The sequence below is a fragment of the Alligator mississippiensis genome, chromosome 1, assembly GCF_030867095.1.
Source record: "Alligator mississippiensis isolate rAllMis1 chromosome 1, rAllMis1, whole genome shotgun sequence".
NCBI classification, from domain to species: Eukaryota; Metazoa; Chordata; order Crocodylia; family Alligatoridae; genus Alligator; species Alligator mississippiensis.
In genome coordinates this window covers 10,331,429-10,403,517 of record NC_081824.1, presented here as the reverse complement: position 1 = coordinate 10,403,517, position 72,089 = coordinate 10,331,429, and positions in this window count along the sequence as shown.

The following is a 72,089-nucleotide window of genomic DNA, read 5'->3' as shown; positions in this document are numbered from 1 at the left end:
AAGCCTGAGAGAGTCCCAAGAAGAGCCACCTATATGATAGAGTCTTACATGGGAAGCCATACGAAGAAAGGATGAGGGATCTGGGACTCTTCAGCCTGAAAAAAAGAAGCTTACCACTACACTAGAGGGGCACACCAAGGACTCAGTGAACAACTTCTTCACCAGAACATCCTAGGGAAAAACCAGGAGTTATGGCCATGAACTCTTGGAAAACCAATTCAGGATCAACATTAGAAAAAACTTTTTTCACAGTCAGGGTGTCCAAACTGGAATAAATTCCCTCCAGAGGTGGTGAAATCACCTACCCTGGAAATCTTCAAGAGAAGACTAGACAGTCACCATACTGGAGTCACCTGGTCCCCAGTTATCTTTCCTGCTTGGTGCAGGGGGCTGGACCCAATGATCTTCAAGGTCCCTTCCAGCCTTACAATCTATGAATCTATGAAGTGGGACCAGCAGAAACAGTGTGTTGTGGACCAAATAAAAAATCCAGAGCCACCCACCATGCACAAAAACACCTGCCCAAGTTACAACAGAATCCGTCGATCCCAAATCAGCCTCATCAGCCATCATTGGACCCTCATATAAGAGTATCATGGAAGACAATCATCCTTAATGGAGAGATTGCCAAAAGAGATAAGTTGTCTGGGTATTGTCAGCTACTATGGGGCTATATTGTATTCCACCTATTAGGCACCTAAGTGGGCTTAGGCACATCAGTGTGACTCTAATGTGATTCTATTCCACCCTGTTCAAGCCCTGAAAACAATCCCTAATGCATCTGCTTTTGTAACACACAGCCATCCTACTCTTGAGTCACAAAGCAGTAGCACGGAAAATGAAGACACACTCACCTTTTGCACGGTCTGCTTTTCTGTGACTTAAACAGGGTGGAAATGGAATCACACAGAGACCTTATCCTTATCCTAGACCCACAGTGGCCAAACCATAGCTCACAAGCCTCATGCGGTTCTCCGGCACGGTACTTGCGGCTCTCCAGAAATTGGCCAAAGCCCTCCCTGCTTCTCCCAAAGGCAGCCGAGGGGGACAACACAGCCCAGCACTTCCCACTTCTCCAGCTTTCTCCACAGGGAATGCACCCTGATCTTGCCCTCCTCCGTCCTTCTCCTCCTCCACATCTGCCAGCTCAGGTGCTGGGCTGTCAGGGCAGGGGCTATAGCCATGCTGCTTACCCCAGGGCGTGCTCCCTATAGGGAAAGCCAGCGCAACTCAGCGGTGCAGGGGATGAGGTGTGGTCACCTCCACTCTGGGTCACTCAGCACCCCCTACCCTCTGGATCTTGAATCATCTCTTGAACTTTGTGGCAGGATCAGATGTGACTCCCAGAGTGAATATCTCTGGCCATCCCTGTCCTAGGTCTATGTCCCTATCTGCCAACCCTGTATAGGTAATAATGTCCAATTTTAAACTGTATTTTTCCATGACATTCACCTATTTGGTCCCAAATGTATTCTGAATACTATGTCCTGTGTTATCCTCTGCCAAATGTGAGGTATTATGACCTCATGCTCTGACACAAGAGAAAAATGTGTGTATTTTCCTGCTCGAGCTACGGTTTCCATCTCTTTATTCCCTTAGGTTGAGCATTATAGAAAGGTCTTGTAAGGTGCAAATGTATGAAAGGTCTTTAAAAGCCTCTGTGTTTTATAAAGGCTAAACCTTGCACCTGATGCACTGAAAACCAGGGACATTATCCCAAATCCTGAGAGTTCTGAAACGAGCTGAGATAGGACTGTCCTGGAAATCTGTATTGGCCCCTGGTTCAGAAAAGCATCAGGGCAGACATTATTCTAGAGTAGGGTATGGAAAACCAGCCCAGGTTAGTTTACCAGGAGCCTTAATGGATACTTCCTTGACCAGCCGGTCCTCATTTCTCATCTGAGCTTACAACGGCTTTACTGACATATAGCTCGAATCTCCTGCACAGTCATTCCTTGTGGTTCTACATATGTCAAGAGGGACCCTTCCCAATTAACTTCAATAGTCATTGAAAATATTTTTTTTTGGAGTGTGAAATGGGTTTGCAACTTAAAAAAAAAAAAAAGAATAAAAAAGAAAAGGGGAAAAAATATATACCCTGCTGCCAAATTGTGATTTAAACTGAGATTGGCATCAGCAGACATTTCCACATCAGCCTGTAGCGCATCTGGTCCAGACCAAACAAATAGAAGATTTATTCTGTCAGTGAGATCATTTAGCATTCCTTTTTATGCTTCAGAAAGAGCCTGTACCTGTCACTCACCAAAGCACTAGGCTTTTGGTGGCTGGGCTCTGTTGCTCTTTCTGACTAGCCTTGATCTGAGACTTCTAAGAAGGCTTGTGTTCACCCGCTCCACCTGGGAGACCGGTACCCATGCCAAGTTCATTTCCATAGTCTTATAAAAATCTCCTGGAGGATTTCAAACATCTGCTCATAAGTAAAGAAACATTGTCTTGAGATATAACAATAATTTAAAGGGCAACTGAACCTTCCTTGCAAGTAAAACTGAGCTAATAAATTATTTTGTTTCAACAGTTTTCTACAATTCAAACAGAAAATGAATAGAGCTAAACAGTCTTATGAAAAATCTCAGGTATGAAGGATTTTCTTCTAACACCCTCAGAGTTCTTTTTAGTTATTATTTTTGTCAAGAGTATAATTTTTTTCCCCCCCTTGAATGCTAATTACTGAATGGGAATGTTTGTTGAAATAGGTTAATGACACTACGGTGCTCATAACACCGAATGCTTTACACTTCCCTAGCACCTTTCAACTAAAGATTGAAAATATTAGCTAATGAAGTCTCACAGCTCCCCCCTCCCCCCTTGTGAGGTACGTCAAGGATAAGGACTATGAATTTGCACTGCCTAGAATAGAAAATGGGGCCCATTGCGACGTGGAACGTGGCAGATGTTAAACAGTACTTGACAATACAACACAGCAGTTTGGACAGGAAGTGAAGGCAGTTGAAAGTGCAGGGGGGATTAAGCAATGCAGAATGTAATTACCTGCAGTAGAATTTGAGCTGGATACCAAGGTTAACTCTTCTATTCATATTAATGGTGCTGGGCAATTTTTTACAGGCAGAATTCTATACCTTGAAGGAATGATAGAAGGCTTAAAACAATTTTAAAAATGTGCATCCAGTACAAAAAAATAGAAGAGTTTCTCTATTATTTATTTTCCCATACTTTTAATTAAATTAATTAATAACCTGCCTTGGTGCAAAGAGTGATTTGAAAGCTAAACTGATCTGGGAGTCCGAATATTTGGGTTCTGTCATCTCTCGGATACAGATTGGCTGTGTAACCTTGAGCACTTTGGCTTATCTTGGCTAATCAGTTCATTTTGGTTTTCCATGGTTCCTAGCTGTAATATGGGTAGTAATGACAATATACCTCTGGTGGATGGATATATTTTAAAGTTCAACCATTGGGCCTAATTCTCTGCTACCCTAAGGCTTTTTACCATTATATAAAGGGGCTTTTGTGAGACAACAACCTATTCACATATAGGAAGTTCTCAGATATTACACTGAAACCCCCGTAGAAAAGCCTTGATGTAAATTCAGTACATAGGCTGGACTTTTTTTTAACCTTATTCATCTTAAAGGTTGCTGATTTTTTTCAGGTTCCTTTTGTATTTGCTTTCCAAACTATTTACCTGATTGGATATGACTGGTCTATATCAAACCAGGTTTTGAATTCACACATACCAGAAGTACTTATATGTTCACATAAAACAGAAACAATATAAATTACAGATGAATCAGTTTTACAGAATGAAGGATGTATTAAGATTTGTCTAGCAGTGCATTCAAATACATATGGGCAAGATGACTAGGTCCTAAAACAGGCACTGGTTAAATATAAATATATCAAACTATAATGAGAAACAAGTGATTATTCACAGTTAAGTGACACGCTCACATTGCATATACTAGCGATTGGTTCAGAGACTTACATAGTTGGTAAAGATAGTAAAATATATTCAAAGCGATCGTGATCTGCTTGTGGGCATTCTGTGAATAGCGAAGAAAAGTAAGGCTTTGAATCTTCAAAGACTTATGCACATGCTTAACTATAAGCATTTGAATAGCCTCCTTGACTTTGCTTTATTGACTTCAGATTCATTACATTAATTATTCATTAGGAATTCTTTTTAAAAGCATTAGAGCACCCTATAATGGTAGAATTATTCACTGGGCTCTATTAAAAAGCAAGTGTGTTTACTTTTGGATGTGTGTCTGAGTTTTGTGAACATGAAAGGGAAGTAAAGTACCCCGGGCTTGAATGAGATGTCACACAAGCCATGGAAGGGTCATACTGCTGGCTTCTTTCCACAGGTGTTATTTATTTCATTACAACATACCAAGAAGAGGGAAGGCAGGGTCTTTTTAGCTAAGGTAATATGATTTGCATTTTCTATTACCCTGCACTAGATTTGGGGGGATTTACATTTGTGGTGAAGTTTTAAATTTGAGGGGAAAATACAATTTTGATTGTTCTCACGTTTTTTGCAGATTTAAAATAAATTCATTGATTAATTCCAGCCAGAAGAAAAGTGGGTAGGGATTTAGGTTAATGAAACAGTTGGGTTGGGGCAGTGTTTTTTACCCAATGGGTCCATTTTTGGAACCTTCACCCAGGATGTGGAAGACAGATTCAACACCTTCCTCCATGACCTGAGAAAATGTATATCTCTGGTAGGGCTGTGAGAGACGGCTCTGTTCCAATTCAGATTCAAATATGGCCATTTTGGAGGGACAGTGATTCGATTTGGTGTTTCGGATGACTGCCCCTATTCGATTCGCCAAAACTGTTTCGGAACTTTGACACTGTTTCAGAGATTTAGCCATAGCCTATAATGGGGAATCACTAAAATACCTATAACTTTATCATTGTTTGAATGATTTGAATGTTAATTGCAGGGATAGTAGCCCCTTCTGAAGGCATGAAGCCTGCCAAGTTTCAAGGAGATACGTGCAGAGTTTTTTGTGAAACTGTGCCTCAACCTTTTCAAAACAAAACTCTCATCATTTGCCGGCATTGACAGCATGGTGTCATCCCACACGCAGATCCAGGGGCCCATGCCCCCCCAGGAGGGCTGTGGGGCTGTGCCAGACTCCTCCCAGGGGGCACAGGCCCCTGGATCTGAGTACGGGATGACAACAGGCTGCTGCAGCTGGCTGGGAAGGGCCCGTGCCAAAATAGGCTGAAACACCTCTGAAGTGAAACAGCTGCCTAAGTTTTGCAGAGCCCTAATCTCTGGTACCCATGTTGTAATCTCAGGTAAACAGATCATAACCACCACCTATGAGTATTATGGGGCAGGATGTTGCCTGCTTCTCATGCTAGAGCTGTTCCATTTGGTTTAAAACACTCATATCCATTGAGATAAGAAGCAAAGAAAAGAGAGTGATTCTCTAATCCAGTGGTTAATATGTGTAGAAGGAGAGGTATCTGGTTTCCAGTCCCTCTCCAGTTAATCTTTGATTATTTATACAATGTGAAATGGTGAGTGTATCTACACATTAAATTAATGCAACACAATAAACTTGGGTGCATGTCGTGCTACAGTTTATTGCTCCTGGACACCATGTTTACCCATGTGTCCAGGACCACAGCATATTGAGTGAGGGCAGAGCAGCCCCAGCTGGCAGGGAGTCTCAGGAGGTCAGCCTGCCAGCCCGGGGCTGCTCTGACCCAGCAAAACGTACTGCAGTGGTGCACCAGTGCAGTGGTGCACCAAAAATGGTGCACCAGTGCATAACTAACCATCAGGCAGCTCCCAGGCTAAAGCACCTAAATCCCCCAGCCAGCCCCATCAGCATCTTCACATGCATTGCTGTGCACTATAAAACGCTGCCATAGGATAGTACTTTTATTTACAAGTACTATCCTATGGTGGAGTGAATTAGTTTACAGCAGCCTAATAGGGCTACACGTGTAGATGCTGAGACTTTACTGTGGAGCTAATTAGGGAGCTCCACAATAAGCATCTCATTGTACACACCCCCAGTGTCACCAAGAGAGACTGAGATCCCCCACCCCAAAATGCCTTCTTGCCTTGCCGTTAAGGTATGCTTTTTTAAAAAGTCAAATCCCCTGTGCTAGAGAAAGAATGTAACCAAGGTCTCCCACAACCTATGTGTGTGAACTAACCATTCTGAGATATTGGATAAAAGGGTGCCACACATTTCTGATTTGTTATTTCTACATATATCCTTCTCTTGGCAGCCCAAGAAGTCATCTTTAATGCCTATCCTATGGTCTGATGGTTAATATGTTCAGAATCTGGAGATACAGGTTCAGGTCCCTTTCTGAGTCAGGGGGACCCTAGAAACTGAATCAGCTGTGGGGATACAGGTTAAGGACCCTCTCTCTGACCCTAGATGCTGAGTCTTATGCTTGTTGGAAAGTACCCTAACCTGCAGGATATTGAGCTAACACTTGTGAAGTCTTCCATATTTGTGAATCATAATTTTTGCCCTGTTAAATTTTGAGACTTACGGGCTATTTTTACAGAAGAGTTTTCAATTTAAAAAGAGATGGCTATCAAAAATTAAGTATTTTATGGTAATGCAATAATTGTTATAACATTTTCAAAGGAGGAATGTTTGAATGACTTGTTTTGATTTTCTCATTTTGTTTCAGGAATGTGGATTAATTTTACTTCATTAATGCAGGGACATTTTATATTAATAAGGCAAAACATTTTGTTTTGACTTCCTCCCCAAGAATCACTCCCCGCCCTGCAAAATTGGGTTAATGTATTAAGCAAGGAAGCTGATTTTATGCCTAAGGTAGAAACATCCTGCTTTGCTTTCCACTCGACACCATAGCAGCATTATTATTCAGGTAGCTGTGAAGGAGTCAGTTGATTTAATGGCCCATTGTTCTTCACTCCACTGCTGTTAATATTCATTTCACCTTTTTAATGGTCTTAATGTTCCACTAATCAAGCTAATCTTAGGGCAATTTTGCTGCTCCTGCTATCCTAAAAAGAAAGAAGAGGGTGAATCAGTTGAAAATTAGGCTCTGTCATGCTTTATAAAGAGTTTCCATAACTGGGGGGGGGGGGGGGGGATCAACACTTCATTCTACCTTTTGACAAAAAGGTGTTTTTTATATTCCTGGGCTTGTTGCATGTGATAAAGTGATAACTTAAAAACAAGTATTTTTACCTTATCAGAATGAAATAGCTCTGTGTTATTGCAGCAAACTGATTCCACTTCCACATTATCAAAATGAAACATTGTTAGGTTCCTGCATCATTTTTTCTTGAAACATCCCGTTAAAAAAATCTTATTTTTTAGAAATATATATTTGGATTTCCTATTTCATGAAAATGATGGTTCTCAGCTAGTGTTGATATTGAGCTTTCTTGTGTGACTGAGACATTATTTATTGGAGTGCCAAGTCAGTAGATCCAAAAAATAAACTGCAGTCTCTTACCAGCATCTGGTGTTTTATGAGTGTTTGTGATATATCTTAATTAAATCCTTTTTTAGAAACTGTTTGGACCAAAAAATCCTTTCAACCTAAACAAATATTTGCTTCTAGTTCTAGTTTGATATTTAAATGCTACATTTAAAACTTTTACAGATTTCTGACTCCCCCACCAATTTTTCTCTGCCCTTCTCCCCCTTCTTCCCCCCACACCCATCCCACTATTGCTGGAAAACAGTTAAAACCAGATAAAATTTAAAAGAAACAATAATTTTAAAGGATCTGAAAAGCTGCTTCCATTTACTCAGCTTATCTGAAGGTGTGGTGTGTTTTCATCATTTGGAGACTGAGGGCCAGAGTCCAGCTATTAGGCACCTAGGTGGACTTAGGTGCCTACGTACAATCCCATTACACCTGAAAATCTATTGATACAACAACACGTATACCATCTGGCTCCATTGGCCAGGTATGTGGTTCAGCATCAGACCTCAGCCTTGATCTGGTATGTTTTTTTCATCTGAAGCTCTGAGCTGGTACATAATATTGGTTTACTGCCCCAATTTCATATGCAGGGTCACTTTTCAGGCCCAGTCCTATGAATTGAGCCACATCATCTGGGTTGGATGAGCAGCAACAGCTGTGGTAACTGCTGTAGCTCTGGGAACTATGGCAATTAACACTGCCAGTGGTTCCCTGCTGCCAAATTTCTAGACCTATGGCGAGCCGCATTGGCCAGATGACACATCTCCATGTGGGTTGTACTTGGTCTGTCCTGCACAGTAATGCAACGGAGGGGAGACAATGGGGCAGTCACCCCAGGCATCACCTTTTGGAGGAGGGGGCACAAAACCAGCCACTGACTGGCTGACTGCGCCACTGTAATTGGCAGAGCAGGGGCTGGCACTGCCCTATACATAGATAGCTGCTCTGAGTATTTACTTGTCCTTCCGTGCCTTTTCCACCACCTGCATCAATATGTCCACTTTTATAGCACACCATCACCTAACCCTAAAGGCTGAGTCACAATAAAGCAATGAAGAGGAGGACCCACCCACATTTTGCATTATCTTTTTTTCCCTGGGACTCAAGCAGGGTGGAATAGCATTATATTTAGGTGGGTAAGTCCACTTACATTTCTAATAGATGGACAAGGACCTGGCCCTGAATGTCTGCATAGAAAGATGTGTAGCAGTCCCTCCACAAGCTAAGAAGCCGATGTGCGATGGAACGTGCGGTGGAATTCTTTAGCCTGTCTTAAATAAGTAGTCGGACTTGATTATCTCAGTCACCCCTGTTGCCCTTAAAATCTATATGAGGATATCTCTTAAAAAAAAAAATACTGAAAAAAAGGCATTTTCCACCCCTAGTTATAGGACAAAATGCATTGGCTCTTTGTGTCTTCCATTCAGGGACAGGTCTGAGCGATGTGCAGTGTTGTGATCCTGAATGCAAGAACTACCCCTAGCTAGTGCATCTGGCAGTGCTTGTCTACGCAGAAAACCAATCTAATATAAAACATGTTCTTCTATTGCTCTGCACAGCGAGACACTGGATCTCCTAAAACAAAGCACCTACTGAGCTTGGCACTCAGGGTCACTGCCATGAGTGTGGACAGATGTTCCTCTAATTGCATGTCACCTGCTGTGGAGTACCACCAGGTACAGGGGAAGGAAAGGGAGGGATGCACATCACATGAATGAAAGAAAACAAAGGGATAAGCTAGAAGAAAGGGGGGAAAAGAACTAAAGGAAGGGAAATGGACCTTTAAAAATCATGAGATGGGTCCTTAGCTAGTGTAAACTGACGTAGCTCCATTGAAGGCCAATGGCACTGTGCAAAGCTCAGCAGAGAGGAAACAAAACCTTCTCTCACTTCCAATTCAGCCTCAAGAGGCAGCACTGTCACTAATGTAATTGCCCATCTGCAGTGGCAGGTGGAGACTCAGTGCACTCCTAAGACAAAATTTTGTCTGAAAAGGGTGTTTGGAGATTCTGAGTCAGATAGGTTAGGTAAGGGCGGGGTCTAGCACTTGTCACCATAGCATGTGGACTCCTTGCAATCAACGGGCATTATTCTCACAGCATGCAGTAAAACAAGGAAAGAATTGAAGACTCCTTGTCTGAAACATGACCCATCAGGAGATTAAAAGAGAAAGCTGTCTTGCCCTGCAAGCAGCTGGAAGAGGCAAAGAGAAAACCTTTGAGGACTGGAGCCATTTTCGGCCAGGTGACTGCTTTTGGCTTATCTTGTTGAGAGCATCCTCTTGAACCAGGAGGCAAAGGCCTGAAATAACTATGGGCACAGCATCTTATCTGGGTGAAGTAGCTTACTGGTTTGCAGAACAGTTGTCTCGACTTAAGGTTACACAGGGTAACACACTGATTGGGCCAGGATCATACAGGAAGTTATCCCTAAGTCATCTCTAGTGTGCCATGCAGGTGGCCTATCCAATAGCTCATCCTTCTTCATTGGCTCCTAAACAGGTCTGCCCTCAACTTCCCTTCTGTACATCTGTGGAGAAGGGCTCTATGAGGTAGATCTCTACAGGTTCTAGGAGATTCATTGTCCTTTGCATGCCCTCCTCATCTCTTGCCTTCTCTTGTCAAACAGATGAGCTACTCAACCAGAAGCTTTCAACTTTTTCTATACCAGGCTCCCTCTTCCATACAGGAATATCACAGAAGCCTCTTTTTTTGTTTTGCAATATTAGTGGACTTCAGGGTTGCAACGCTTTGTCATGACCCCTAGGTTCACAACCATATATTGAGGTGACCAGGTTTTCTATGGCTTCAAGGAAAGGTTCTCTAAAAAGCAATCCAGTTCTAATGAGATACCTAATTAAGGGTTAAGAGGTCCAAATTTTGTGCATCCATGTTAAAAGGTTAAAAAAAAACAATTAAGACAGTGATGCTCAAGCTACAGTCCAGAGATTAAATGTGGCCTACAAAGCCCATGTGAACAGCTTGTCACCAGCATGAGCTCACTGGGATATCGGCATGGCGCCTGTCACAGTTCTGCATGTACAATAAGCTGTCTGAGCTTGCTGGCATGTCAGCACAAACTCTGGCCAGAGCCAATGTACTTGCATGGCTCCGGAGCCTGGGGATGAGCATCACTGCTGCTCATCCTTTCTTTTCCCCTGCCCCTGAACCAGTGGGGGCAGGGGGAGGGGGCATGGGAGGGGGTATGAATGGTGTCACCCCTTCGGCTCTGGAGCTATGCAAAAGCAGTGCGGCTGAACCCCTGTTGCCCCTCTCCTGGCTGTCAGCCCATTTCTGATTTTAAGGTTTGTCCCACTCGTTAAAAAAAAAAAAAGTTGAACTCCACTGAATTAAGAGATTGAGATCAGAGATTAAGAGATATAACACCCCCATTATTTTTTCATGTTGTTTAATCATCTGAGTCCCATGTTTCATAATTGAGGCTTGCAGCTCATGATTTCTCTCATTTACTGGTAATTACTATGCTTTTCAGCTCTGTAAAGTAGTTTGGAATAGCTCCTGCATGAATGTTTCTGGATTCAAACACTTCCTTACAGTCACAGTTTATGCTGTGTGTTATTACTTACCTTAAATATTGTGTGTTATTACTAGAGATAGATGGTGACTATCTGCTACCTTTATTCATGTATATGCATTCATTTTGCTATTCATTGTGACAAAAGCAGCAGCGTATGGCTTTGTATTAACAATAGTTGTGGTCTATTGCCTTTGCCAGATAATCATTTCTTGTTCTTCTCCCCTGGTGTCATCAGCAATGTTCTTTTTTATTATTATTATTATTATTAGATAAAGATGCTAAAACCCATTTTTCAGACACTAGCTATTATTTGCCAAGGTTTAATACTGAAACTCAGTGGGCAGTCGGATATTCAAACATGCCCAAGCCCCATGTGAGTGGGAGAAGAGGACAAAGGCGTGAAGAGCTGTTGTAGGAAAGTCACTGCAGGTTAGCAAATAATTGACTTACCTAGGGATCTTTGCTTAAAGTGGTTTTGCTCTCCAGTTCTTGAATTGAATCATTAGCCTCTCATGTTTCACTTAATCGTGTATAGCAAATAATAGTTCCCCATGACATGACATGTTACAGGAAGCGCGTCCCACTGTTTGGGCACATAATAAACATGGCTATAACTAAGTTCTAATTTGGCTCCTGCTGACTCCTACAATACAAATCACTAACAGATTCCTGCAGTTCATTGTGTATGAATAAACCACTGCAACGCAGCACCAGCATAGTACTCTGTCCACATGAAAGAAATAGTGAGATCAAGTGTGGTCTCCATAGGGTGGGGAACAATTTTAGTATTTCTCCAAAAAAAGGATATTTTTCTATACAAGCAAGCTAATCAAATGATCAGCCTTCTCCCACATTTTTTTTTTTTTTATTTATTACTACAAACAGAATTGCTAGCTCGGAATAAAATTAAATAAATTAACCCCACCCCAAAAATCATAGAAACATAGGCCTGGAAGGTACGTGGGAAGTCATCGAGCCATTTCCCCTTCCATTGCAGGCTACAGTTACATCCTGCTAGTTCCCCACGGAGACTGATACTCTGATTTTTCAGTTTTCTTTGTGTTTTGTTTGTTAAATTGAAATGTTCAACCCCCCGCTGCATTCTTGTTTTAGTTTGGACAGTCCACTTAGCGCACACATAATGTACCCACTTAATTAACCAGGATAGCGAAGTCCTCACTATCTACAGAAAGCATTTCAGAAGTAGTATCTTCTCTGTTTTCTTATCCATTTGCTTCAGATCATGATTGTTTGAATAGCCATCATTTGGATCATTACATGGATTGACTCAGGGACCATTAGAGATGCAATCACGTTCTACAGCAGGACTTTGCCCATAGAGCTGTACCAGGATTACATAAGTGGCTCCTACATTTGTACCAACAAAATTCTTCCCATGTTAAATCCAAAACTGGCCCCATTCATATGACAGCCGCCTCTTTGGCTGATGCACTAGAATTGGGGATCTCTAGACCTCATTGTCCCTATAGATTGTCTCAGAGGGGTACCTATAAGATACATGCATTTCTGGTTATAATTGCTTCTACTTCTACTTCCTTTGAAACCCTTATTCCTAACCTCCAGGAGATCATTCTGGGCCTGGATAAAGTGGCTGAAGTGCCAGAATATGCATTTTTCCACTAGAAACTAATGGCTCCAAAAAATGTATAGACATACAACCAAAGCACAGTGAAATTGTAACAACCAAGGTGTCAACATACATATGTACAGGGATATCTTGATATAAGTTTAGACATAAAGTGATATTTTTTTTCCTAAGGTTGGAACCTGCCAGAGACTTCACTGTCTGTCATATGTAGCTGTGATGTTGAATACATTTACAAGAGCAAGAAAGCAATTCAGCAAAGATAGCAAGACAGACTAAGCCAACTGTCAGCCAGGAAAGATGCCATAGCCACAGGTCATAAAAGGACTTAGTGTAATGAGAATAATCATCAGAGAACAACAACATTAAATGTCAGATTAAAGAAGCTTCACATAAATGCACAGTGAGGAAACATTGGAAAACATATTTGCATGTACCAGAGAAATGTAGCATGTTTCCATAATGAGAGCGAAGGATGATCCTTATAATAAGGGGCAAATGGTGCAAGGAAACACAATCCAGGTAGAGGAAAACTTTGGAAAATCCAGAATGACCTCACTAGTACTGATATAGCCCTAGAGTGGAGGCAATGTGAACTTCTGCAAATACGTGGAGACTTAAAGCTCTTGCAATCTGTTCCTGCTTCTGTCAATCTCTGGAAAAGTACATTTGGAGAAGTCCTTTTTTCTGTGCCTCCATCATACCTCTTAAAAAGTAAGCAGAGAGATCGTTACATCCTTACCAAGTGAGGCAGCAATGCCTAATGTACCGGTCACTAAATTGTGTGCATTAATAGATGGTAATGCAGCTGGCAACCTTGGAGGAACGACTCTTCTTTTACCATTTGCTGTTCTTGCCTGTTCAAAGGAGTGGAGTGGGAACTAAACAGTTTACATACCAGGAAATGCTGTGATTTCTATCCCCTCCCCCCCCATTTGATTCCAGTTTAAAATATATATTTTAAATTTAATATTAGTTTACATAATAGGAAAAAAAAATCAACAAATGTAGAAGTCCACTTGAAACAGAAAATGGAAGTGTTTCATTTTGAAATGACTGACAAAAAGTTTTAACAGTCACCCACCCTGGCAATCTCCAAAAAGCATCTTGACGCCCATCTTGCTAGGGTCGTCTGGCCCCCTTGGTCTTTTCTGCCTGAGTGCTTGGGGGGGCTGGACGTAATGATCTGTAATGTCCCTTCCAGCCCCAAACATCTATAAAATTATGAAACCTTATTAGAGTGCTTCACTGAGGAAATGAAACATTTCCTTCTAGAGGTTTGCAAGTAAAAAAAATGCTCCATCAGAAAATATCTAACTCATTTTACACTGTAAATAGCCATCTCTTTGGGGCACAGACACAGTGGTTATACAATGTATTTGTAGAGTTGTGCACTCACAGTGTGTTTGTATCGTTCTTCATGCGGTAGGGGTCTAATCTTGTTCAGGAGCTCTGGGCACTAGTAATATTGCCTTTTAGTCAGGTTCTGTCTGTCATGGCATAAATGACTAGGTAGATTACAGATAGATACAACTTTGCTGGAAGCAAGCAGCATGACAAGTGTCAGACAGAATACTGGAAGGGTTTTGTTTCTGGGAATTCATCTAATAGTGCACAGCCACATTGCTCACAGGGTACATTTCTGCAATACCAACATCTTAAAAGGCTACTATAGTCAGTGCTGACTAGTACTATTTTTGCCATAGCATTAGTAGGTGAATTAAACGTCTCAAAAGTCTATCATATTATGTTTGCTTAGTTTCTGTAAATGATCTACTGCTGTTGTCATGAGCGATTTAATTACACATTTAAAAACCTTTCCAGGAATAATTTGCTATAAACCTGATTTAACTCTTTGGTTGCTAAATACTTTTAAAGAAAGGGCCTTATCCCTTTTTCTTGGAATAGGAAAATACTTTACAAGGCCTACATTTTAGGCAGATGTTTGCAGCGCCTACAGTTAAGGTGTCCAGTTCCTTTTCATAATTGGACCCTCATTTTAATTTTGTTTGATAATTTCACAAAATTTTAACCAGGTTAAATTCTTCCCAGCTGGGCATCTGACTGTGACTAATAAGTTTTGGAAATTTTCACACAAACATTTCCCTAGTCAGACAACACAACTAGAAGCAAATAGCAGTGTTTTGCCTATTTTTATGACTGTTTTATTGAGCCGTTTTAGTGCCTGCCTGCTCCGGAGCAAAGGACTGAAAATTTATCAGAGGGCCTGGCTTTTGCATTAGGACTGTACCAGTCAAATTTGGCCATCTTGTGAGATGACACATCTCACATTGCACCAGAAGTGGAACAGCCAGGGGCTGCATTTGGAGTGGCAGCGGTGGCAAGGGCCAGGCTGGCTGCCACAGCTGCAGCACCTGGGCTGTCAGTGGTGCTGGCTGGTGTCCTTGTGTCCCTCTGGGTAAACGGCAATAAAAGGGTATATGTCTACAAGAGCACACTCCCTTCCAGAACCTGGAATGGACCTCAACATCCCTGAATTTCAACTTTCCTTGCACTCAGAAAATACCTGTGAAACTCAACATGGGCATGGGCTGCAGAGATGTAACAGTGCAGCTGGGTGCCTGCAACAGCTGCAACACATGGAGGTGTTACAACCAAATTAAGTAGTGCCCATGTCACAAACAAGTAATAACCATTTAAAACAGTTTTTTCTGCACTAGGTTAACTAAGGGTTAACAATAATGATAGTAACCGCTTTTTTCTGCGCATGTCAAAAAGAAATTTATTGCTGCGCCACTAACAGAGATAAAAACTTTTGCCTTCTTTGCTTTATATAAATCATTATAATTGGTCAAAGAAAACAAGGAGTAACCCTGTGAAAATAACACCCTAGCGAAGACCGCTAGATAATTGGCGATTCTAATTAGATTTATGACATGGCGAAAAACAATTGGCTATCATACAAACAAAACCCGCTTACATTTTTCGCAAAGTCGAAGACAACTCTGCCCACACCTTGGAGTAAATCTGACAAATTGATCAGTTGTCAACGTCTTCCCGTCGCGACCTCCCTGGCGTACCCTTGCCCCGCTTGCCCAATAAGCCGACCGCCGGCCCGTATATATATATCTGCAGAATAACTGAACGACGATCTCTAAGCTGTAACTAACTATCTCTGACCTCCGTCTTACACCACCTTGACGTGAGTAAACAATCTTGCTTTGCAACTGATAAGCGTCTGCCTAATTAATTCCACTCCACGCGTCACAAGTACCCGCCTGACGGCCTTCTAAGGCCCCGGACCCTTATCTGCCCGGGTGGGAGTCAGGGAGAGCTGCTGGCCGGCTGCCCTGGGTCCCGACAGGAGGCACCAGTGACTGCTGGTTGCCAACGGCATAATTGCATGGTCTAGGCAGCAGTGTTTTTTTCCTGCCTGTTGCTCCACAAGTTGGCCCCTGGGAGCGGATCGCAGCTCTGCCCCAGGCCCTGGCCCCACACTGTCACGGCCTCATGATCCTGGCCCCAGCCACCTGTCCCTTCCCTGGGCTCTGCTCCCCATTCACCTAAGGCCCTATCCCATCCACCTGGCAGAGCGTGAACCTGCCCATGGGGTCCCGGACTGGTCTCCATGCAGACCCTGCTCCATCTGGCACCCCTAATGGTGTGTGTGGGTGGACGGGTCAAGGTTCCTGGGCAGCAGGACCAGGTCCGGTGGTGGCAGCGACTCTGGCAGTGGTAGCTAGAAGGAGCCACTGACAAGGCTGCTAGGAAATGGAGTCCAGCCACCACATTGCCCCAGCCCCGCTGTGCACCAGGGGATGGAGGCACCGGCTGCCTGGGCTGCCCCCTGTGCCTAAGCCAGGTGGGGATGAGAGACCTGCCATGGGCCAGATAAAATTCTTTGGCAGACAGGCCATACATTGCTCACCCTTGCTTTAGATGCTGACCTAATAGGCAGTCAGGACTGGAAGATATGTGAGGCTAGGAGGAGGGGTAAAATTTGAGGGAAGGTGGCTCAGTGAGATAGGTCATGTCCTAGCAGGGAGGCACCTGGGTTCTGAGCCCTGTTCCTAATGCTTCTTCTGCATGTTGTATTTAATATTCAAGGTATGAACTGGATAAGTAGGTCTGTGATAGTTTCTTCCCCACTGGAGATAAGGGCCAGAAGTTAGGGTCCCCCACCTCCAGGCAGCATGTCTCTCACAAACCCACACTTGCTATAGCTTGCTTACCTCTTGGATCCAGACATCTTTCTCTCCTAGCTTCTCAATGGGGCAGCCCCAGAGGAGGCCTGAGAAGTGCTCTGTGCAGTACCCAGCCCAGGGTCTGCAAACCAAGGCACTTTTTTGGCAAGTGGGAGATGCCCATTTAGTGCTTGGTGGTGCCTAGAAACAGGGTCGTCCACCCCTTAAGCAAGTGCCCTAACCACCAAGCTATTTAGCTAAAAGGAAGACCTCACCACTACTAGTTGCTAGCCATGGCTTCTTAGTGACTAAGTTTTTGGATTTATGTGTCTGCACGGACAATTCCTATTTTGCCTAGGAGCCTACATGGCCAGAGTGCAGTCTTTGGAGCACATTCAGAAGGGAAGCGTAGTGACACAGGTACAGGAGGACTCAAACTAAGCAAAAATGCTAAAACTGTAGCTACACATGTGCCTCTTAAAGGTAAAGGTCAAAGTAAAAAATAGGATTTAGCCCATGATGCGTATCACTTGTGGAGGGTTTTAACTGGATTCTTTCGGTCTCCGTAGTTTCAGTTATGACAGCGCAAGGGCAGGCAGCTAGTGCCTAGATGAATCAACTTCTTCTCTTTTTACAGGACATATATCAAATACTATAAATGAAGCCCAAAAAAACTCTCTCTAAGTACAGTTCAGCACATGACACGCACTCAGATACTGTGTTTATAGCTAAAAATTAGCTATATTATAGCTAAGATATATTAGCTAGATAATATAGCTATCTATTATCTAGCTAAAAAGCTTCATAGAGAGACTCAGGAAGTTGCTTTGCTCAAGACCTCTAAAGAAAAGTGTTTGATTTCCTCCCACCCCGTGTTTGAAGAACTCTTTGCTGAGCTGTGAAAATGTGAACATCTCCAGTTGGCAATAACTTACTTTGACTATCCATGCATGTCTTGTTGTACTCGTATGGCAGATAAACACCTGGAGGGGATTTCCAGGGCCTAATGGGGAGATACAGGTATTTTGTCTGTCCTATTATGTGTCAGCTGATGTAGGTCAATGATGCTGTGATAAGTGTTGACATCTGAGGGAGCTGTACCTGGAAGTAGTACTTCTGTTAAGAGAATTGGATAATGCTAATATTGCTAATCAATCTGTGCTGAAGGAGAGCTTGGTAGCAAGAGGGAGATCATCAAACTCATTCGAGCTGTGCTTGCGTCTGGTTTTCCTACTATACAATGCTGCAGCGTTGTGCAGGAGTTGACCCCAAGCAACTATAGGCTGTAAACAGCGGTGCTGCTTGGTCCCGAGGCCTTTGCCATAAAATGCTCTTGCAGTTTTAAAATGGTTCAGTTCTTCAGTAGGTAAAATAGAGTGAATACACTGTATCATGCAGTCTTGTGTGATTAATTTTAGTGCCCTGTTAAACCTTCCCAACCAGCTGGGAGAGATTTCTTTGTTTGGGGGTTAAGATCCCGTGTGGCCTAATCCTTAACAGAACCTTACTCCTTCAGTCCTGAATCTAATACAAGGGGATTTCTCATGAACACCAGTGTAAATCTGGAATAACTGCAGTACGGTCGAGATCCACACAAGAAAGGAAAGCCAAGGTAAGCACAATCAGAGATCAGCCTGCTGGCCTCCGCAAAGTCGCTCTGGATTCACACAAGTGCAATTCAAAGAAGAGGCTGCTGAAGTGCAGCTACTTTTTCTCCTCCCTTAGATCCAATTTCCGTCAAAGCTGGTGGCTTCCTACTCAACTGGTTCCCTGGAGCCATTCAATCTCTCCCGTTCTTCCCCCAACCGGTGTGAGATTACTCTCCCTTGTACACAGTCACCACATGTATAAGGCTGTTTCATCCATTTGGCTTTCAAAATGGAAATGCTAAATTTTCCACAGAGGAAGTGCCCTGGGGGGGAGTTTTGCTCACACCCACGAACGGATGTCAGTTAATATTTGGACATGATTAATTAACAGTAAACCCTAAGGCAAGCTTTGCTATTATGAAAATAAGACAATATTCCAGGTTACATGATAGGCTGCCTATACAACAAAATCACCCCAGATGCTCCATAGTCTGCAAATATTTGTCACAGATGTATACACAGTTATTATTTTATGAGTGCCATGTTCTGATAAATTACCTCCCTCTCTCTCAGACATCCTAATAAAGAGTCAGGGTGTTCCTCTTTTCAAATTAGCTTTAGGATATTTAAAATACCTCTCTGAGTATTCAGGAGGCTGCCCCAGTCCCTCTGACTTTCCTCATTCAAAGCAATGCTCCTTTGACTTTGCATTAAAATGCTGTGCTAGTTTTTATACCCGATATGGAAAGGTTGCTGCTCCAGGAATATGTAGCTACCATTGCAGTGGGAGACAATAGCTGTTTAATAACTAGGGCCACAATAAACAGTGATATAAAACTGGGAGCCCAGAACATTTTTTTACCAGTAGAAATCAGAGGAGTGAATTATACATATGCAGAAGAGACTTGGAAAACAATTCAGCAATGTCAATGAGATAACTAAATGAACTCTGAGACTACAACGATGAGAATGAGAGGCAGACAGATAACTTAGACCTTGACTTTCTAAAACCTTTATTATAAAAAGGTTAAAAATAAAGGAGTGAAAGTGCAAAAATGAATAGCCCACCGCTGGCTGGACATTAAAGCATGTGTCCGTAAAAAATTATGATTACCATCAAAGATTGAAACCCCCTTCCCTCTCCCCAAACACCCTTTGTATGGTCACACTTTTGAGACTAGGCAGCCATGTTCCACCATACACAGCGTGCCCTTAATGGCATAGCATAACACAAACTAGGCCACATTCTGGTGAAGTCTCCAAACTCAAAGGAGACGTGTGCCATGATCAGAGACCAAAAAGGTGGAGGGTGATATCAGAGTTGACCCCTACAAGCTGGTTCCTGCAGCTCTTCAAGGTCACTAACTTGGTGTGGCCCAGCAGAAAAGTGGCCAGGCAGACCCCTTGCCCTCTTCGTACAGGACAAATAAATTGTATGCAGTTTCAGAGCAAGTCCAGTGCATCAAAGAGGGCACTGAGAGAGGTAAAGAATGGCAATAACTGGGGATAGTCAAGGAATTCACAGAAGAGATCTCCTCTATCTCTCCCTTGAAGAAGGAGCATATTGATTAGATTTAAAAAAGTGCTACTGAATCTTTAATGGCCACCTGTGGCAGGACCCCACTTTTATGTCCGACCTGAAAGATGTGGGTGGAAAAAAGCTTAATAGCCATTCATTATCATACCAAATTGCAAATGCTTCACAAAATCACAACTACTGTATATTTTCTTCTGTGGACTGTCTCCTCTCTTCTCTTCTGGACTCTCTCTTCAGGCAGTCAATCAATATATGAATCTTGCCCCGATACTATTTTCCAAACAACCTCTTCCACCCAAGGTCTCCATGTAGTTTCAGCTAGACACAACATGTCTTCTGAATGAAGAGGAAGGACTTTGTTATTTGATGCTGTGTAAAGGACTTCCCAGCTGTGATCAACTAAAACTTTTATTTTCTTGGTTAGTTCTTTTTTTTTTTTTTTAAATAAAAAAAAAAAACAAAAGAATTTGAGAGAATAAGAAATGAACCCTCTATAGAACAAAGGAACAAGAAACTCAAGATAGATTTTAAGCCTTAGGAAAGTTAGAAGCTAGAAAACATAGTTAACTGGCAGAACACAAACTATAGACTTTTAAAATTTGATTTCTTTTCTAAGTTCTGCAAACACCCCTTGGCTTCCCCATTTTAAGTCCTGACTTACGCTGAGATATGAGCTTGAAACCAAACACTGTTCACTCCACATCTGTAGATCCCCTTGACCTTAGGAGAAGATAGGATTCAAAATCTAAACTCAAAATTGATGGAAATTCCAGATTAGATCCTCACCTACTCTGCTAAGTTCTTTTGAGCTAGGCCAGTTTATAGAAGTTGAGGACTGAGCCTTTTTATCTGCACTACAGCAGCAATGTGTCCTGGCGAGGATGTACCCAAACATGCCCTGGCCACCTGTTCTTGCTCACAAACTTCAAAACCAGAAACACACTGATGAAGATGTTTCAAGATATCCTTCTGCCAAGCCACTCTGGAGCATGTGAACAGGAGTAGGTGGGTATGGAATACTCAGGACTGCCTGGGTCATTGTAAAGCTACTGTTAATCCTCATGGTCCGAGGGCTGAGAAACTGGCTCCATGGTCAGACCCAGAGAGTGATAGGGGAATTAAGGGGGCAAGAGGGAGGCCAAGGTGGAGATGGAACTGGGACTAGCTAACCGGATCAAGGACAACAAGAAGTCCTTTTTTAAATACATAGTGGGTGAAAAGAAGGTACCTGGTAATGTGGGGCCTATGCAAGACACACGAGGAAATCTGGATGTTGCATTAGATGACAAAGCTAACCTATTCAACAGTTTCTTTGTCTCCATTTTCCTGAGCAGGGATCGGGTCACCCCTCCCCCCACCCCACTGGGACCACCATAAGCCCCAGGGGAGGCACACCCAGGCCTAGGGTCAGTGAGGATCTAGTTAGGGAACTTCTAAAGGGACTGGACATATTTAAATCAGCAGGTCCTGATGGCCTCCACCCCAGAGTGCTGAGGAAATTAGCAGAGGTCATTGCAGGACCCCTGGCACAGATTTGAGAGCACTTGTGGTGCTCTGGTGAGGTGCCACAGGACTGGAAAAAGGCCAATGTGGTTATTATTTTCAAAAAAGGGAAGAAGGAGGACCCAGGAAACTATAGACCAGTTAGTCTTACCTCGATCCTGGGTAAGCTTTTTGAGAGAATTATCCTGGTGCATGGCCACGAGGGGCCAGCAAAGGAGATTATGCTTAGGGGCAACAAGCACAGGTTCACTAGAAGCAGGTCCTGTCAGACCAACCTGGTGGCCTTCTATGACCAGGTTACAAAATCCTTGGACGCAGGGGTAGCAGTGGACGTAGTCTTTCTGTACTTTAGGAAGGCCTTCGACACTGTCTCTCACCGCATTCTCATTAAAAAACTAGGGGACTGTGGCATCAACACGTACACAGTCAAATGGGTCACTAACTGGCTGGAGGGCCACACCCAGAGAGTGGTGGTGGATGGGTCTTATTTGATCTAGAGGGAAGTGGGCAGTGCGGTCCCCCAGGGCTTGGTCCTTGGGCCTGCACTGTTCAACATCTTCATCAGTGACTTGGATGGGGCTGTAAAAAGCACCCTGCTCAAATTCACAGACAACACTAAGTTGTGGGGGGGAAGTGGCCACGCTAGAAGGGAGGAATAAGCTCCAATCAAACCTGGACAGGTTACAAGGGTAGGCAGATGAGAACAGGATGGGTTTCAACACTGACAAGTGCAAGGTGCTGCACCTGGGGAGGAAGAACCAGCAGCAGACCTACAGGCTGGGAAACTCCCTTCTCATCAGTGCAGAGGCAGAAAAGGATCTTGGTGTCATTATTGATGCCAAAATGAATATGGGCCGGCAGTGTGAGGACACAGTCAGGAAGGCCAACTGCACCTTGTCATGCATCCACAGATGCATCTTGAGCAGGTCCAAGAAGGTGATCCTCCCCCTCTATGCAACACTGGTCAGGCCGCAGTTGGAGTACTGCGTCCAGTTCTGGATGCTGAACTTCAGGAGGGATGTGGACAACATGGAGAGGGTTCAGAGGAGGGCCACTCACGTGATCAGGAGGCAGCAGGGCAGGCCCTACTAGGAGAGGCTAACTGACCTGAACCTGTTCAGCCTCCACAAGAGAAGGCTGAGGGGAGATCTAGTGGCCATTAACAAACTAGTGAGAGGGGACCAGGAGGCACTGGGGAAGTCCCTGTTCCCCCAAGCACTACCAGGAGTGACTAGAAATAATGGTCACAAGCTGGCAGAGGGTAGATTCAGACTTAACATCAGGAGGTGCTACTTCACAGTCAGGGTGGCCAGGATCTGGAACCAACTTCCAAGAGAAGTGGTGCTGGCTCCTACCCTGGGGGTCTTTAAGAGGAGACTAAATGAACACCTTGCTGGGGTCATTTGACCTCAGTACTCTTTCCTGCCATGGCAGAGGGTCAGACTTGATGATCTGCTCAGGTCCCTTCCGACACTACCAACTATGAAACTATAGTTGATGGAACCAAGTCAACATGGTGCATGGTGACCAGTGGCATCCCTTAGTGTTCAGTACTCAGACCAGCACTCTTTAATATATTTATTAACAATCTGGATTTGGGTGTCAGAAGCAGACTGGCTAAGTTTGCGGATGACACCAAACTGTGGGGAAGCAGGGTTACACTGAGGATTCAAGCTGACTTAGACAGGCTCAAAAAGTGGCCAGACAAAAACCTGATGACCTTCAATATAGAGAAATGCAAGATGCTCCACCTTGGGAGAAAGAACCCACATGCACTGCCTAAGTACTACCTATAGGTTCAGCAGTGCTTCACTCACTAGCCCTATGTCTGAAAACGACTTGGGGGCCCAGGAGAAATCGAATTTGCTAAATGGGTACTTTGCGTTAGTCGTTCATCAGCCCCATGGGATGTCCCTGCCCACTTTGGGACAGGGACGCTCAGGTAAGGGAGATTCCTTGCCCTCCATCAATACTGACTATGTGAAGGAATACCTTGAGAGGCTGGATACCTTCAAGTCAGCTGACCCTGACAGTTTACACCCCAGGGTACTCAAGGAGCTGGCAAGCATTATAGCCCAACCCCTGGCATGGATCTTCAAGAACTCCTGGTGCTCTGGTGAAGTGCCCAATGCTTGGAAGAAGGCCAATGTGGTGCCTTTCTTCAAAATACGGAGGAAAGTGGATCCAGCAAACTATCGGCCCATCAGCCTGATCTCTATCCTGGGGAAGGTCCTAGAAAAGATTATCAAAGAGGCCATTCTTAACAGACTGGCTGATGGCAACATCCTGAGGGATAGCCAGCATGGGTTTGTTGCAGGTAGGTCTTGCTTAACCAGTCTCATTTCCTTCTATAACCAGGTGACCTATCACCTGGACAAAGGAGAACAGATTGATGTAGTATATCTTGACTTTAAAAAAGCCTTCAATCTGGTATCCCATGATCACCTCTGAGCAAAACTGGCCAACTGCAGCCTCAGCCACTCCACGATCTGCTGGCTGAGGAATTGACTCTGTGGTAGGACCCAGAGGGTGGTGGTTGACGGAAGTCAATCATCATGGTGCCCTGTCACATTAATGATGTGGACATTGGTATCAGAAGTGGAGTGGCCAATTTTGTCGATAACACCAAACTCTGGGGTAAAGCATCCACACCTAAAGACAGGAGGGTGATCCAGGCTGACCTTGACAGGCTCAGGAAATGGGTGGATGAGAACCTGATGGTGTTTAACATTGAAAAATGCAAGGTTCTCCACCTTGGGAAGAAAACCCTGCAGCATCCTTATAGGCTCAGCAGTGTTATACTGGCTAGGACTATGAATGAAAGGGACTTGGGGGTCATAATTGACCACGAGATGACCATGAGCCTGAAATACAATACTGCTGCTAGTAAAGCAAGCAAAATTCTTGCTTGCATCCACAGATGCTTCTCAGGTAAAGTCCAAGACATCATCCTTCCTTTGTACTCAGCCTTGGTGAGACCACAGCTGGAGTACTGCATCCAGTTTTGGGCTTGGCAATTCAAAAAGGATGTGGAGAAGCTTGAGAGGGTGCAGAGCAGAGCCACATGCATGATCAGAGGTCAGGAAAGCAGACCTTATGAAGACAGGCTGAGAGCCATGGGACTCTTCAGTCTGGAAAAGCGAAGGCTCAGGGGTGATCTGGTGGATAAGTTCATTGGGGTGCTTACCAGGATCTGGGGGAACGTCTGTTCACCAGAGTGCCCCAAGGGATGACAAGGTCAAATGGTCACAAACTCCTCCATGACCGTTTCAGGCTGGACATAAGGAAGAACATTTTTACTGTCCGAGCCCCCAAGGTTTGGAATAGATTGCCGCTGGAGGTGGTTCAAGCACCTACTCTGAATGCCTTCAAAAAACATCTGGATGTTTATCTTGCTGGGATCCTGCCCCTGGGGCAGGGGGCTGAACTCAATTATCTTCTGAGGTCCCTTCCACCCCTAATGTCTATGAAATCTAAAATCTATGTCTATGAAATCTATGATTGACCACAAAATGAATATGAGCCACCGATGCGATGACATGTCCAGCAAAGCAAATAAAACCCTGGCTTTCATAATTTCATAGTTGGTAGAGTCAGAAGGGACCTGGTAGATCATCAAGTGTGACCCTCTGCCATGGGCAGAAAAGCATGTTGGGGTCAAATGACCCTGGCTAGGTGATTATCTAGCCTCCTTTTGAAGACCCCCAGGGTAGGAGCCAACACCACTTCCCTTGGAAGTTGGTTCCAGATCCTTGCCTCCCTGGCTGTGAAGTAGTGCTTCCTGATGTCTAGCCTGAACCTACTCTCAGTAAACTTGCAGCAATTATTTCTAGTTTCTCCTGGTAGTGGTCAGGGGAACAGGGACTCTCCCATTCCCTGTTGGTCTCCCCTGGTAAGTTTATAGATGGCCACCAGATCTCTCACACCCTCTCAGCCTTCTCTTGTGGAGGCTGAACAGGTTCAGGTCCCATAGCCTCTCCTCGTAGGGCCTGCCCTGCTGCCCCCAACCATGTGAGTGGCCCTCCTTTGGACCCTCTCAATGCTGTCCACATCCCTCCTCAAGTGCGGCGCCCAGAACTGGATGCAGTACTCCAACTGTGGCCTGACCAATGTAGCATAGAGGGGGAGGATCACCTCCTTGGACCTGCTCGTGATGCATCTATGGATGCATGACAAGGGGCGGTTAACCTTACTGACCGCATCCTCACATTGGCAGCCCATGTTCATTTTGGAATCAGTAATGACTCCAAGATCCTTTTCTGCCTCTGAGCTGATCAGAAGGGAGTTCCCTAGCCTTTAGGTATGCTGCTGGTTCTTCCTCCCTAGGTGAATTACCTTGCACTTGTCAGTATTGAAACGTATCCTGTTCTCATCCACCACCCCTGTAACCTTCCAGATCTAGTTATAGCCTGTCCCTCCCTTCTAGTGTGCCCACCACTTTGCACATGTTAGTGTCATCTGTGAATTTGAATAAGGTGTTTTTCACCCCCTCATCCAAGTCACTGATGAAGATGTTAAACAGTGCGGGCCTGAGGACCAAGCCCTGGGGGACACCACTGCCCACATTCCTTCAGGTCGAAAATGACCCATCCACTGCCACTATCTGGGTGCGGCCCTCCAGCCAATTTGTGACCCATCTGACTGTGTAGGCATTAATGCCACAGTTGCCTATTTTTTTAATGAGAATGGGTGAGAGATAGTGTTTAAGGCCTTCCTAAAGTCCAGAAAGACTATGGCCACTGCAACACCTGCATCTAAGGATTTTGTGACCTGGTCGAAGAAGGCCACCAGGTTGGTCTGACAGGACCTGCCCTTAATGAACCCATGTTGGTTGCCCCTAAGCATAATCTCCCCTGCTGGTTGCTGCTGGTGCTCCTGGATAATTTTCTCAAAGAGCTTCCCCAGGACCGAGGTAAGACTAATGGGCCTGTAGTTTCCCAGGTCCTCCTTCCTCCCCTTTTTGAAAATGGGGACCACAGTGGCCCCTTTCCAGTCCTCTGGCACCTGGCCAGAGCACCATGAGTGCTCGTAAAGCCATGCCAGGGGTCCCACAATGATCTCTGCCAGTTCCCCCAGCACCCTGGGGTGGAGATCATCTGGACCTGCTGATTTGAACACGCCCAGCCCCACCAGAAGTTCCCTAACTAGGTCCTCTCTTACCCTAGGCCTAGCTGTGCCTCTCCTGAGTTCATCCAGATTCCCAGTTCGGGGGATGTCCCAATCCCTGCTCAGCAAAATGGAGGCAAAGAATTTGTTAAAGAAGTCAGTTTTATCATCTGGTGCCAGATTGCCAAGCATGTCCTGCAGGGGCCCCACATTACCCGGTGCTTTCTGTTTACTCCCTATGTATTTAAAAAAGGACTTCTTGTTATCTTTGATCCTGGTCACTAGTCCTAGTTTTGTCTCCACCTTAGCCTTCCTAACAGCCCCCTACAGTCTTGAGCAATGGAGGTATAATCCTCTTTGGTGATAGCCCCTCCCTTCCCTCAAGTGTATGCCTCCTTTTTAGCTTTCAGATATTCCTGAATGCTTTTGGTGAGCCATGGGGGCTTTTGAGCACTCTTCCACTCTTTGAGTCGCATTGGGACTGTCACCCTTTGGGCTCGGAGGATTGTCTCCTTAAGGAACGACCACTCGTCTTGGACTCCCAACTCCCCGGCCCTCCAGGACCTCATTGCCTCCCTGACTAATCTCCTTAACTCATTGAAATCAGCCCTCCTAAAGTCAAGGGCTGCTGCCTTGTTGCAGGCCTTTGACACCCTGCGCTCGATGGTGAATTCCATTAGGTGATGATCACTATCGCCCAGTTTGTTGAGAACCTGCAGTCCCCTCCCCAGGTCATCACCTGTGGCCAGGACCAGGTCCAGTAGGGCATTTCTCCTGGTGGGACTGTGCACCTCCTGGGTTAGATGGAGGTCCTGTATCTCAGCTAGAAACCTACGTGAGTGGTCAGACCTGGCTGACTGCTCCTCCCAACAGATGTCCAGGTAGTTTAGGTCACCCATGATGACCACGCCCCTTGAGGTAACTGCCTCTGTGAGTTGACCTGAGAATTCCCTGTCCAGCTCTTCCCCCTGGTTGGGTGGTCAATAGTAGACACCCACCGTTAAGTCCCTTTCCCCCTGACCCCCTTTTATTCTAACCCAGAGCACTTCAGTCTACCCCTCCTCTGACCCTGTGCTGTTTGTTGAGGACATGTATTGCTCTTTGACATACAGCACCACACCCCCATCTTTCCACCCCATTCTGTTCTGCCTGAACAGTTTGTATTCATCTATGAATGTAACAGGTAACAGTCTGTATTCATCTATGAATGCATCTCAGACAAGACCCATGATGTCATTTTCTCACTTTACCTGGCCTTAGTGAGGTTGGAGCTGGAGTACTGCATCCAATTCTGGGCACCACACATTAAAAAGGATGTGGAGAAGCTCAACAGAGTCCAAAGGAGAACCACATACATGATCAGAGGTCAAGAGAACAGGCCTTATGAGGAGAGGCTGAGAGACATGGGACTCTTCAGCTTGGAAAAGTGTAGGCTCAGAGGGGACTTGGTTGCAGCCTATAAGTACATCGGGGGTGTACATCAGGACCTGGGAGAATGTCTGTTCACCAGAGCACCGCGAGGGAAGACAAGGTTCAACACTCACAAACTGCTGGAAGACTGTTTTAGACTGAACATAAAGAAAAACTTCTTTACAATCTGAGTCTCCAGAGTCTGGAACAGATTCCCCCCAGAAGTGGTGCAAGTATCTACTCTGGACATGTTCAAGTTGCATTTGGATGCTTATCTTTCTGGGGTTATTTGACCCCAGCTGGCTTCCTGCCCCTTGCACAGGGGGTTGGACCCGATAATCTTGCAAGGTCCCTTCCAGCCCTAATGTCTATGAAATCTATGAAATCTATGAAAATACGTATAGGTGCAGACAGAAGTGATATTTTTTTTCCAGATCTAACCTCTGCAAGTGGTATATAGCCATGACCACACACAAGTGCATGGCTGCAGAGTGCTTTAAAAGGGCCAAATCTGATAAAAATCTGAAACCTCATTACATCTCCCTGGCCTCAGCACTGTTTTCAGAATGGGAGCGGGGGAAAGGGGGTGGAGGGAGTTTGGTCTGGAGTTTTTGCAATAGGCACTGGAGGGTAGGGTGAGTGGATAGGAGGCCCCCCTGAAGTGTTGCGGGGGCTCCAATCCATCCACCCCACCCTCCAGAGCTGGCTGGGGAACCCCCAGAATGAGCTCCCTCAGCTCACTTTCCCTCATCCCATTCTGAAAACAGTGCTGGGTCTGGGAGGGGGAAGGGGCATTGCTAAGTGGGAGGAGCTTCAGGTTTGAAGCTACTCTAAACAGCAGCTGGATTCTGTTGGGTCCCTGGGATCATCATAACTCATGGCACTTCCTGCAAAGCACCATGAGTTACAATGAGGAGCTACTCTTCTGTCTGCACTGTCAGACAGAGATTGGTGTTCTCCTGCTGACTAGTCCTTTAAGGCATTTTCCCTTCTGCACCAATATTACCTCTATCTTGTACTTATTTAGCTTCAAGCAACTGCTCTGGTTCTAGCTTCTTGCTAAGCTCTGCCATATATAGGAGAGAGTGAGAATCTTTTAAACTATTGCTGGGTGTGTGATACAGACATTAATCTGCAGCTAAACCATAGTCATTGCATCTACCTAAGACACTGACTACACAGTGGTTTGTTACTACTGTGTAGTAGCTCGTTACTACTGCATAGTAGCGCTGTGCAGCACAAAGTAGTAATGAGCTACTGCGCAGTAGTAACAAGCTACTGTACAGTCATCATCACTAAGAAACCGTGTGGGAATGCTACTGCACAGTAATGCTGGTTACTGCATAGTCATTTAGTACTTGTGTATGCAAGTACTAAATGACTGTGCAGTCAGCATCTGGTGTAGACAAGAGCAAGCATCATTAGCAGTTCTGGCTAAAGAGAAGTAGCTTTTGTTGTAACAGTTTTTATTAACACTTCCAACATCTCTTATCTCTAGACAACCCTGATTCACTTCTGTTTTCCAGAACGGGGCCATCGCACTTTTGCTCTGTTTGAGTTGCAGAGGAGGATGCTGTCTGTGTGGCTAGTCAATCACCATCCCATTTCTTGACCTCTCCCCTCGTGGTTGAAACCTTGGGTAGGATAAAGAAGAGGATGGAGCCGTAGAGAATTCCCATAGGCAAGAAATTTGGAAGCAACAGAAGAGTCCATTTGTGGTCAGCCTGAGAAATATAAACATTTTCAGAACCCCTAAAGATGGTAAGACCATAAAAAAGGAAACTTTCATCGAGGTTTAGGAGGAGCTTTTCAGGAGAAGAGAAGCCACTGCTGCACCTGAGATATGCAGCGATCTTTAATTGTGCAGCCATATGAGCCAGGCAGAAGGCTAGCTCAAATATACTTGACTCCTGTAACACAGCTCAGTGGCATTTTAGATACCTCACTCACTAGCTACTGGATCAGTCTTTTCATATGTAGCTCACATGGATTGCAAAGATCCATATTATATAGTTAACGCTTGTATAATACTTTGGCTACGTAAGTACTAAGTGTTGTTCTAACTGAGTGAACAGCGCACCTGCCTGAAAACCGGCAAAGACAACCCAAACTTTTAATTAGTACTAGACCTGAATGTGTTGCTTGTGTTTGAAATGTTACTTAGAGATGAATGTGGCAAAAACAAAAGGCAATACAAATAAATAACTGAGTGCACACTCCCACCTCCCCCTTGGAACTTTTGAATGCAAACGAACACAAGAAGAGGCTTAAATGCTACCAAAGAACATTCACCCTCTGAAATGTGTAAGTTTTTTAAGCTATTGCATAACATTGCCTCCAGCTACAAACCTTACCTAATCAGATTGACTTAAAGTTTTGTGTAGCAATTCCAAGCCACTTTAGAAGAAAACACAGAGAAAGAGAGTGTGCACCCCAGACAGACCTTAAACCAAATCAGCTGTATGTGTATTGAGAAGCAATTGCAAAAACAAATCGCACTCACCAATGTAAGCCAGGGTAAAGTTTTAAAAGAGTAACTCATTTAAAAAAGGGCTGCAGTTGCATATAAATAGGAGTGATCTGAGTTGCAACATCTGGGGACTCCAAAATGAGTTCCCCAAAATTTGGGGGGATGTTTAGGAGTTAAGAGATTTGTTCAGAGAGGTTGAATGAGGTGGTATTAGGCAGAGATCATAGCAATGGCTGGGTTTTCTTTGGCCATCATAACAGAAGCCAGATTTATGGAGGGATATAAGTTCTTCTGAGACTCACATGGCTGGTTTCGCACAGCAGTGCCATAGTGGTTTTTTTTAAGGGGAAGTGCCAACATTGAATGTTGTGCATCAGCAGAAGTCAAGCATTTAATATACACCCACAGAAATTCACCTATTGCTTCTGCCCTGTTTCAGTAGTCACCTTTAAAAAAACAAAACTCCAGTTTTGCCTTTTGTTATCATTGGCTCCCTATCTTGATTGTTCATCGTACTAAATATAGAATCGGAAAATATTTCATATACCAAGGTAAAGTTTCTGGGATATGTGAGGAAAAATTGGAGAGAGACAAGCGGGGTTTCTGGACATTATTAACAATCACGCAGAAGAAGGGTTCAGGGGGAAATCATGGCAGATAACAGGTCATACACTTTAAGGTGCTGCAAAACCACCATCAATGGGGTTCGTTTTTCCATGCTGAGGAAAGGTTAGAGAAGCACAAGAAAGCAAATCACACACACACAAAGAAACAAAAAAGGAGGACATGTTGCCTGCTCCATTCTCTCTGCTAATCTCTGCTCCATGAGCTCTTTGTGTTCACGGTCTTTTTCCATTCACATTTTCCTCTCAAAATGGTCTTTCTACATCATTGTCACCAGGTGTCCCACCACCCTTCCATCAACTAACAGTTATGCAGCAGATGGTGCAAATGGCCTAGCAATAATTTGCTGGCTCAGTGCTGGATTATCTACTTGTCTGGGGTTTCCACCAATGGCTGAACAACTAGTGAGTAGCTGGGGGAAAAATGACACTAGACTTGCAGGGCTACATTTTCACAGGGGAAAGTAGACATTCTAGCATCAATAAAGGTACTCAGATAAAATCAATCTTCAGCTCTTGGAAAATTTAGTCCAAATGGTTGGCTTTTCAAGGTAAATTAGTAATATAAGTAATTTTATAGCCTGCATCTATTCTGTGGCAATAGAGGATTGTTTAAATAAGGCACTTTCAGATTAAGCAATTACAGATCTAATAATTAGAGGCCTTTTAAATCTCCTGCAATGCTTCATAGATCTCTCACACAATCATTTTAATGGATAAAGAGTAATTGCCACAAAGCATGTGGCGCAATAATGAAGTATGATGTGTTTATTTACTAAATGGGTCCAAGGCAGAAGAGCTGAATCCAGATCCATAGACAGAAGGACTTTATTGCTAGGGTTTCATGGCAAATTTCCATGACCTTTGCTCTGATGCTGGGTCCCTTTGTCCTTTGGGCAACTGTATATAGGATTTGCCTATATAATTATCGGAGGGGTATGGCCAACATCCTCCTGCCAAAGTCTGTTGACTTGCTTCATACCAGGAATTTTACCCATGAGACAAATCCAGACTCATTTCCAGCTTCTGCATTTGAGCTTGCAGTCTCTGGTATGTTGGAGGGCAGATGAACTTCCTGTAGAGGCTGTCGGACAGGTCAGCAGGCTGTAGACAAGTCCTCCTCAGATGCCAGAACATCCTGTTGCCATGTCATAAACATCTCTTAAAGTCTTCCTCAACTTCTGTATCTGTGCCATTCCAGGGGTGCTGAAATGGTTATTTAATCATTGCGTGCTGTGTTAAAGATGAAAACGTTTTTATACAAAGATTAGTGCTTAGCACTAAATATGCATAAAATATCTCTAAATATCCCCTTTACCTCAAAGTTTAACAAAAGACTAATGCTGTCACATTAGGTGAAATTAAAAACCTTTTTCTTGGGACTTCAGGGTATGACTCTGAAATGCCCCTCCTTTCATGAGACAACTTATTTACATGCCCCAAAATTATCTGCAAAGTGAGGTCTCCTCACTCTCATACCTATTTTTTTTTTTATCAGAAGATTCCTGAAACTGAGGTTCCAGCATAATTTGTAAGTTTTTTATTCCTTACTTTGGGTCTCTTTCAGACATTGCATCCTACTAACAGGCCTTGAGAAGTTGAGAGGCAAGAAGCAGAAGAACTAAACAGTGCCTTTGGCTACTCTGGGCAAAGTCGGCATATATCATGGAGATACATAATGAAAGGATTGAAAAGTAGGTGTCGAATAAGCCACTTTTTGAATCTTGAGTTGTTCTTCAGGTTCACAGCCAATCCTGATTATCCTGCAGCTTGTTGTCATGGTAAATAGCAGCGTGATCCAGAATGGAGGAAAATGGGAGAGGAGGTGGTAACACATTTCTACCTTGCTTTAAAATACCATTGGATCAGAGGTGGGAAAAAAAAAAAGCACGGGGGATTTTGCTGAGTCTGTGATAGGGGGCAGCTTGGGCTGTGTGTATGCGTGGTCCCACCACCCCCAGGCATGCAGTAAGTCTGGGGCAGCTCCTGGACTCCATTTCCCAGCAGCCCCAGTGGTGGTGGCTCCTTCCAGCTAATGCTGCTGGACCCAGCCCTACTGCCCTGGCACCCCAGCTTATCCACCCCAGATTCACTGCTGGTGGCAGGACCTGTGTGGGAAGGGCTCATGGCTGGGCATCTAGGATGGGGCTTCAAGTTGGAGGGCAGTGACACCTAGGAGTGAGATGGGTAAGTGTATCAAGGCTCTGCCCCAGCCCCTTGCTGTCATGTCTCCATGATCCCAAAGTCTCCATTGAGACTGGCTGGGAGATGCATGGGGAGCTGCGTGTGGGGCTGAGGCCAGGATATTGGGGCAGTGACAGCATGGGGCTGGTCTAGAGCCACAATCTGCTCCTTACATGCCCCTGCCTGCAGAACCCATGCCTGTAGCAGGGATGTGCAGACAGCGAATCATGGCTCATTCCTGGGCCCCAGCCCCATACTGTCACTGCCTCATGACCCCACCCCATAATCCTGGCTTTGGCCATGTGTCCCATTCCCGAACAATGGTCCCCACCCACCCGCAGCCCCATCCCACATAGGAAGTTTTGGTGAGTTGTTCCACAGGCAGTTGGGTGTGCTGACTTAACCCTTGACTGCTCAGCAAAACTCCTTATGTGGCCTGTGGGACCAAATAATTGCCCACCCCTGCATTAGTTGGTGAATCAGAAGATTCTGCAAAGCCTGTAAGTTTGGGACCTGTGAGAAAATGTCCATACCTAATTTTGTTGGAGTAGTAGCTACAGCCTCCTTGTGATGCCCTCATAATGCAGTTCAATTAGGTGTTAAGTGTGTGGCACATGAATATAACAAGAGAACACATGTATGAAACACATACCTTTGACAGGTGAAAAATGCTTAACGTTTTCATCCATTCAATTGTAAAATACAGCAACAGTTTTGAGAGCAGAAACTGGAACTCACAAACCCTCCCTCTGACATGAGAGCCACTATCACTGGGCTAGAACCATGCTTCCTTTCATTTACTGTCCTTCTGGTTCCACGATTCTTGTATTCTCATCTTCAGCAGGAGACTGGAGAGGTTCCCATCCAGATAATTTTATAGCCTGGTTTGGGGGGATATTGGAGATGTGTGTCTGAATCCCCCAAACAGAGGAAGACCTAGTGTTATGATCTACCATTTTGTGGATGAGTACTCTATCCACTAGAAACATGGAATTAGGGTCCTATTGGGGCTCCTTTCATTCTTCCCACAGAGCAGGCAAGAGTCAACTGGACAACTCTTTACATATTTCTGATGGAAGATACAAGACAGCCTTTGAGGATGTGTGGATGATTTAGACTTGGTGTATGCTCACTGGGATGTATCATATTACACTGACAGCTTCCCCTAATACAGAATCCCAGATAAATATCCAGGAGGTACTTCCTTATTTTTTTAGTTCTGAAGCATTTAAAGCCTGGCAAATAGTACAAGGTGTCTGAAAGTGTTACAGTGAAAAGCAGGGTTGCCACTAACTGTCCATAAATTATACAAACAGTTCATAAAACAGGTTTAAAATTGCCTGTCCATAAATTGTGTAAAAATAATTGAGCTCCCATAAAAATAAGAAATCCTGAACTCATTTCAAGATTCATCACCCAAATGAAGCTACATTCAAGTGTCAATGGTGGACAGAGAGAGCGGAGCAATGCAGAGCAATGCCATCGGGGCTAAGTACAGACAGGCAAAAAGCCTGAGGCTGAATCAATTCCATTCTCATAGTTTAGTCAAGGCTGCATAGATTGAACCCATAAGCAAGTGAGCAGACATTCACTTTTGATTCTGGGAATGTAGCCATGTGCTTGCAGTGGCCCAGGCCAGGAGCATGGGGGGAGGGGTGAACTAGGGCACACCACCCATCTCAGCTGGACCAGACAGCTTGGGCTAAGGATAGCCCATCCACCCCTTGAGGTAGGGATGTTTCAGAAGAGGTGCAAAGCATCCTGGGATGCTTGGGGTCTATAAATTAACTTGAATCTGGAGGGGATCTGGGAAAGAAGTTCAATATAGCAATTTGACCTAAAGCAGTTTATGTGTACTGAACTTCTGTTGTGCTACAGATTTGAACTGGTCTCTGATCACTTATATTGATTTATGTGTAATTTCTGTCCCTAGCCTTGGTGTCTAAGCAGGAGCACCGCTTAGCACCCTATAGTGACTGTCTTTCAGGACTTAATGGCTCACTGGCAACTCCATAGCTGAAAGAGGGCAGTGGGTGGGTGCCTATTCCAGGATGGGGGCAGCAGAGTCAGCAGGGCTTAGGCTGGGGTATGGGCTGTGGGGGGATGCACAGGACAGTTGAGAGTGTCAGGGTATGGGGTGAGTAGGGGACCCCAGTGGGGAGTAGTAGGTGTAAAAATGTAAAAACACTGCTTCAGACACACAAGATTGACAACCCAAGATATTTTTTAGCTGACAGTAAAAACACTTGTCAGTAAAAAAGTTGCAGATTATCAGTAAAAAAGTCTTAGATTGGAAACCCTAATGAAAAGTATTGGTAGATCCTCCATGCTTTATTTTTAACACCTTGATTAAAGGCTTAGAAAGCACAATCCTTTCCTTTTTTGTGTCTTTGTGACGAAGTGTTTAGTAGGTATTTAACAGAATTTTCCGATTGATTGGAATCTGACAGGCCATCAACTGTGTGCCTTAGCATATGGGATTTGATAATAGTCTTTGAATACCTGAAGGACATTTAGGAAGAGGATGGAGATAAACTATTCTGTATAACGGTAAGGGGCTGGAATAGGAGCAATTGCAGCAGAAGAAATTTAGGTTGAAGTTTAGGATGAGCTTTTTGATCATAACAGTGATTAAGCATTGGAATATGATACCTAAGGAGATTGTGGACTCTCCATCCCTGGAAATTTTCAGGAATAGGTTAGACAGACACTTGGCAGGGGTGATTTAGTCAAGGATGATCCTGCCTTGAACAGGGGGACAGACTAGATGATATCTGAAGCCCCTTTCACCCCTAATTTCCTATGAACCTATGATCCCCAGATGTAACAGATTTTAAATTGGTGTTAAATAAGTGTTCGTGTGTGTTTAGTGGGAGAGGTGCTTGTGAAGTGAATACTTTACAACAACTCCGTTGTACACATTGCAGTAGATGAAGTATTGTGTAATGCTGTCCTCTGTTGTATGGAGTCATAGTTTCTGTGCACCATAGACCATATACAATGAAAGGAGAACAAATCTCTTTTAGCTCATGTGAAAAAGGCAGTGATTCTGAAGCAGGAAAATTTGAGTGAAGTTCTCAAGAGTTATGGTGGACAATATAGTGATGCCTGTGGGGTTCTGTATACTCATGTGTTACAGTCTTCTAAGTGTCTTGTCACAGGGACTGCCTTATTCTTCATATATGCATACTGTATGCTTAGCAGAATAAGGCATGGGATGTTAATTCATGTTTTAAGAACAGGGACCATCAGTACCCCCTTCAATATATACATACGTTAACTGGTATCCAAAAGAAGGATGGTATGGTGGGGTTAATATTCAAATAAGAAAGTATATGGAGTGCCTTTGTATATAGCATTCAACTTGCAAAATGCTATATATCTGATAATCATTCTTTCTTGTTAATAATTACTTTGCAGAAGGAAGTTTGTCCCAAGTGCAATCAAATGAAATCTAAGAACTAAATAGTCATTTTTCCTTCCCTCTTAATGCTAAAGAGTCAGGCTTTCTGTGCCCTGTTTGAAGAAGGGTAAAATATTGGTATTTGCAAAACAAAAAGCAATACGGTGTGAAAAGTAAAATCCTTTCTTTTTTTTTTCCCACAGTCAGACTAAACTACACAAAACAGCCAGTCATTTCTTCTCTGCCAACTGATTATGCAGCCATGTTGTTTGAAAGCTTGCATAATTTACATTAGCATGCCTAAGATCTCAGGTGACTATGCCTTTGAGGCCAGCATGGTAGCCCCAGTGGACCAAGATTTGATATTCTTCCCAATATCTGACCCTTTTTTCCTTGTTAATTACAGGCAGAGTTCCCTGGCCTGGGCCCGGATCTGCACCTGTTTCCCATCTCTGAGCAGCTGCTAATTAGGTTGCAAATGGCGGGGCTGGGCAGAGCAGGCCACACATGCTTCAACAGTCTATTGATCAGATTGGCATGCCATGCATACAATAATTATTATCTGCTGAGCCCGCTTTACAAAATAAAAGCCACTCATAAAGCAACATTGTATCGAGCCAAAAACTGTATTCTATTTTATACCAACTCTGCATCAAATACTTATGGAATACGAAAAGACGAGGGATTGATTATTGTTTTCCAAGCTACAGCCACCCTTTTTGAGTGAGTAGTAATGGGCTATTTTAATTTGAAAAAGGAAAATGCATTCAGCATAGGAGCACTGAAACAAACAGTCCTCTTGAAATTTGGTACCATGATATATGGAGATACTTGTTGTTTTTTTTTTATTTATTACCTATACATTTATTTATCTATTTATTTGTTCTGGGGAGAAGATACCTTCTGAATAGTTTCGGGAAGAATCAGCTCTGAATGAACCTGAAGATTGTTTTCTTAGTGGTGGGTTCTTGCTAACAAATGCTGAAAGAATTCACATACAGTCAGAATATTAGATACCATATCCATGAGTCCTTAATGGGTGTAAATTAGCACAGCACTGTCAAAGAAAATGGCACGGAGAATCTAAAGTAGGTCTACCTGTAGTGAGCACAGAATGGAAAAAAAATAGAATTCTCCCTATATATGTTTCAATTTAGAAAACATTTGAAGCTGGTTGTATCGTTATTACTATGCGTAGGCTCAGTATCTAAATACAGAGTCCCTGTTCACTCATGTAGAAAGGAATTATGGTCCAATAATTATGGAGTTAGCCTGAGATTCATGAGAAATCTGGTCACTTCCCCATTTAACCACAGATTTCCTGCGTGATATTGAGCAAGACGTTAAGGACCAGATCCCAAAAGGCCTTAGGAGGAGGAAGTGGAACTCATAGGACTCAGTCAAAAATTGCAAGCCTGACAACACTTACTCAGCTCCTGTCTAACCCTGGAAGTGCCTTGTTTCCTGACACTAAATTACTCTGGGCATTTAGTTACACCTCTGTGCGTGACCAGAGTTGTCCCACTCGAGACAAAGCTGACCAGCTGTCTCTCCCTAGTACATATGTCCATTTGGGATCCTGAAATGAGACATTCCTGTTCCCAAGTCCCCAGAGGGGCTCGATCCAATAGGTGTTTTTAGAGCATATGTAACACACACTGACAGGATCACACTCCACAAAACATGTTGTTGTGACTACTGCTTTCTTGTAAAATGAAGCTAGAAGAAAGACTCCCTTTTTATGAAGTAGTGTCCTAGTTAGAGACCTCACCTAGTGAGTGAAAGATCCTGCCCACAGCCCTTTTTTGGGCCTTGTTACATGTCAGTCTATGGATGCATCTACAGGAGACATGTTACTATGCGGTTGTCTAATTTATTGTGCAGTAAGCAGGCACATCTACATGTTGCCACACTTAACTGCACAGTAAATTCCCTTAATCGTGATTAAATTTGCTAACTGCACATGCAGGTAGCAAATTTAAGCATGCTTAGTTAATGCACAGTAACGCACATGTAGATGTGACCTGGCGGCAAATTTGGTGCTGGGTCTGCCCCACCACGGGGAGCCTCTCCTGCTCCAGGGCTGGGCTGCCTCACTGGCAGCCCCTGTCTGAAGGTGATAAAAACAGGCCATAGAACACACACCATAGGAACCTGAGGGCACTGCAGGGCCTGTGTTTCCCCCTGGGCAAGCCACAGCCCTGCTGTACCTGTCTCCCACCACCCCAGCAGTGCTGCTCAGCCTGTGGCTGCTTGTTGGTGAGCCTTTTGCTGCTAGCTGGGGGGCTTTGAACTGGTCGCTGCTGAGCCTGTGAATGCTGGCTGCTGCTTGCTCAAGCCCCTGGTCAGGCCTGCCAGCCTCCAGGCCCACCTACAGCCAAGTCAGTGCAGCAGGGCCAGCACCATTTCCTTGATGCACACCCCTAGCAGCCTGCCCTGTGAGCGCAGGTGCTGCGGGGCATAGCCTCAGCTGTGTTGCTCCCACTTCCATGCTGTGCCACTGCACTGTGTGCTTCTGGCATCTTGCCAGGACCGGCAACAGTGGGATATCCATGCAGGGGCCCAGAGAGCTGGCACAGGACCCACCATGTCCTCCCCAGTCAGGCCCACCCCTGCCTGCATGTGCATGACTATGCCCTCCATCTGGGGCCCCAGCTGGACCCAGGAGGAGGTTGGTGACCTTGTGATGCTCTGGGGTGACATGGAGGTGCAGAGGCAGTTTGAGCAGGGTGGATGTGAGTTTATGAGACCTTGTTGGGAAGGAAGCAGGAGTGTGGCAGTGCCCCATCAAGGTCAAGGCACTGTGGGCACAGTGGGTGGCTGTGACTGACCCCAAACTTCAGCCTGATTGTGCCTGAAAGACCATGCTCTTTATGCTGCAGATAACCAATATTTTGGTGCCCTGGGAGCCAGGCCAAAGTCATGTAATTTACACTAGCACAGGCAGCCTCCCCAAGCCCCTGCCCTGCCCTGCCCTGCCCCTCTAGTGACATGTCACCAGAGGAGGGACCCTTGGGTGAGTGTTCATCACCCAGCCCTGCCCAGCTCCCCAGCTGATCAGTCCATTAGCAGCTTGAGGAGCCTTGGCCAGTGGCTGCTTCACCAGCTCCACAGCCCCAGCCCCTGCCACAAGGAACAGCTGACCATGACACTGCTGGCTGTCAGCAAAACCAGGTCCACCCCAGGGAGGGGGGAGGTGAAGGCCCAGCTGGGCACCTGCATGCTGCACACCATGGGCCAAGGACACTGGGCACAGCCAGACACCATTGCTGATGGGGAAGATTGTGCTGAACCCCAAGCCTCACCAGCCCTGGACTCATGGTAAGACCCACACTGGAGGGAGGACCCTCCCCACCCCTGGCCCTGGTGCTGGCCCTGGCTCCTGGCCCCCTTCCTGCCTGGCCCACCTGCACTCCCCTTACCCTGGGTTTCCCCCCTGCCCCAGCATATAGAGATGTGGGACTCAGTGCAAAACTTTATTGAGCATCCCATGTCCCTGCAGCTTGGCAGGCATGGGCCTCTGACATGCCGAGAAAGGTGTTGATGCCGGAGGCAATGTCCTCCTCATCAGGGACAGGGACATGTAGCGCTGCCACAGGTAGTACTCCAGGAAGTAGAGGTTGTAGAGAAGCCTGGGATTGCCCCACACACCATCGTATTTCTCCACACACAGTCCTGTACCAGGTATACAGATTCACCCAGGGCACCAGGAGCAGCAGCAGCTGCAGAGCATAGGGGTTGGGCACCCCTCAGCCTTCACAAACAGGTCATTGCACACTGCCTGGGGTATGCACAGCAGGGGCACACTTGGGGTGCAGCAACAGCACAGGGGAGGGGCCAGCCCTGGGGCACCTGCTCAGAGAAGACCCCTGAGGGCAGGGGCACGGCCAGCTCTTTGTCCCAGTTGTCCCGGAGCCCCATGTGCCCCAAGCCTGGGTGCCATGGGCTGTGTGGCAGCACAGAAGGGTGGGTATCCTGCAGGGGGAGGGGAGAAGGTGGGGTCTGGATCCATGGCAGCAGGTGCTGCTAGCAGCCTGGCCTGTCCTACCCTGGGAAGGGAGTGGTGGAGGCAGGCTGCCTGCTTCCAGCACCTAGTGGGCCACTGGCCCCAGGGGAGCACACAGGGATGGAGGGCTCATCTGGAAGCTTCCTGGACCCAGGCCTGCTTGGCCTGACTTACCATGGTACATGAGCACCCATGCATAGCTGACCCCCGATCTAAGACCAAGCAGCACATGGCCTCTGCTGCAGAGCATTTTGTCTTTGAAATGTTGCAAACTCTCACAAAAGGCTTCTGTCTCCTGGCTCTGCACAGCCTGCATCTGGTCATGAGGGAGATGCTGCATTGGCCAGTGGAGATACCAGGTTGGGAACACCACCATAGGTTGCCGGGGCCCTCCAGATGCACCAGCTGCATCAGAGACACACATAAGACTGGACTCTTCTTCTCTAGCAGCTGATGGAGGTGGCTACAGAGAGGGCATTGATGCATGGGCCTGGGATCAGGAGGATCTGGCCCACAGGAGAGGTGGCTCCAGGAGGACATCACCTGGGAGACTGTCTGGGAGGAGACACGGGAGCAGGTGGATCAAGAGCACTGGGCTGAGCTCCTAGCCCTGGAGCATGAGTAGATCCAGGTCTTGTGAGAGCAAAATGCCATCCTGGGCTGGGCAGTGAAGTCCACAGATGATGACCGTGGGACTCTGGACACCATCCTGGTCCTGGTAGACTTTAGCATGCCACCCACTGCCTGGACCCCACCCCTAGCCCCACAGGACTCCTGGAAGCTGCCCACTGCCAGGAGCCCCCAGCCCATCTCCTGCCCCAGGTCCTCCCCCACCCATCCCCTCCATTGAGACCTGGCCCTGCCACTCACCCTGGCTTCACACGGACTGAAGAAGCACCATGACTGGATGCTGGTCCTGCTGGGATGGACTCCACCAGCCAGAGGAGGAGCTGCCCACACCACAGCAACACCGGCCACCATCACCCCTGGATGAGCCCCCTGCCCTCTGTGGTCCCTGAGGCCCCCAGACCCATGGGGGAATGATAAGAGTCTAGCGTGTTGATTACCTGTCTCTGGGCTCTTCCCCCTAGGCACCCCCACCCCATGGCCCCCCAAGGAGATGTGAAAAGGGCACCCTTATTCCAGAACAAGAACATCTACACACAGTGTTAAACAGGACTAGTTGTCTAGGAAATACTCTTTCAGAATCATTCCCTATGTTGACATTCACTCAGATATTATGGCAATAGCACCAGAGAAGTACTTACAAGTAGTGAGTTTATATCACTCCATGCTCAAATATTTACCTGAGGCCAAATTTGGTGATAAAATTAGCAGTTAGCTATACACATCATGTAGCTAAGTATTATTGTTCCCTGTTCTGATGACTCCCCTACTACCTAAGTGGCCTGAAATCCCCTAAGAAACCTATGACAAAACCAAGAGTCAAATTCAGCAATCCTGGACTGCAGTCCAGTGCCTTAACCACAAATTAGATGCTTTCACATCTTGGAAGCCTTTGCTTCACTCACATCCATATACTCAGAGGGTCATGGGTTAATGTTGTACTCTGTCATAAAGCATCCCTACAGAGAGTGCAATTTAAAGTTGCCAAATTTAATTCTTGTATTCAATCTCGAGTTCTTGATGCATTTTCACCTTATTTTTCTATTATATATCATTTCAAAAGGTTTTTTTTTAAAGAAAAAATAAAGAAACCCCCTCCCCCTCAGCTGTAACCCGGCCATATGAAACACTGACCTGCTCCACAGATCAACAAAAGATGTGTGTTCAAGTCACAAGGTGAACTGCATGTACAATATTTGAAAGCAAAGATTGACAGTCGAAAGATATTCTTTGATGAAAATATTTCACATATTTTTAATTTAAAAATACATTAGAAAATTTAATGAACAGAAAATAAAGTGAAATCCATCCAGTAAATGAGTCTCTGTCAAATATTACTCAGTTCTTCTATCTTTGGATGTGCTTTTAGAGAAGAGAAGAAAATTTGGTAACAGTCCTCAAATATCTCAAGGGCAATTATAAAAAGGATGGTGATGGGTTTTTTTTCCAGGATTCTAGAGGACAGGACTAAGAAGCAATGGCCTTAAGATTAAGTAGGGGAAATTTAGTTTGGGGATTAGGAGGAACTTTGTGATTTTGAGTGGTCAAGCATTAAAACAGGCTACTTCGAGAAATTGGGAATCTCCATCCTTAGAAGTTTTCAAGAGCAAGTTAGACTACTTGGCTGGGTTGGTTTAGTCAGGGTTGAACCTACCTGGAGCAGGACGCTGGACTCGATGACCTTGTAAGGTCCTTTCTAGCCCTAGTTTTTATGATCCTACAATCTGCAGACCTGTCTATGACTAGCGATTTGTACCATCCTCAGCTAGTGTAAATCAGCATCATTCCATTGACTTCAGTGGAGAGCTCCCTGATTTACATCCATAAATCAGTAGCAGTAGATAATCCAACGTGTGGAAAAGAAAGCCTATTACTATCATGGAAACTAAATGATCTGCATTGAACAAGGAACATCAGGCAGTGAAAACAGCAGCAAGAATATTGGCTAGCTGTTCACAATATTGTGTGCTATTATGTCTTCAGAGGAGACCAAATAGAGATTCCTCTGCCCAGGGTGGTGGGAAGTGTGATTAGAAGCTACAGCTGTGAGAACACAACACTCATCCCCCTGTTTTTCGGGAAATAATGATCTCAAACAACTGTTGGCAGTTTAATTCTTGTCAGACTGTTGTTTTACAAAACCCAGCATTTCCTCCACTTTGCATTTGTATTAGCAGTGAATAAATCATTGATATCCCTGGATCTTCATGTTCTTTGAATGCAGCAGAATGAATTATTTTCATATAGCATGTCATGAGCTTTCTCTGTTTTTACACTTTCCCATCGCAGCTGAATCAAAGTGAATATTTCATAGGGATTCCTCCTCTGTAAGGTTTGACCGTAAATCAGATTTGCTGCAGAGGTGACCTGTTTTCTCAAAGCTAACATGGTCAAGGAAAAAAAAAAATCAAGCCACAATATCCTCCTAACGAAAGAAGCATCCTAATAAATATTTGAAAACCTGAAATTACTTACCTTTTATCAAATGTTTAACCATATAAATATGTTGCATAAAGTTGGATTCAACATTATGTGCAGGCTCAGGATGTACCCTGTCTCAAGACTGGAAAAAATATTCTGAATAGGTGGTGAATAAAATGTGATAAACACATGACTGGATATGAGTGGTTATGTTATAGTTAAGTGCATTATGAAAGATTAAAAAAAACCTCTGGTCTTGGCTTTAGGCTTAAAGTAATTAGCAATGTGTGCATATATGAATCACTCAAGATGCTGAATCTTACTGCAGGAGCACTAAACTTCCTAGCACAGTGCTTAGCTTGTGTTCAAGGCAATATGGCATCCAGGGATAAGTAAGTGCCTAGTACAATAATGCAGTTCTTGTCTCTCTGTGCTTTTGTGATTTGGTTCAACTATGATTGACTTGGATTTTAAAACCAAAGTATAGTACTTTATTCTGTATTTATTAGGATAAGTCTTCTAAACCATCAGAGCCAGGTGTCAGGGACTGATCAGGCAGACCCACCCGGGACCAGGGACTCTGAACAGGCAGGCCAGCCTGAACCTACAGCAAGCCCCAGCTAATAAACTCTGCCCCAATTTAGGACCAACAAACATCCTGATTGGCTGCTGGGAGCACCACCCATCCATTTAGCACCAGCTGGGGCCCTGGGTCTGCAGGTGAGTCAAGGGCTCTGCTATGGCAAACCTCCTCATTCCTGCACTCTGGTCCTTCTGGTTCCTGATGCTGGTTTCCCATTTTTTTCTGGACTTCAGTCTTGGATTTGCTTGTGGGTCTCTTTCCTGTCTCCTGGCCCTGGTTTGGCTCTGGTCTTGGGCTTTACTCCATAAATTTCCCTCCAGGTTGATACTCAACATCGGACCTCTGGATCCTCACCCTTGGCTGTGTTGTGGACTCTTCCTCTGGTTTTGGTATATGGCTCCTGCTCTTTGATCCAGCCCAAGCTGTGCTTCCCCTTAGTGGCCTAACCATTAGGTCAGACCGCCTACACCCCAGTCCATAACACTAGGCGGCTTGTGGAGCAAGCTTTGGATGTGAGCAATGAGGGAATTAAAAAACAAACAAACACCCTCCTTTTAAGATGGTGCTTGATCATTTTATGAAAGGGATTTTATGCTGTGGCTGCAGGAAATTGCAGGGATCAACTCCCAGCTACCCAGGAGATCCCCTCCAATCTCACATTCTTATGAAACCTGGATTAATGAAAGAAATAATATTTTGGTGACATCCACAGTCAAGAAAATCCTTTCTTGTGAGTATCTGGATTCAAAATGATTGCTTCAGGGCATGGCAGGATCTCCACTTGCATCTTTTGCAGATATTGAAATTACAACTTCCAGGCCCCAAGCCAACTCCCCTTAGGCAAGTAAGTAGCACTTACACAGCTAACTCTAGACTTCCAAGTGGCATTGGTGGGCAGTTACCCAGTGGTGAAATTTTACTTCCTACTGTACAACTCACCATGCCTTTCTGAGGATTTCCTCTGGCTGTTTATATGCTATTGTAATTCAGTTCTACCTAGGAAGATGAATCACTCTGTGTAAGTCCCCAGAATGTTAGATGAAAAAATGCAATTAGGAAAGGCCCTCCCACCAATAGCCTAGAGGCTGGGGTATTTGTCTACGGTAAGGATGATGAACTTGTGGCCCATGAGTTGGACACTCAGGAAAGAGAGAGATGCTGGAATGGGGAGTGGGGAGGGACATCACTCTTCCAGCAGCGTGGAATGAAGCAGAGGCAAGATACTACAGCAAGAGGAGTTATCAAGTGTAACTGCAGTTAACTCTTCCCTGGGCCTGCAGTTCCCACTGAATTGAGAGCTTTGGAGTCTCACTTGGGATATAAACTTTATTGATTCTGAGGTCAGGGAAGGATGAATTTGGCTCTTGGCCATAACACCTCATCTTGCAGCAGCATCCTGCCCCCATTCCAGTCCGGGCAGTCAGAGGCTCACGCCCTCCTGCCTCCATTCTAGTACTGTAAGGTGCAAACTCTATCAAGTATGCCTCAGTGGACGGGGGGAGGGGTCAGAGTTACAGTGGCATTTGTGGAGTAGACAGGGGAACTGTGGCCTTGATCATCTTACGGTCTGATGGCTAGGTAACTGGCTATGGGGTTGGACCCAAAGAGTACTAGTTGACAGGAGCAAATCAATGTGGTTCAGGGTGACCAGTGGAGTCCCTCAGGAGTCAGTACTTGAGCCGGTACTCTTTAACATATTCATTAACAATCTGGAGTCAGGAGTCAGATGTGAACTAGCAAAATTTGTGGATGATATCAATTTATGAGGGAGGGCGCTCACAACACAGGACAGGCTGGGGATATAGGATGACTTTGACATGCTTTCAAGGTGGGCTGACCAAAACCAGATGGCCTTCGTTGTAGAGAAATGTAAGGTGCTGCACCTCGATAGGAAGAACCCTCAACACACTTACAAGCTTGGCAGTGCTACGCTCGCTAGCACTATGATGGAAAGAGACTTGGGGGGTCTTGATTGACCACAAGCTGAATATGAGTCCCCGATGAGATGTGCCTGGCAAAGCAAACCAAACTCTAGCATGCATTTACTGATGCATCTCAAGCAAAACCAGGGATGTCATCCTCCCACTTTACTCAGCCTTGGTGAGGTTGCAGCTGGAGTACTTCATTCAGTTTTGGGCCCCCCACTTCAGGAGGGATGTGGAAAAGCTTGAGAGAGTCTAGAGGAGAGCCACTCATATGATCCAAGGCCTGGAGGGCAGGCCATGTGAGGAGAGGCTGAAGGATTTGGGACTCTTCAGTCTGGAAAAGAGAAGGCTCAGGGGGGACTTGGTAGCAGCCTTCAATTATATAAGAGGGGTGCATCAAGACCTGGGAGAACAGTTGCTCACCAGAGCTCCCCAAGGGGTAGCTCCATCTCCTTCTGGCCCCAAAGGGTTTTGGTCCTTGCATTGTACTATTATTAGATTTATAGGGAAGTAGGGCTGGAAAGGACCTCTGGAGGTTATCTAATCTGACCCCCTGCTAAAAGCAAGATCATCCCTATCTAAACCATCCTGTACAAGTGTTGGTCTAACCTATTCCTAAAACTAGACAAACATCCATGTTTCACAACTACCAGGTTCCTGCCAAAAACACCAAGAATACCTTAGCTGGACATAGGTAAGGGAGTAGGAACAAGGGCATTGTCAATTAAATTACTCCATGATAGGAGCTAAAGTTTGAGGGAAACTTTAAATAACAAGGGGCTGGACTAGATGACTTTATGAGGTCTCTTCCAATGTTACTTTCCAATGATCTTACTAATTGTGTCTCACGAATGCATTTAGCAAAAGCATTTGTAAATGTATCTATTCAAACGTGAGCTGTGATCTTTTTACATCTCTCAAAGTAAGTAGGGATGAAGTCATAATTGGTTGGAAGAAGTCCAATGCACATGATGCACAATTGCCTGCTCACTAGATGACACTATTTTAGCTCTATCAGGAATCACTGCCCTTACATGACTTTACTGCTGATCTGTTAATAATAACCTGATCCAAAGTCCATTCAAGGCCAAAGCCAAGGCCTTTTGGAGAAAGTGGACTTAAGTGCCTGAGTGTGACTCCATTCTACCTGGCTTGAGTCCCTGAAGAACTGTTAATGCGAAATCTGGATGGATCTTCCTCCTCCTCCCTGCTTTTTTATAATTCAGTCTTAAGGCCCAGGTGATGTTGGGTGCATCTACACATTTCCCTATGGTGACATTCTTACTGTGCTGTGCTTTAGTACTTCCTTTTGGAGGTACTAAAGCATGGCACAGTAACCACCTGTATTGCACCATGTGCACAGCGCATGGTTAGTTTTCACTGCTATTTAGCCATAGTAGCACACTAAAACAGGGGAGTGTTTTAGTGTGCCACTATGGAAAAGGAGAAGTAGCTGCCAGTCTCACGTAGACCCACGTCACCCTACATCACTGTAGCCATGTGCTATGTCACCATAGCATGTTGCTACCATGACATAGGGTGATGTGTAGATGTGCCCATTATAATTTTTTTCAGGAAAAAGAATAAGGTGGTATAGAATAACACGTAAGCACCTAAATGTACATAGATGCCCAATAGATGGAAGCAGGCATGTAGGTTGTAGTCGTGTTGGTCTAAGGACATAGGCAGACAAGGTTCCTTGGGTGAATCTGATCTCTTTTATTAGACCAACCCAAATAGTTTAAAAATAATTATTAAGCAAGCTTTTGGGTTCAAAAACCCTTCAATAGATGGAAGAGAATCTGACTCAAGGTCCTTCTAACCCTTAGCAGCTACTGAAGATCCATATCCCTTCCATTAGAAGGGACTTATGGTATTAATTGACAACTGTATTCTTCTGTACATGCTCTCTTGAACTATTGTGATGAAGCTGTGCAAAGAGAAATGTAGCCTGGACATCTAGTAAGAAAGGACTGAAACCTAGCTGGTAGTAGAGTAGTTACCTAAAGAAAATGGTAGAAACCCCCTATTTCAAGTCATTTAAATTTGAAAAAAATACTTGAAATGTTCTTTCTTTCTCTTTTGGTGTATTTCCATGCTAATCTCTCTGGTTGTGTAAATAATGAGAACAGCTCATGTAGCTGCCTATGTAGAATTCTTGAAGGAAAAAAAAAAATTAAAGGCTCAAGCCAAAATCCTTTATCCTAAGATCCCTGAGCTTTGCAAAAAAATGACTTAATCCATAGGAAGATATATATATATATTGTCTCAAATTTGGCAAATTTCATACTTAGGTCCAAACTTTGTAGCTTTAGACTGTGGTCACTATGGGTAACATTCTACTTCTGTTTTGTCATCTATGATACATTAGGCCTAGACAGCCAAATGGAAATAAATTCTTGACCACAAATTGGTAATAGAATGCCATGCCATGAAAACACTCTCAGTTCATGTGAACTGGGATATATTTAATTGTCATATTTTTACTTAAAAAGCAAGGCTACTGTGTTCATGCTTACTGACTTTATTCAGAGTTGGTAGTGACATTCTCTGAATTAATTGTAGTTATAGGAAAAGCTTGTCAAGGATGGGATAAAGGTGTGTGCTACGGGAGGCAGCAGGGTACAGTACACCATAAGTCACACAGAAGGGGAGTAATTGGCTTAAACTAAACCATGGAAAAATTGAGTGACTACTTTTACGTTGCCTTGAGGCAACTTTAATGTGCATGACCAGCATCTGCTCCTCAGATTGCCCTAGGTTTTGCTGATCTTGGCAATATCATAAGGGTCACATATCTACAAATGAGCTACCCTTGTACAGTGGCTGTAATGTATCCAGCACAACCACTGTTTTCTTTAGTATCAGGTATATAGGACATAACTCGTCCCTGAACACAGTTTTTTTCTTTAGCAGGATCAGCATCTCTGCACATTAATATTTCAACCAATTCTCCCTTTTTCTCTTTCCCAGGGCATGTTAAGAGGAAAGGGACTATGTGCTATGAAGGAATCCTGAATTCTACTTCTGACTATTAAAATGGACATAAGATTCACCTGGCTTTGAGAAACATTTGGAGATTCTAGGGAAGACAGAATTAGGTTTTCAAAATAGTATTACGATTTGCACATGCAACTCAATATAAACTATGAGTAGGGATTCATGCCATCACCATCCATTCCATTTCATCCATTCCGTAGCATTCACCATCTCACAAACATTCATGAAGTTGAATTTCTAAAAAATAGGGATAAAAATGCAAGAGAAGAAGACTGATTTTGTGGTTAAAATACTCCATTAGGATTCAGGGGGTGCATGCAGATGAGCACATATATGCGCTTTGTGGCACCTCAAAGACTTTTGATGTGCCGCAAAACACACGCAGCGCACGTGAAAGGGTTTTCCATGCTGCATATTTACAGCATGGAGGTAAAATTAGATACCAGAAGCTCCTGATATCTAAAAAAATTGCAGCAAAAAAAAAAAAAAAAAAAAGCAGGGCGGCACACGTGGCTACAGTGTGCACCACCTGAAACAGGAGCCTTGCTGGCAAGAGCCATGCTCCGGCTACTGGCAAGTCTCTGTGCACCTGAATCACTGATGCAACAGCCCCAGGAAGCCCCCAGGACCACAGGTAAGGCTGCTGGGGCAGCCCAGGAGCTGGTCTCAGCCTCCCCTACCCCACTAACGGTATTCGGCCGTGTGCCAGACTGCACGTGCAGGGGCGTTCCCCAGGGACAAGCAGCAGTGGCACAACTATGTGCCATTGCTATTTGTCCCCAGGGAAACGCATCGGTACACTCATCTGGATGCATCCAGGAGGTCTGATTTAGTCTCCGGAAGTAAGTAAAACCTCCCATGTGACCATGAAGAAATTATTTAATCTCTCTGTGCTTTGGTGCACAGAAGCTACTGCAACATAAATAAGAATGAGGATTTTTTTTTTTTTTTGACTGGCTGTAAGGTAACTTGTTGCAATATAATCTTCAATGAAGAGGTAGGAGGGATGAGTTAGCATATGGTAACTTTAATCTACTACGGGGTAGATGGGTATACATGGATAGTTATCATGGAACAACGGAATCCTAGTAAAACTTTTTTTCAGCTCACCATAACTTGATCACATACCTATGTCCACAGCTCCCTATCAGTGAAATGAGGCTAGTAATGTTGCTCTTTTGTTTGTCTTTTCTTTTTAAACTTTACCTTACTTATATGTCTACCCAATATGTAATGCACTGAGATTCTGATTTGGATGTGAATAATATGAAAAGAGGAAAAAAGGATGAACAACTTAAAACTAAGATGTAGACGTCCTGAGCAAGAGGATATTCTGCTACTGAGCAAAGCATTCTAAAACAATGAGAAATATTACTGCTCCTACATAGCTCTTACTGCCAACCTGTCACAGTGGTGATGAGTAGGGGGTACACAAGGGTGCACGTGTACTACCTGAAAGTGCTGGTGCGCCGCCTGACAGCCAGCATTCCCTGCTTAGACGATGGGGGTGGGGGACAGGTGAGAGCACTGCTGCCCCACCAAGAGCACCAGCTGGGGAGTGGGGGCACCAGGAGAAGCGATCCCCGTGGTCCTCCCATAGCCAATCACACCAACCTGGGGAGAGGGGCTCCCCCACAGCCAATCACACTGACCCAGACTTTGCTGCTGGCAACCTGGTTGGCATAATCAGCTGTGGGGGGATGCCCACCCTTTAGTCACTGACTGGCCTCTGCAGGGGCAAGTGCCCCCCCCCCCCCCCCGACTCAGGAGGCACCAGTCTCCCATGTGCAAACACCTGACCTTTTTCAATCTTGAAGAGACTTCCCAAGTTCAGTTCATAATTTCCATTTTTTACTTCCTGGAAAGGGAGTCTGGCCTTGTGGAAATCGGTAGGAAAAATAAAACTTGCATCACACTGACTCTACTATTGATCTTCTTCATAGATGTTGAGCAAGTCATTTCACTTGCTTGTGCTTGTTTCCCCTTCTACTGTTGTTCAAGAACACAATGGTGGTGCTGTAGCCATGCTAGTCCAGACATAGAAGCTAGGTTTGTGAAGTGAGGCAATAGCTTTTATTGAACCAATTTATGCAGTTGAAGGAGAGAATAGGCAAGATTTCAGGAAACAAGCATCCACATCAGGTCTGTGTTCTAAATGTAAAAAAATTGTCTCTTATCTCTCCCAGTTAAGTTGGCCCAATTTAAAGAACATGGACTGATGTAAAACCTCAGGCTTTCAAGTTTTAAGATACTAATGAGCAGGGATCCTGGTTTTCTCTGATAAAAAATCCTCAATTGTGAAATTAAAACAAGTAACCCAAAATTCACATTTTTCCCCATGATTAAAATGAAACACCACTATATATATATATATATATATATATATACACACACACACACACATACATACATATATATTATGTTGTGTGTGTGTGTATATATATATATATATATATATATATATATATGTATTTATGTGTGTGTGTGTATATAAAGTGGGGGAAATGTGGATTTTGGGTTACTTGTTTTTATCTGAAAATTGGGGATTTTTTTTTTAATAAAAAAAAACCAGGTTCCCTGCGGATAAGGCTTTTTGGGGGTCAGATTGTCACACCTGTAGCTATCATGGAACTTCTTATATTTGTTACTCGACACTGATGAAGACAATAATTCACTAGATGAAACCTGGCTCCTGGTCCAGTCTGGCTGTTCCCATGCCCCTCCCCTGCCAGAAACTTCAGTAAGTTCTTGAGCTGCTCCTGTCTTCCTCCCTTATCAGTGATGACTTAGGGCACCTTTACACGTGCTCCAGAGGTGGGGGGGGGGGCACTTTAATTAGAGTGGCTCCGAGAGCAGTTCTAATTAAATTGCCTGCAGCATCTCATGTATTTAGCATCCCATACTTCATAATGGAGGCAGGAGTAGGAGTGTTCTAACAAAAGCTCGTTCAATGAGCTTTAGTCAAAGTGCTCCTGCTGCCATTTTGAAGCGTGGGGATGCTGTATGCATGTGACATGGAGGTTACTTCAGTGATCCTCAACACTCCAGTGAAGGGCTCCTCAATGGCCTTACTAGTCTCATATTTACCATTTTCCATCCGCAGCATATACTCCCCATTAGGCTACCCTCCACTGCAATGCTACATCCCACTTTCCACTGAAGGAAAAAAATAAGAGATTATACAGAACTCATCCATTGCTGAAGTTGCAGAATTCCAGAGGCTCCACTTGATTGGTCAGAAATAGATACGCCCCTGCCTACATTTGAAATTTAAATGCAGTCCACCACCCCTCAAATCCCAGCCAGAGGCTTCCACCAGCACATGGTCACATACCTCAGATGTTCTGGAGGCAAAATACTATGTGGTGAACATAACCCAGCCAGAAGATCAACTGAAAAAAAGTATGCACAAGCTTGAAGTTAAAATAGGTAGGGCAAAGCCCTTAGGCTGTAAAGTCTTTATTGAAAAAGCATTAACAGATAAAAGCCTGAGCTGGAAGTATAGTGATGTTTATGAAGAGTCTTTCAATATATATACCATTTTCCTTTTACAGCTTTAGAAAAGCACACCTACACAATGGAAAATATTACTAGGTACATCTACACATCCAATTAATTTGAAGCAATAAACTCCAGAGCATTTTGAGCCAGAGTGAACTACCCCCAGGAGCAGTGTCTACATGTGTGCCTGGGGCAGCAGCAATTTGAGCTGAGGCAGAGCAGTTTACACCAGGGATAAGGGAACTGGGTTTCAGACCTGGGGTCCAGGTGGTGGCATTAGCCAGTGGAGTGGCTGACTGGAGCACAAGGGTGTTGGAAGTGCAGAGTTGTGTGGCTAGCCGGCAGATAGGAATCTGGGTCCCTGCTGGCTGGGCTGACTGGGTGCAATTTATGCCCACAGTTTGTTTTTAGACTTGCATTTAATCACAGTTAATTACCCCAGTGTAAGGTAGCACTGTCTTATGGCAGCATTAAATAGTTTACTGCAGTCTAATAGTGTCACATGTGTAGATGGTGACACTTTATTCCACAGCTAATTAGTCTGCTCCACAGTTAAGTGCATATGTAGATGTGGCCACAGAGTGGAAAATTCTGTGCCTGTTGCTTTAAAAAAGACAGGGTCCTCATTCCTCCCTGTTGTGGGTCATGGGTGGAGGAGGGGGAGACCAGTCGAGGTAGTCAACCAAAGACTGTGGTGTTGGTGTCATTGAAAAGGCTTTGGCTTCCACGATCACAGTCCACTCTTTGGTGAGAAAGGCAGTGGTCTGCTGAAGAGAGATGGCCTCCACCTCACTCCCCTCGGGAGGAAGCTCTTCTTATCCAGACTGGCTGACCTGCTCGACTGGGCTTTAAACTAAGCCCACCGGGGATTGGGGGGATTACTGCCACTGCAAGCCCACTGGGCAACCTTTGTAAATTCAGCAGGCTAAGGCACTTAAGGGAGCCCACCCCTACCCTAGCCCTGGAATGATCTGCAGGGAAGACAAAGGCCCCCAATGGGGCACTTGCCTGCCTGTACACCAATGCCAGAAGCATAAACAGGAGGAACTGGTCCTCCTTCTAAACAAGGATGACTATGACTTCATAGGGATAACAGAGACCTGGTGGGACTTGACCTATGACTGGGCTGCAGGTATAGAAGACTATACCCTGTACAGGTGAGGTCGTACAAATAAAAGGGGTGGAGGTGTAGCTCTCTCTGTCAGGGACATCTACGTATCCCTAAAAATTGACATTGGCACCCAGGAAGGATGACTGGAGTCTCTCTAGATTAAAAATCATGGGGAACATGGCACGGGGGACATCATGGTAGGAGTCTACTACAGACCTCCTAACCAGAAACAAGACCTGGACCAGGAATTCCTCAGGGAATTGGCTGAGGCTGCATGCTCTCAGTGCATAGTTGTCATGGGAGACTTTAATTACCCAGACATCTCATGGGAAGAGCATTCAGCCAAATCCAATCAGTTTCAAAGCTTCCTCATGTGCTTGGATGAGCTCTACCTGACTCAAGAAGTCTATGGGCCAACAAGAGGTAAAGCATTGCTGGACCTGGTACTGGCCAAAGGGGATGACCTAGTCAGTGACCTAAGAATCGATGGAAAGCTGAGTGATAGTGACCATGAGCTGATCACCTTTACTATCCATCGCACAGCTGGTAAGTCGGTCAGCAATACAGAAGTCCTCAACTTCAGGAAAGCTGACTTTGACAAGCTCAGGAGGCTCATTGTAGAGGCCCTAAGGGACCACAACTCGACAGAAAGAGGAGTCCAAGAGTAGTGGTTGCTCCTCAAGGGAACAATCCTGACAGCACAAGGGATGGGCATCCTATCTTGGAGGAAGGGTAGCAAAAGGGCACAGCAACCCACTTGGCTCAGCAAGGAACTTGAGGACCTCCTATATCTCAAAAGAGATACTTACAAAAGATGGAAAGTTGAAATTACCCCCAAGGAGGAGTACTCAGCACTGGTCCATACCTGCAGGGAGTGGATCAGGAAAGCCAAGGCTGCAACTGAGCTCCATCTGGCTTTACATATCAAAGATAACAAAAAGTCCTTTTTCAGATATGTATGGAGTCAGAAAAAAGCAAGGGTAACATTGGACCCCTGCTGAACCAAATGGGACAGCTGATAACTGACACCCAGGAAAAGGCCAATCTGCTCAATGGGTACTTCGCATCAGTCTTTCATCAGTCCAATGCCTAGCAAGATGCGGGACGACCAGGGTGAGGGTGTATTTATACCTAGCATTGGTGTTGATCTAGTAAAGGATCACCATGAGAGGCTGGACACCTTCAAGTCCACTGGTCCTGACAGATTACACCCTAGAGTACTCAAGAAGCTGGCAGGTGTCATAGCCCAACCACTGGCAAAAAATATTTGAAAACTCATGGCGCTCAGGTGAAGTACCTGAAGACTGGAAGAAGGCCAACGTGGTACGGATCTTCAAGAAAGGGTGGAAAGTAGATCCCAGGAATTACAGGCCAGTCAGCTTGACCTCAATCCCTGGTAAGATACTGGAGAAAATTATCAAGGAGACCCTTCTGGATAAGCTGGCTGAGGGCAACACCCTGAGGGATAGTCAGCATGGGTTTGTCATGGAAACTGGCTCTGAGGTCAGACCCAGAGAGTAGTGGTCACTGGCAGTGAATCATTATGGCACTCCATGACCAGTGGCATCCCCCTAGGCTCTATCCTTGGACTGGTTCTCTTTAACATCTTTATCAATGATGTGGACATTGGTGTCAGAAGCACACTGACCAAGTTCGCCGATAACACTAAACTTTGGGGCATAGTGTCCACACCTGAGGACAGGCTAGTGATCCATGCTGACTTGGATAAACTTAGTAAGTGGGCGGACACAAACCTGATAACGTTCATACTGATAAATGTAAGGTACTCCAGCTCGGGAAAAAAAACCCCGCAGCTTGGCAGTGCTACAGTTGCTAGCATCACTGCTGAAAGAGACTTTGGGGTCATGATTGACCAAAAGATGAACATGAGCCACCAATGTGATGTCACAGCTGGTAAAGCAAACAAAACCCTGGCTTGCATCTGTAGATGCTTCTCAAGTAAATCTCAGGATGTCATTCTTCTGCTGTACTCGGCCTTGCTGAGGCCTCAGCTGGAGTACTGCATCCAGTTCTCAGCTCCACAATTCAAGAAGGATGTTGAGAAGCTTAAAAGAGTCCAAAGGGGAGCCATGTGCATGATCAGAGGCAAGAGAATAGGCCTTATAAAGACAGGCTGATGGGACTCTTCAGCCTGGAAAAGCTCAGGCTCAGGGAGGACCTGGTAGCTGCTTATACTTACATAAGGGCTGTACATCAGGATCTGGGGGAATGTCTGTTCACCAGAGCACCCCAAGGAAAAACATGGACCAATGGGCATAAACTCCTCCAAGACTGTTTTAGGATGGACAAAATAAAAAAATTCTTTACTGTCTGAGCCCCCAAGACCTGGAATAGACTCCCTCCAGAGGTGGCTCAGGCACCTACTCTGGACTCATTCAAGAAATGCTTGGATGCTTATCTTGCTGGGATCCTTTGACCCTAGCTGACTTCCTGCCCCTGGGGCAGGGGGCTGGACTTGATGATCTTCAAGGTCCCTTCCAGCCCTAATGTCAATGAAATCTATGAAATGAGAGGAAGATTTAGACTATTTCTGTTTAAAATCATGTTCAACATTTCTAATTGAAAGAACATGGACTACTTTAGAATAAAGTTCTTTAGATTTATATCATACTGGGGACCTACAGATCTCAACTATTTATAATTAAGTGAAGACCCTCTTAACATCCTCCTTAGATAGATGTGATTGTTGTTACATTCCAAAGGAGAAAATTGAAACATAAAAGTACTATATGCCTTGCCAAAAGTTGTGAATTAAGTCTGGTTCAGAATCTTCTGTTTCCTACATTGTGTGTTTAAAAAAAGTGTACCTTTTTTTCTTATAACCAAGTCCTGATACTCTAGGAGTCACTGGGAAATGTCTAATATTTTAATTGGTTCTGCTATTATCACTTGAAATTAGAGAATGTTGTTACTTTTCTCATCCTGGCCACACACCTCCTGTATAATCTTCCCATCACCCAGTTTCACTCTGGCTACGTCTACATTGGTAGCTAGGCTGAACCTCCAGTCTGCCCTAAGGCCCATACTCATCAATCATCTACATCACAGGTGCTCAGCCTCCCATCTGCAAGCCAACTGTGGCCCATGGAGTCATGGCATTTGGCCTGTGGGGCTTCCATGGGTTGGGAAATTTGGTGCTGTTGAAGTTGCAATTGATAAGGACACCTTCCTCCACTGCCAAATTCCCAAACCCTAATCCCTGTACAGTTGCATTGGGGTGATGCCACACCCCATCCCTCCCACAGGTCATTTGGGGATAGGCCACACCCTGTCTCCCATGCAGCTGGATTGGAGATGGGCCATGCCCTCTCCTCATTCCACAGGATCAGGTTCAGGCCAGGTTCAGTTCTCTTCCCCTGCTTGGAGACGGATTGAGCCAGGCTTACCCCTACTCTGCATGCCCAGATAGGGTCCTGCTGCAAACACCCTGGTCACTGGATCAGGACCACCAGCCAGCCTGTGGATGGACTGGGTGCTTCCTATCTGGCCCACCAGCCAAAAAGGTTGAGCACCACCACTGATCTATATTAAGCCTGACTTGAGGTATCAGGCTAGCTGAAGCTCAGAAGCTCTGATGGATTTCTGGTGACAAACCCATCCATCTCCTAGCCTTCCTTTTTGTCCTTGCAGTTTGTTTGGAACTCACCCAAGAATGGGAGGCCTCAGCCACAAGAAGTCAGCCAGCAGCCATCCCACAATTCCCTGTTCCGTTTTCCAGCCAATCTGTATTGCACTTCATATCCATACTGCCTTGAAGTATAGACAAGTGTAGAAGGAGAGAAAAGTAGTTCGTATGCTGATATAAGATATGATACAGACAGTAAATGGCAACTCCTGGAGGTCAGAATGACCTCCTGGTTCATCCGATATATTAGTGTGGATGTACCCTTTGTAGACTATGGTAAGCCTTAAGCTGTTTAATTATAAGATAGTACAGAATTACTTATATTTGCTTGACTGTAGCTTGGCTAAGAGAAGAACAAGCAAAGGAAATGAGAGAATGTCACAAGAATGCTGCAAGGTGTGGAACATTTTACAAAACTCAAGTGAAATGGGTGGAACAAAACTAAGGTAAAGGTTACAAGGCTGCTTCAAGTACATTTAATGATTTGATGATAGACAAGGCTAATTTTAGACACAATGGCCACATCCAGATGAGCGCACCTTGTGCCGTAACTACTTGTCCCTGGGGAATGCCCATGCCACACGTGCCTTGGTGTACAGCAAGTTACCTTGGGGGTGGTAGGGAAGGCTGCAGCCTTACCAGGGTCCTGGGGGCCCACTGGGGCTGAAGCAGGAACAATCCTGCTGGGCAGAGCCTGGCCGGCAGCTGCAGCGCAACTCCAGGCATCTCAGCTCTGGTTTTCAGTAGTGCATGCTGCCCATGCACATGCTGCTCTGCTTTATTTTTTCTGCAGTTTTTTTTTTGTTTTTGTTTTTTTTACCCCTGTATATCTAGGGGTAAAAAAAAAACTCTTGAAAAAAAAATGGAGCAGTGCACATCTGGGAAGTGTGCCCTTGCAGTGCAGAGAACACCTGACTGTGAAGTATGCTGCCAGAGATCCTGCAGAAGACTAAGGTGTTATCAGGCTGGATGGTCCTCAGTGGAGACTTTGTCACCTTTGAGATGCCGGACCTAACTAGCAGGAAGTGGAACAGGCTGCTACAGGTATCCTGAAATGGGCCATCTCTGGCCACTCTATGGTGGATGTCTGATGTGCCCACCACCCAAAAATACCACCATTTTTACCTTTGCCAGAGTGAAGGAACACTAGACATGCCACTCCCAGCTGGACAGGATATACATCTCCTTGCTGAACACCACAGAAGTCCATATCTGTGTCATTCAGCCAGCCTCCTTCAGTGATCTGCTACACTCAGGTCACTCTGAGTCCTAAATACTCAGGTCTGGCCTCTTGCTGCTTCAACAGCAGCATGCTGGAGAATTTGGGATTCATAGAGTCCTTCTGGGAGTTCTGGCTGCCCTGGAATGAGCACCAATGGACCTTGGACCCAAAGGAAGTGGGATCAACTTGAAGGCAGTGTACCTGACCAGCTGCAGGCATGGCCTTATCTCCTTTAGTTTTATTCCTTCTGCAGAAGAATGCTAGTGATCAACCAGCTTGTTGTATTCATGCTCTGGCACCAGTTCAACACCCTGCCTATGCTCCCAGACCTCCCGGACAATCTCCAGAGATGGGTGTTGGGGTTCTTCTAAACAGGACAACACTGGGATTCTGAAGATATGCTGTCCCTCCCCTTACATGAGGTGGGGCAGGTCCTGGTTTACATCAACTACCACATATAATTCTTCCACCTTCAGACCCTGCCGAGGGTCCTTTACAGTGTATATAGCAAAACTGTGTGGTGCCTGATTGGGCACCCCTTCCTCTGCTGCCTCCAAACAGCAACTCTTCTACCTGAGGGGTCTCCCCATGCAAGATCTCCCCAAGGTCTCCCTTTTGCAAGCCGCTGGATTTCTACCAGGACTTCTTAGTGTCTGGAGGATCCAAGATGTGGTTACCCAAGGTGCAGGCCTCTTAGTTGAGCTCCTGCTGAAAAACCTAAGCTAGTGGTACCAGCAACAAAGGTGCCCTGGGTGCACCAGAGAATGGTCTTGGCCAACATCACTAATATTGGGAACCTGCTGGACTTTGTCAGGCAGGAGTGGGCAGATCCCTCTGCACTTGCATAGTGCATGGAGTTGCCCACATTTTATGTGACCTACTGCTAACTCCAGCAGGTCAAGGCCTCATAGATTCATAGACGTTAGGGGCTGGAAGTGACCTCATGAGATCACTGGGTCCAGCCCCCCTGCACTTGGGAAGGAAAGACTTCTGAGGTCAAATGACCCTAGCAAGGTGCATGTCAAGTCATTGTTTAAAGATCTTCAGGGTGGGTGATTATACCACTTCTGGGGGGAAGTCTGTTCCAGACCCTGGGCACTCAAATTGTGAAGAGGTTTCTGCTTATGTCCAATCTGAAGTGATCTTCAGGCAATTTGTGGCCATTTTTTCTTGTCTTCCCCTGGAGTGCCTTGGTGAACGGATGCTCCCCCAGGCCCTGATATATGCCCCTTATATACTTATAGGCTGCCACCAAGTCCCCTCTAAGTCTTCTTTTCCCCAGGCTTAACAGTCCCGTGTCTTTCAGCCTCTCTTCATATGACCAGCTCTCCAGATCTCTAATCATGCACATGGCCCTCCTTTGGGCTCTTTCAAGCTTCTCCACATACCCCCTGAAGTGTGGCACCCAGAACTGGACACGGTACTCCAGCTGCAGTCTCGCTAGGGCCGAGTAGAGTGGAAGGATGACATTCTTAGTCTTGCTTGAGATGCATCAGTAGATGCATGCCAGTGTTCTATTCACTCTGCCAGCTATGGCAATGCATTGGTGGCTCATGTTCATTCTGTGTTCTATCATGACCCCCAGGTCTCTTCAGTTGTGGTGCTGGCAAGTGTAGCGCTGCTGAGCCTGGAAGTGTGTCCCTTTCTTGAAGATAGGCTCCAATTGGCCCCCTTCCAGTCTTCTGAGACCTCTCCTGAGTGCCATGAGTCCTAAAATAGCTTTGCCTGGGTCACGTGATGATGTTGGCAAAATCTTTTAGTACTCTTGGGTGTAGTTCATCCAGTCTTGCTGACTTGTAGATATCCAGCTCTCTAGATGTTCCCTGACAAGATCTTTGACAACTGTGGTCACCCCCACCTTGACCATCTTGTATCCTGTCAAGCAGGCTAACACTTTGGACTGGTGGAATACTGACATGAAGTATTCATTTAGGAGTCTGGTTTTCTCCTGAGTGTCAGTTGCCAGCTGTCCCATTTTGTTCAGCAGGGGCCCGATGTTTCCCATATTTTTTCTCCAACTTCCTATGTATCTAAAGAAGGACTTTTTATTGTCCTTGATTCTAGTGGCTAATTTGAATTTGGTTTCTGCCTTTGCTTTTCTAATCTGCTTCCTACAGGTGTGGGCTTTTGCTATGTACTCCTCCCTGGTGGTAATTCCTGACTTCCATCCGTTATATGCTTCTCTTTTCAATTGAAGGAGGCCCATGACTTCCCTACTGAGCCAAGGAGGTCTCCCAACCCTTTTGCTGCCTTTCTTATGAAAAGGAATGGACTTTCTTTGTTCCAATGATCACATCTTTGGGGGATGGTCACTCTTCTTGGACTCCCTTCCCCATTGGACTATGGTTCTGCAGGGCCTCACCAACCAATCTTCTAAGTTTATGGAAGTCAGATTTCCTAAAATAAAGGATTTCTACCTTCCTGACAGATTTCTCTGTCTTGTGGTGGATAGAGAAAGTGATCATCTCATGGTGATCATCTCAAGTGATCTTCTCCCTGCTGTTCACTTCTCTTGCCCCTAACCAAGAGGTCCTATGCAAAGCAGTCCTCACCCACCCATTTTTTCCTCTGGAGCTAGTTGTGGGTCCCCTTCCTTGACAGACCCCACAACACACCCCACCTCACCCCCTCAGTAGGTTGAGGAATATCAAATCTGGCTTCTTCCAGACATCCTATAACCACCAGCTTTACATGCTTGCTCTCCACAACATCCATCATCCCATCCTTGAGTCCCACCCAGACACCAAGTGGCAGGAAACTTTTGGGGAGGGCAAGGGTCTCTGGTGAATGATCCTATTTTCCACCCTAATCCCATGAGCCACCAGGGACACAAGTTGGTGGCTTCTTCATCTGGCACACTTCACAGATTCCCTAGACACTTGCCCCTTCTGTAATCAGAGGAAAACCCTGGACTGTGCCAGACTGCAGCCCATCTACCGCCTCCTCAGGACCTCCTCCTGAGGTTTTGGCTGGACTTCTGCCTTTACTTCCAAAGCCCCACCAAGTCCTGGGATCTTCTAGCCAACCTCCTCCTGGCTTCAGCCAAACTCACCATCTACAAGATGAGGAAGGAGACCTTGGCTGACAGGAACCCAGGCAACTATGGAGCTGTTTTCCTGTCACTCTTCCATACACATGTCGAAGAAGAGGTTCACTGGTTACCATCCACAGACTCATCAGACACTCAGTAGTGTTCAACCTTTTGGCCCTGTTGGCCATTGTGGATCAGAACCCACACACAAGGATGAGGCCCTGGGGGCCCTGCACCACCTCTGCCTGCCAGGATTGGGGCCCATACTTTCTCTGCCAGCCTGGATCAGACTCCAGGGGTCCCATAGTGCCTCTGCTCTCTAGGACTGGACTCTGGGCTCCAAGACATCCCCCATCCCCATGTGCCTGGCCCAATCCTGGCACTGCCCTGCATGTCTCGTCCACTATACAGGTCTGTGGTCCCACTTGGCTCCTCCTGGACCTGACAAGGCACTGTGGCTGTATCTGCCCCATGGGATGGGTGTTAAGCACCCCATTCTAGCCTGATTTAAAAAAGAAAATGCTTTTGGACAAATTAAATGCCATATATCAAATCAAGTTGGATTACAGCAAAGCATTTTATACCTTGCTATAGACCTGAGATATTTAGATTACAGTTCAGGGGAAAAAATCCTTACGATTAAAACATTCAGGCAGCAGAATAGACTGTGCGGGTAAACTGAAGATCTCTTCCATTAGCGGTTTTCAAGAGAAAACTGGATAAGGATTGAATTGGGATCACTTAGGAATAACATTCTTGTATTCATGCAGGGGTTGGACCAGATGATGCCTGAGGTTCCTTCCAACCTTGTGATTCTGTACTGGAAGTTATTAGTTAAACTTGCAAAGATGGATATTGCTGGAATACAAAGTTGGGAAAGTGAATGAGAAACTGGATAAAGGGGACATAGCGGTAGGTCATGTCAAAAGAGAAAGTATCAGGCTCCAGGGAGGTTTCCAGTGAAGCTTGATAAGGATAAGGCTTGCTCTTATTAATATTTTCATCATTAACCCTAGCACACAAATTCAAAATGATACAATTTGCTGATGATACAAAGTCAGGCAGCATCCAAAATGCAGAGGAAGATTGATGTATCATGCAGGAAGAAGGCTGAGGTAATAGAAAGGTGATGAAGTTCAGCAGATCAAAACACAAAGTCATGAGCTTTGGGACTAATCACAAGAATTCTGGCCACATCCTGGGGTTCTGCTGCTGGGACCAATGGAAGAGAAGGATGTGGAGGGGCTGGCTAATCACAAGATGACTATGTGATGCAGCTGTGAAAAAGGCACACGTGATCTGAGGATTTATTCATGGTGTTATTTCCTTTAGAACGGGGGAAATAGTATTAGTGTGAGGTCCTGGCAGGGCCCCATTTGGAGCACCCTGTAAAATTGTGGCCAACCACATCCAAAACAGATGAACTCAAACTAAAACAGGTGCAGAGAAGGGCTACTAGGAGGATCAAGGGAATGAAGGGTCTATCTAACCACAGGAGATTGAGCTTGTTTAATCTAGCAAAACAAAGGATGAGGGGATAACATTGCTGTCTATAAATACGTCGGGGGTTAACACCAGGGAGGAAAGTGAATTATATAAGCTAAAGGAGAAGGTTGGCAAGAGAACGAATGGATATAAACTGGTTATGAATATTTTTTGGCTGGAAATTAATAGGCAGTGCTTATCTATTAGATCAGTGAGATTCTGGAATATACTTCCCATATGGGGCGGGGGGAAGAGGAAACATTGAAAATATAGCTACATCAGATAGAGCTTGATCATTTTATGAAAGGTTTATGACAGCAGGGGACCAGATCATCCAAGGCTTCCAAATACCGTTTCAAGAAATCTCACTTCTTGCATTCCCCCAACTTTTTCTTCATTCTTGCTCATTTTTGTAATTATAGGCAAAGCTCTTTCCATTCTCTCTGTCACCACAAAAAAACAAAAAACAAAAAAAAAAACTTAGTATTATCTCTGTCCAGTTTATTTAATTAAATTTCTCTTGCACCCTCTGCTATTGTGGCAGGGAGGGTTTTTTTCTTTTCTTTTCTTTTTAGTGGCAACAGACAGCACTGATCAGAAACTGGAATTTCATTCTGCAGAAAATTTCTGACATCTTTTAAAGTAATTATTCCGAGGAAGAATCAACAAGTGAAAATTTTAACTTTTCTCAAACCAAAGTATTTCAAAGCAAATTAAATGCAGAGCAAGCAAACCCTTCCACTGCAATAGGCTTGAAATGTCTCCTTTTTTCTCTACCATTTGGCTTCATTTCATTTTGACTTTTATATTAATTTAGAACACTGAATGTGTTCTAGATTATGCATTATAGTAAGTAGAAAATGTAAATATCGCAATACAGTTCATGTTTTATCGTGTATCAAAATCTAAGCACCTGAAGCCCAAGGTGATGAAGTCAACATAACTAGGTCAACCCTTTTCTCTTGACTATGCAATTAAAATTTTTAGATAAAACATTTAGTTCTTGACAAAATAATAGTTTATGGTAGAAGAGTGCTTTCTTAATAGCCCTATTTATGGACAGAGGGTAAATTTTATTTTGTTTTATGAACCTAGATGGCATGTGTTCAACTGCAAAATTGCAGGTTTGGGCACTTATGCACAGTTTGGGATCCTGTATTTCCAGAGGTAGATCCACTGTGGCATGGTCGCACCCCCATTTTCAATCTTGCTGGGGAAGCAGCGGCTAGGGATATTTTTAAGTCCCTGAAACAGGTAATAATCCACCCTTCTCAGCACCCCTTTCCTTTTCCTCCATGCTTAGCAACCCCTTCCATACCCTCCCCCATTCTCTTCTTCCTGTCCCTGCAACAGCATCTGCCCACAAGTGCTCCCACTGCTGCTGCCCTCTCCACCTGGGCTGCATGCGTAGTGAGACTCAGCTGTGAATAGTGGCAAAGGATGCAGTGGGTTCTCCAAGTCCCCCTGGGTATTTCCCACCAACTTGCAAGCAAGCTCAGGGAGGGGGAACCTACCTGCCAGCCACTGACACTGTCCCTAGCCAAGTCCAGAGAGTCCAGCTCCCTGTGCAGCCACTCCCTGCAGCCCCAGCTGGAAGGGGGCAGAAGTGATCAGGAAAGTGGCAGCAGTGGGTGAGTCTCCCTGCACCCAGAAGCATAAGTAGAGGTTGAGTGGGGAGTGGGAGGGAGGAGATGGGGAGGGGGGTGTCATTACAGAGACAGTGCTGAAAGCTGGAAGGCCTATCGGTTCACCTTCAGTAGTGTGGGCTATGCCCACAATAGCACAAAAGACCTGCCAGTTGGTTGGGCAGCTAGCGGGGAAGGAAACAACTGATTAAGGGGGTCAACTAATGAGAAAAAGGATGTGCAAATGGACTAGAGGTTCAAAATGAGTGCAGCACCAGGGGACACTGAGCAGAGCACCCCAGACAGCTCCCACCTGAAAGCTGGTGGGATCCTTACCTGATTAGGGACTTTTAAAAAGTCCTTGTCTACTGCTTCTAGTGTAATCTGCCCATTCCACTGGGGGGACGGGGGGTAGAGAGGAAGCTGGGAGCCACGAATGCACAGACCGGATTGTGTTAAGTATGCTTTGAACAGAGATTATGGATTTTCTTATCCCATGATCTGGATTAGCTTTTTTAACCCTTATGTCTCTATGGGTTTGCAGCTTTGTTTTTCTCTTCAACCCACCTTTGCCTCTCTCAGCTGTCCCCCTCTCTGTTCCTCCTTGCTTCCCTATCCTTTGCATTTACATCACTCTATCTGTCACACAGCCTGCTCCCTGCAATTCTTCTCATAGCATCTGATGAGGTAAGATGTTGCTGATGAAAGCTCATACCTGTCTAAATGAGTTAGTCTATATGGTGCAACTCTGCCTTGTCTCCTACCTGACTTCAAAATAATGCAGCTAACTACCTCTCCCAGCTCCTGGAGTGTTCTTCTTTCTTATGATAAAAACAGTTTCCATATCTTGATCTGTGTGCACTTTGGTGTTTTTGTCGATTCGGGAGTTCTTGGCCATCAGAGACATTACCAGGGATAGCGCTACGTGGAAGTGACTCTCATCAATCCCCCCTGAAGAGTTGATGCTATGAGATGCTAAGCAGCTTTGTCAGGAGGTTTCAAGGATGCTCAGCACTGAGCTACTCTCCCAACATACGTGGTGGCTAACTTTCCCAAGATATCAGTTCCACTATTTGAATAAGAAGGTACCAGTTCTATAATCAGACCAATCAGGATCTTCCACCAAAACAGTGGTTCCACTCACATGAATCCTCATAGACATGAAGAATGCAAAATCAGAATTCAGCTTTTTGGGGTTACAAAATTCAGTATCTATCTATCTATCTATCTATCTATCTATCTATCTATCTATATAAAGGGCTTAGTCCATCTATCTGTGTGTCTGCCTGTCCGTGACGCTTTTGGGGGATGTGGCTCCTGGGGGCATGGGGTCCAGCCAGTGCTGTATCAAGAATACTTGTCAAGAATGACAGGGGGGTGGCGGGCAGGTGGGGACAGAGCTCTGCCACCCACCATACTGCACCACCACTGCTGCCTCCCAGGAGCAGGGGGTGGGGAGTTTGTACATGGTGACCACCATCACCACCCACTGCCCCATACTGCTGCTGCCCCACGTCTGGCCAAGTACAAGCTCCCCCCCCCCCCCCACTCCTGGGAGGTGGCAGCAGTGGCACAGAGCAGGGGTGGGGGGGCTGGATGTGGAGCAGGGGTTGGTGCACAGTTGCATGTAGAGTGGTGGCAGCGCAGTGTGGTGGGTGGCCATGGCAGCTGCCACATGCAAGCTCTCCCCTGCCACCTGCTTCTGAGAGGAGGTAGGATCATGGAGTAATGGTGGCGGTGCTCTGTCCCCGCCTGCTTGCCTGTCATTCTTGACAGGCAACTCGCTAGTATATTTATACTAGTCAACTAAGAATTTTTGGCAAAAAATGAAGAGATAATTTGGGAAATCAAAAAAAGATATGCATTTGGAAAGGTTCTGGATGTTTGATGAAAAAATGAAACAGGAAAAAATAGATTTTCCTTTTTTTGAACACTGAAAAACCCTTGGGTTTTGTTTCAGGTATTGTTGTTTTGTTTTGTTTTGTTTTGTTTTTTGGAGAAATTAACAATATTTGGGTTTTACTTTGTTTGGATTTCAATATTTGATTATTGAAAACCCAAGATGTTCAGTTGTTTGTCTGGTTTTTAAAGGAACATTTTCAAGTTTCCATTCTTGATGGTTAATGGAAAATTGGATTTCAATTTTTTTTCCCCGTATCCTTTCAAACCTCTGAGAGAATGACCATTTTTCTGACCAGTACTTCTACCAAATCTGGTTTTGAACCATTTTGCTCATGGCTTCATTGGCCAACAATTGTAATTCACTTATTTCCTCTTGCTGACTTCTCCATTTAACTTGCTGCTTCACATGAAAGCAGCTAAAGAAAGGTCACGTATCTCACTGGCAAACTGTTAACTGCTGACTACCTGTAGCTGGGGCTTAGCCCTCTGCAGGCTATGCACCTCCTTACAGGGACTTCTTAATAAGGCCATAAATAATGTTTTCTTATATTAGGTAAAGTTCCTACATCACAATATGGAACACACCATGCCTTCTTTTGTTAAACAGAACATGACATTGAATCCAACAAAAAATTCTGTTTTAAGAAATCACTATCTGTTAGGAGCCAGTGCAAATATAACAACCTGGTTGCAGAGTCGTTAAGGTACATTACTGCCACTCTAACCAAATGAGCTTGGGCTTTGTTCAGGATGAATGGGAAAAACTGGCCCAGGTGTAAATAGCTACTGTCAGTTGGGCTCAAGAATGGAAGTCAGTGTAGGAATTTCCTTTAGGGGTTCCCTTGCGTAAATCCAGTTTCAGGGCCCTACTCCTATATAATACCACTAACAATTTATTGCAGTATGTAAGTCTAACTTTAGTGCTGTAGTTCTCCTCCTGGCCAAAGGCAGATAGACATGTTAACCACATCGGTCCCTTGGGGGCTGCTGGCTACTGAAACTAGTGTGCTCTATCCAGGCTAGCTCTATAGGTAATTAGGCTTATGGGGGACTTTGACCCTACATAAATAATACACTACCAAAAATGAAGCAAAAATCTACATTTTTTGTTCTTTTATCAAAACAATGGACTAAAAGCATTCCTAGGGTAACTTCACTGGAGGAATGAATCTGTGCTATTAATTCAATAGTAGACCTTCAATGCTTGCAATTTGCATATTTTAATATTACTATTGCTATGCTGAATTATATGTGCAGATGACCTGACCCTGAGATGTTACTCATTATGAATGGTCAATACCATATCGACATATGTCTACAAAGAGAAGAAAGGAGCAAAATAAATTCAAAAGCAGAAAGATGGGGCCAGCTAGGAAATTCTGATCCAGCTGTCAGTCTTGAATTGTCCCTGTCTTTGGTGGCATTTGGACCTAATGCAATTTATAGATTGAGGAGCTTACTGCAAAATTACCTAAGTAGGTGTTGGAACCAAGTCCTCGTGTTACCTTGCAGTGAAATAGAAGGTGACTCCTAACTTTGTTGTTAATTAAATGTGGGTTTTCCCTGTTCAACTGGTTACATTTTTGTTAATATTTAATCACAAGGAAGCTTAGATTAGAAAACTTACGTTCAGTATAAATAAGTGAGATCTTTAATATTGTGATGTTGGTTGTCTTATGGATGGTATCAGTTGTCGGTAAGGTAGACCCTCCCCTCGACTCGCTTGCCACAACTTTGCTGTTAAATTCTCACGAGAGGGTTCCAGTGAACATTTTCCCAGAGGGGTTCCCTGACACGGTTGTACTCACAGTTGTTAGCCGCGAAGTTCCATGGGGCTCTGCCTCCCCTACACCCCGTCCACTCGCCAACCGGTCATGTGCTGGTTGGATGTTAGCCTCGGTCTTTGCGGGAAGAGCACGCAGCTGAACAGCTTAGCTGACTCATGTCCCTTCTCTCTCTATTCCTTGGACTTCCTTCCTGTCCTTTAGTGTCTTTTCTCCCTATCCTCTTCACAAATAATATTCTCCTGGAGAGGAGTGGGATGTGGAGCCACCTTCCCTTCCCCAGTGATCTCCAGGGGACTCTGAACCCCTCCCCTGCTCTACTTCTCCTAGTGGAAGTGCTGGTCTCTCTTGACCCACCTTCAGCAGGGAGCTGCGTTGTCTCCCTTGCTCTACATCTCCTAGGGGAAGCGCTGGTCTCTCCTTGCCCACCTTCAGCAGGGAGCTGCTGTGTTGCCCCTGCTCTGCCTTAGTCAGGGGCTCAAAGGTTTCCCCTGCCTTGCTTGCCGGTCCTGCATGGGCTACAGTATGCCTCTTCCTGACAGGAGCCTCAGCACGCCGGACATGCTGCCAGCCACCTCTCTCTCTCTCTGGCTCCCCTTCCCCGTGGCTCCTGTCAGGGCTTTTCCCTCTCACATGGGGAACAGCTGCTTAAATAGCCAGCGTAATGCCGGCTCGTGTGGCTGCAGCTGCGGCTGCAGCTGCCTCCGCGGTCCCGGCTCCGGAACCGCCGAGTCTGCCGGAGGTAAGTTCCCCCCTTGGGGGGTCTGCTTCTGGGTTTTGTTCACCCCACAGTTTTCCTTCGCCTCTTCTCAAGGCCATAGTGGCACGTCGCTGCCACAAATATATATATATAAATGTGGGAACATAGAAAGTGGCAAAGTTGATAATTTAACAGGTGTATTTATTTATAGCTTTCCCAAATTGAAGCCCAGACTCCTGTTTTGACACTTCCATAGCTATTTCCTCTAAAGTCTGTTGACATGAAGGTCAATTTGAGGTCAAGTCAGAGGGCTTGCCCATTTGATGTTAGCAAGTGTGATTTGCCCATGACCAGAATACATGGTGCTGAGTTATGTGATATTCATGAATCTTCTGATCTTGTGGGACAGATAAAAGCAGAAGATAGGAAAGGAACAGAGCCCACATGTTTGGTAAGCGGTCTGATTATAGAGGTAAGATTGAGGTTTTTTTGAGAATCTGGAGCTTTGCTTTTATGGATGTCCCTGAGAAAAGCCGGAATTTGCTTTTAAATGGCAATGTGTTATTGTGGTGTTCGTATGGATGGCTATATAAGATACTGGAGTGTAACGTGATTGCGCCTGTTAAGATTTCAGTCAAAAAGTAATGTTCAAGTACTGATGCTGTTGATGTTACTGCATTTTCTGCTTCTGCCCATAATGTGGCCAGGGTCAACATGAAGGTTGCTGGAGCACTTGTGGGTTTGCAAAGGCTGTTGAATCCAATTACTACCCATAGGCCCAATTGTGTAATAGTTACAGAGTTCATTGGATACGCTTATTTGAGTAAATGCTCTCTGACACATCAGGCACATCTTAAATAAAAAAAGCTAACCCGTAAAATGGGGGTTGGCCAAATATACTCCAAGGGCCATATCTGGCCTGCCACTTGATTGTATCTGGCTTGTGCTTAAGTTTTGGGTAGACCTGTGTCGCATTGGTTAGCAAGCTAATAAGTGCTATTATTTTAAGTGTGGAAATGACATGAAGGATGGAGAACCGCTGCTGCACATGGCCCTTTTGGCTGCTTTGCCTGCACTTGTCCCTTGGAGGGCAGCGGGGCCCAATGCTTTGCCCCTACCCTTGTCCACAGGAGGGAAGCATTGCTCCAGGCATGGTCTGCACCATGCACAACGGCAGGGAGAGCAGTGATGTGCACCCAGAGGCCTTTTGTGTGCAGACGTAGCCGGCAAAACAGCCTGGAAATGTCCAGCAGGTAAATGAGCTGCAACCCTGCTACACACAGCCCCTGTCTGCTCCCCTCCCTGAGCTTCCCCCAAGTGCTGGGGGTTGCAGCTGAGCAGCAGGCAGACACAGGATGCTCCTCTGTGGAGCCAGTGCCAACAGGACACTGCTCCACACTGCTTACCCCTTCTCGCTTCTTGGCCTTACTTCTCGCTTCATGGTTGCATGGATTTGCCACTCTTCAGGAGTGGCGGCAAACACGGCACATGCAGCACAACCCAGCACCATGAGGCCTCACTTCGCAGCAGGGAGCATGGCATGTCCTACACCCCATCTGTGGTGGTACAGCTGGGGGCAGGGTACAAAGCCTACGGGCAGAACCCGGTGCCTGGCACTACTATAACACAGGGGAGTGAGAGGGGGGTAGACATTGTGGTAGTGTTATTATCTGTGGTGATTTGGGAATTGTTTTGTAGAAATGTTTATGAAAATTGTGTGGGAACTTGGGAATTTTTTCTGGAAATGTGTGGAAATATGATGACATGCGGAAAACTGGTTATAACATTTACAGTATAAACTTTACACTATAAATGCCACATAATTTTTAAATAAAGAGTTGTTAAACACTATAAACAGTATTTGTGTGGCCCTCACCATCTCACCAAAACCTATTAAGTGGCCTGCCAGACCAAATGATTGCTCAACCCTGCCTTAAAACATGATTCATCTATCCTTACTCATACCAAGTATGGGTCTCTGTCTATGGCTCCCTGTCTAGTCACACTGATTTCAGTGGGCTGCATAGCATCATCTATGTGTAGCCCACAGTAACAATTTTTGGGCAAGGGAACCAAAATGCAGACCTACAGTGAATGTGCATCCTCTATTACACTTCTATATGGAAGTGCAGTTTACTGTAACCCAGCCCCCAGACTTGTATGGCCAGCCCGCAGGTGACAGAACTCTGCCTACTTGTCCCCTCCATGGACTGGAACATGATCTCGGTTTCCCTGTGTGCAATGATGGCTGGGATTACACCCTCCCCAAGCACATACTTCCTCCCTGCAAGTTGAAGGGATTGTTCTATCCATGCCCCCCAACCACCAGAAGGACCAAGCCAAATCTCACCCCATGGGACTCCCCTCAAGGCAAAGGTTTGCCAAGTAGAAACTGTAAAGAGAGTGATAGTGCAATTCTCTAGCACATGTGCTAAATGTCTTTGACTTTTAGGACTTCTTCTATGACCAGGTGCTCACCAACCTGGATATAAACTCCTCCTACAAGCTCTAATGGCTTGAACAAGCCATCCATACAATTCTGTGTAAAACTTTCACTCTGTGCTGTTCTGCAGAGCTTCTCACACTGCCCCCATCACTGCAATATTTAGGCACCACCCAGGAACCAATGAGAATGGCATCTTTCATAGGTGGTTTATTCCCTCTCACCCTGCCCCAAGAAGACTATCAGTTGCTTAACTGAGAGGGAGCAATTGAGGCAGCGGCCTTAGTCACCATATTTGGGTAGAAGGTGTAATAGTAATCACAGGTGGCAGGTTGCCACCAAGGCCGGACACAGGTGTGGGCAAACCAGGCGGCAGCCCTGGGCCTGGACAGAAAGGGGGCCTGAAAACGATGAAAATAACAATTATTATTATCATTATTTCTGGCGAAGTGGGGCCCAATACTAAAAATTTGCCCAGGGCCACCACGAGTCTAAGTGCAGTGCTGGTCACCCTGCCACCTCTGGCAGCA